The 72,089-nt window shown below is 44.5% G+C and overlaps 1 protein-coding gene across 1 annotated transcript; it reads right to left on the minus strand.

The window, feature by feature from the left end:
• Nucleotides 1-11,248: 11,248 nt before the first annotated feature.
• On the minus strand, nt 11,249-31,342 carry LOC146172533 (chromosome-associated kinesin KIF4A-like). Its single transcript, XM_084585789.1, has 7 exons — nt 31,154-31,342; nt 26,850-26,939; nt 26,175-26,436; nt 23,152-23,262; nt 16,623-16,798; nt 13,353-13,562; nt 11,249-11,317 (listed from the first exon to the last, which is right to left on the minus strand). Exons 1-7 carry the CDS (start codon nt 31,340-31,342, stop codon nt 11,249-11,251), a joined length of 1,107 nt encoding a protein of 368 aa, XP_084441915.1.
• Nucleotides 31,343-72,089: the final 40,747 nt, after the last annotated feature.

The raw sequence follows: 72,089 nt of genomic DNA on the forward strand, positions 1-72,089 counted from the left end.
CCCCTAAACAGATTACATTACTAATCTCTGTGATATCCAAGTAAACATTATAAAAAAAGACATAAAGTACCATCCCCAACACTTTCCTTGGCCCCGCCGACTGTTGGCTTTTTTCCTTCATGTATTATAACGAGCACCCTCATTTCCCCTTAATTAATCGTCTTGTAGCTTACGGGGGTCTCGGTTCTGGCAGTCTTGAAGCCATAGGTAGCGTAAGAGGGTTCTAGCACAGCTTTCGCCCTCGCTCTTGATGACGCTCTACGTGACGCAGGCGGTAACAAAGGACGTTCCACGTCCGCCGCGTTGGCTGAGGTTGGCGCTGGTGAACACTCTCAAGGTTCGTATACAGACAACATAAATACCCAAGAAAGTAGCAGGGGGACAGCGGCCGATGTAGCTGAGTTGGAAGAGCACTGGCCGCGTTATTCGGAGGTCTTTGGTTCGGTTCCCACCATCGGCACGTTGTTTTTTCTTCTACTTTGTGTTTAATTATCTTTCCCCTAAACAGATTACATTACTAATCTCTGTGATATCCAAGTAAACATTAAAAAAAGACATAAAGTACCATCCCCAACGCTTTCCTTGGCCTCGCCGACTGCTGGCTTCTTTCCTTCACGTATTATAACGAGTACCCTCATTTCCCCTTAATTAATCTGCTTGTAGCTTACGGGGGTCTCGGTTCTGGCAGTCTTGAAGCTATAGGTAGCATAAGAGGGTTCTAGCACAGCTTTCGCCCTCGCTCTTGATCACGTTCTATGTGACGCTGGCGGTAACAAACGACGTTCCACGTCCGCCGCCTTGGCTGAGGGTGGCGCTGGTGAACACTCTCAAGGTTCGTATACAGACAACATAAATAGCCAAGAAAGTAGCGGGGGGGACAGCGGCCGATGTAGCTCAGTTGGAAGAGCACCGGACGCGTTAATCCGAGGTCGTGGTTTCGGTTCCCACCATCGGCACGTTGTTTTTTTTTCTACTTTGTGTTTAATTATCTTTCCCCTAAACAGATTACATTACTAATCTCTGTGATATCCAAGTAAACATTATAAAAAAAGACATAAAGTACCATCCCCAACACTTTCCTTGGCCCCGCCGACTGTTGGCTTTTTTCCTTCATGTATTATAACGAGCACCCTCATTTCCCCATAATTAATCGTCTTGTAGCTTACGGGGGTCTCGGTTCTGGCAGTCTTGAAGCCATAGGTAGCCTAAGAGGGTTCTAGCACAGCTTTCGCCCTCGCTCTTGATAACGTTCTACGTGACGCAGGCGGTAACAAAGGACGTTCCACGTCTGCCGCGTTGGCTGAGGTTGGCGCTGGTGAACACTCTCAAGGTTCGTATACAGACAACATAAATACCCAAGAAAGTAGCAGGGGGACAGCGGCCGATGTAGCTGAGTTGGAAGAGCACTGGCCGCGTTATTCAGAGGTCTTTGGTTCGGTTCCCACCATCGGCACGTTGTTTTTTCTTCTACTTTGTGTTTAATTATCTTTCCCCTAAACAGATTACATTACTAATCTCTGTGATATCCAAGTAAACATTAAAAAAAGACATAAAGTACTATCCCCAACGCTTTCCTTGGCCTCGCCGACTGTTGGCTTCTTTCCTTCATGTATTTTAATGAGCGTCCCTCATTTCCCCCTAATTAATCTGCTTGTAGCTTGCGGGGGTCTCGGTTCTGGCAGTCATGAAGCCATAGTTAGCATAAGAGGGTTCTAGCACAGCTTTCGCCCTCGCTCTTGATCACGTTCTATGTGACGCTGGCGGTAACAAAGGACGTTCCACGTCCGCCGCTTTGGCTGAGGGTGGCGCTGGTGAACACTCTCAAGGTTCGTATACAGACAACATAAATACCCAAGAAAGTAGCAGGGGGGGCAGCGGCCGATGTAGCTCAGTTGGAAGAGCACCGGACGCGTTATTCGGAGGTGTTTGGTTCGGTTCCCACCATCGGCATGTTGTTTTTTCTTCTACTTTGTGTTTATTTATCTTTCCCCTAAACAGATTACATTATTAATCTCTGTGATATCCAAGTAAACATTAAAAAAAAAGAGATAAAGTACCATCCCCAACGCTTTCCTTGGCCTCGCCGACTGTTGGCTTCTTTCCTTCATGTATTATAACGAGCACCCTCATTTCCCCTTAATTAATCTGCTTGTAGCTTACGGGGGTCTCGGTTCTGGCAGTCTTGAAGCCATAGGTAGCGTAAGAGGGTTCTAGCACAGCTTTCGCCCTCGCTCTTGATCACGTTCTACGTGACGCTGGCGGTAACAAAGGACGTTCCACGTCCGCCGCGTTGGCTTTGGGTGGCGCTGGTGAACACTCTCAAGGTTCGTATACAGACAACATAAATACCCAAGAAAGTAGCAGGGGGGATAGCGGCCGATGTAGCTCAGTTGGAAGTGCACCGGCCGCGTTATTCGGAGTTTGTGGGTTCGGATCCCACCATCGACACGTTGCTTTTTCTTCTACTTTGTGTTTAATTATCTTTCCCCTAAACAGATTACATTACTAATATCTGTGATATCCAAGTAAGTATTAAAAAAAGACATAAAGTACCATCCCCAATGCTTTCCTTGGCCTCGCCGACTGTTGGCTTCTTTCCTTCATGTATTATAACGAGCACCCTCATTTCCCCTTAATTAATCTGCTTGTAGCTTACGGGGGTCTCGGTTCTGGCAGTCTTGAAGCCATAGGTAGCGTAAGAGGGTTCTAGCACAGCTTTCGCCCTCGCTCTTGATCACGTTCTACGTGACGCTGGCGGTAACAAAGGAAGTTCCACGTCCGCCGCCTTGGCTGAGGGTGGCGCAGGTGAACACTCTCAAGGTTCGTATACAGACAACACAAATACCCAAGAAAGTAGCAGGGGGGACAGCGGCCTATGTAGCTCACTTGGAAGAGCACCGGACGCGTTATTCGGAGGCCGTGGGTTCGATTCCCACCATCGGCACATTGTTTTTTCTTCTACTTTGTGTTTAATTATCTTTTCCCTAAAGAGATTACATTACTAATCTCTGTGATATCCAAGTAAACATTAAAAAAAGACAAAGTACCATCCCCAACGCTTTCCTTGGCCTCGCCGACTGTTGGCTTCTTTCCTTCATGTATTATAACGAGCACCCTCATTTCCCCTTAATTAATCTGCTTGTAGCTTACAGGGGTCTCGGTTCTGGCAGTCTTGAAGCCATAGGTAGCGTAAGAGGGTTCTAGCACAGCTTTCGCCCTCGCTCTTGATCACGTTCTACGTGACGCTGGCGATAACAAAGGACGTTCGACGTCCGCCGCGTTGGCTGAGGGTGGCGCTGGTGAGCACTCTCAAGGTTCGTATACAGACAACATAAATACCCAAGAAAGTATCAGGGGGGATAGCGGCCGATGTAGCTCAGTTGGAAGTGCACCGGCCGCGTTATTCGGAGTTTGTGGGTTCGGTTCCCACCATCGACACGTTGCTTTTTCTTCTACTTTGTGTTTAACTGTCTTTCCCCTAAACAGATTACATTACTAATCTCTGTGATATCCAAGAAAACATTAAAAAAAGACATAAAGTACCATCCCCAATGTTTTCCTTGGCCTCGCCGACTGTTGGCTTCTTTCCTTCATGTATTATAACGAGCACCCTCATTTCCACTTACTTAATCTGCTTGTAGCTTACGGGGGTCTCGGTTCTGGCAGTCTTGAAGCCAAAGGTAGCATAAGAGGGTTCTAGCACAGCTTTCGCCCTCGCTCTTGATCACGTTCTATGTGACGCCGGCGGTAACAAAGGACGTTCCACGTCCGCTGCTTTGGCTGAGGGTGGCGCTGGTGAACACTCTCAGATTCGTATACAGACAACATAAATACCCAAGAAAGTAGCAGGGGGGACAGCGGCGCGATGTAGCTCAGTTGGAAGAGCACCGGACGCGTTATTCGGAGGTCTTTGGTTCGGTTCCCACCATCGGCACGTTGTTTTTTCTTCTACTTTGTGTTTAATTACCTTTTCCCTAAACAGATTACATTACTCATCTCTGTGATATCCAAGTAAACATTAAAAAAAGACAAAGTACCATCCCCAACGCTTTCCTTGGCCTCGCCGACTGTTGGCTTCTTTCCTTCATGTATTATAACGAGCACCCTCATTTCCCAATAATTAATCTGCTTGTAGCTTACGGGTGTCTCGGTTCTGGCAGTCTTGAAGCCATAGGTTGCGTAATAGGGTTCTAGCACAGCCTTCGCCCTCGCTCTTGATCACGTTCTACGTGACGCTGGCGGTAACAAAGGACGTTCCACGTCCGCCGCCTTGGCTGAGGGTGGCGCTGGTGAACACTCTCAAGGTTCGTATGCAGACAACATAAATACCCAAGAAAGTAGCAGGGGGCACAGCGGCCGATGTAGCTCAGTTGGAAGAACACCGGACGCGTTATTCGGAGGTCGTGGGGTCGGTTCCCACCATCGGCATGTTGTTTTTTCTTCTACTTTGTGTTTAATTATCTTTCCCCTAAACAGATTACATTACTAATCTCTGTGATATCCAAGTAAACATTTAAAAAAAGACAAAGTACTATCCCCAACGCTTTCCTTGGCCTCGCCGATTGTTGGCTTCTTTCCTTCATGTATTATAACGAGCACCCTCATTTCCCCTTAATTAATCGTCTTGTAGCTTACGGGGGTCTCGGTTCTGGCAGTCTTGAAGCCATAGGTAGCCTAAGAGGGTTCTAGCACAGCTTTCGCCCTCGCTCTTGATGACGTTCTACGTGACGCAGGCGGTAACAAAGGACGTTCCACGTCTGCCGCGTTGGCTGAGGTTGGCGCTGGTGAACACTCTCAAGGTTCGTATACAGACAACATAAATACCCAAGAAAGTAGCAGGGGGACAGCGGCCGATGTAGCTGAGTTGGAAGAGCACTGGCCGCGTTATTCGGAGGTCTTTGGTTCGGTTCCCACCATCGGCACGTTGTTTTTTCTTCTACTTTGTGTTTAATTATCTTTCCCCTAAACAGATTACATTACTAATCTCTGTGATATCCAAGTAAACATTAAAAAAAAGACATAAAGTACTATCCCCAACGCTTTCCTTGGCCTCGCCGACTGTTGGCTTCTTTCCTTCATGTATTTTAATGAGCGTCCCTCATTTCCCCCTAATTAATCTGCTTGTAGCTTGCGGGGGTCTCGGTTCTGGCAGTCATGAAGCCATAGTTAGCATAAGAGGGTTCTAGCACAGCTTTCGCCCTCGCTCTTGATCACGTTCTATGTGACGCTGGCGGTAACAAAGGACGTTCCACGTCCGCCGCTTTGGCTGAGGGTGGCGCTGGTGAACACTCTCAAGGTTCGTATACAGACAACATAAATACCCAAGAAAGTAGCAGGGGGGGCAGCGGCCGATGTAGCTCAGTTGGAAGAGCACCGGACGCGTTATTCGGAGGTGTTTGGTTCGGTTCCCACCATCGGCATGTTGTTTTTTCTTCTACTTTGTGTTTATTTATCTTTCCCCTAAACAGATTACATTATTAATCTCTGTGATATCCAAGTAAACATTAAAAAAAAGAGATAAAGTACCATCCCCAACGCTTTCCTTGGCCTCGCCGACTGTTGGCTTCTTTCCTTCATGTATTATAACGAGCACCCTCATTTCCCCTTAATTAATCTGCTTGTAGCTTACGGGGGTCTCGGTTCTGGCAGTCTTGAAGCCATAGGTAGCGTAAGAGGGTTCTAGCACAGCTTTCGCCCTCGCTCTTGATCACGTTCTACGTGACGCTGGCGGTAACAAAGGACGTTCCACGTCCGCCGCGTTGGCTTTGGGTGGCGCTGGTGAACACTCTCAAGGTTCGTATACAGACAACATAAATACCCAAGAAAGTAGCAGGGGGGATAGCGGCCGATGTAGCTCAGTTGGAAGTGCACCGGCCGCGTTATTCGGAGTTTGTGGGTTCGGATCCCACCATCGACACGTTGCTTTTTCTTCTACTTTGTGTTTAATTATCTTTCCCCTAAACAGATTACATTACTAATATCTGTGATATCCAAGTAAGTATTAAAAAAAGACATAAAGTACCATCCCCAATGCTTTCCTTGGCCTCGCCGACTGTTGGCTTCTTTCCTTCATGTATTATAACGAGCACCCTCATTTCCCCTTAATTAATCTGCTTGTAGCTTACGGGGGTCTCGGTTCTGGCAGTCTTGAAGCCATAGGTAGCGTAAGAGGGTTCTAGCACAGCTTTCGCCCTCGCTCTTGATCACGTTCTACGTGACGCTGGCGGTAACAAAGGAAGTTCCACGTCCGCCGCCTTGGCTGAGGGTGGCGCAGGTGAACACTCTCAAGGTTCGTATACAGACAACACAAATACCCAAGAAAGTAGCAGGGGGGACAGCGGCCTATGTAGCTCACTTGGAAGAGCACCGGACGCGTTATTCGGAGGCCGTGGGTTCGATTCCCACCATCGGCACACTGTTTTTTCTTCTACTTTGTGTTTAATTATCTTTTCCCTAAAGAGATTACATTACTAATCTCTGTGATATCCAAGTAAACATTAAAAAAAGACAAAGTACCATCCCCAACGCTTTCCTTGGCCTCGCCGACTGTTGGCTTCTTTCCTTCATGTATTATAACGAGCACCCTCATTTCCCCTTAATTAATCTGCTTGTAGCTTACAGGGGTCTCGGTTCTGGCAGTCTTGAAGCCATAGGTAGCGTAAGAGGGTTCTAGCACAGCTTTCGCCCTCGCTCTTGATCACGTTCTACGTGACGCTCGCGATAACAAAGGACGTTCGACGTCCGCCGCGTTGGCTGAGGGTGGCGCTGGTGAGCACTCTCAAGGTTCGTATACAGACAACATAAATACCCAAGAAAGTATCAGGGGGGATAGCGGCCGATGTAGCTCAGTTGGAAGTGCACCGGCCGCGTTATTCGGAGTTTGTGGGTTCGGTTCCCACCATCGACACGTTGCTTTTTCTTCTACTTTGTGTTTAACTGTCTTTCCCCTAAACAGATTACATTACTAATCTCTGTGATATCCAAGAAAACATTAAAAAAAGACATAAAGTACCATCCCCAATGTTTTCCTTGGCCTCGCCGACTGTTGGCTTCTTTCCTTCATGTATTATAACGAGCACCCTCATTTCCCCTTACTTAATCTGCTTGTAGCTTACGGGGGTCTCGGTTCTGGCAGTCTTGAAGCCAAAGGTAGCATAAGAGGGTTCTAGCACAGCTTTCGCCCTCGCTCTTGATCACGTTCTATGTGACGCCGGCGGTAACAAAGGACGTTCCACGTCCGCTGCTTTGGCTGAGGGTGGCGCTGGTGAACACTCTCAGATTCGTATACAGACAACATAAATACCCAAGAAAGTAGCAGGGGGGACAGCGGCGCGATGTAGCTCAGTTGGAAGAGCACCGGACGCGTTATTCGGAGGTCTTTGGTTCGGTTCCCACCATCGGCACGTTGTTTTTTCTTCTACTTTGTGTTTAATTACCTTTTCCCTAAACAGATTACATTACTCATCTCTGTGATATCCAAGTAAACATTAAAAAAAGACAAAGTACCATCCCCAACGCTTTCCTTGGCCTCGCCGACTGTTGGCTTCTTTCCTTCATGTATTATAACGAGCACCCTCATTTCCCAATAATTAATCTGCTTGTAGCTTACGGGTGTCTCGGTTCTGGCAGTCTTGAAGCCATAGGTAGCGTAATAGGGTTCTAGCACAGCCTTCGCCCTCGCTCTTGATCACGTTCTACGTGACGCTGGCGGTAACAAAGGACGTTCCACGTCCGCCGCCTTGGCTGAGGGTGGCGCTGGTGAACACTCTCAAGGTTCGTATGCAGACAACATAAATACCCAAGAAAGTAGCAGGGGGCACAGCGGCCGATGTAGCTCAGTTGGAAGAACACCGGACGCGTTATTCGGAGGTCGTGGGGTCGGTTCCCACCATCGGCATGTTGTTTTTTCTTCTACTTCGTGTTTATTTATCTTTCCCCTAAACAGATTACATTACTAATCTCTGTGATATCCAAGTAAACATTTAAAAAAAGACAAAGTACTATCCCCAACGCTTTCCTTGGCCTCGCCGATTGTTGGCTTCTTTCCTTCATGTATTATAACGAGCACCCTCATTTCCCCTTAATTAATCGTCTTGTAGCTTACGGGGGTCTCGGTTCTGGCAGTCTTGAAGCCATAGTTAGCGTAAGAGGGTTCTAGCACAGCTTTCGCCCTCGCTCTTGATGACGTTCTACGTGACGCAGGCGGTAACAAAGGACGTTCTACGTCCGCCGCGTTGGCTGAGGGTGGCGCTGGTGAACACTCTCAAGGCTCGTATACAGACAACATAAATACCCAAGAAAGTAGCAGGGGACACAGCGGCCGATGTAGCTGAGTTGGAAGAGCACCGGCCGCGTTATTCGGAGGTCTCTGGTTCGGTTCCCACCATCGGCACGTTGTTTTTATTCTATTTTGAGTTTAATTTTCTTTCCCCTAAACAGATTACACTAATAATCTCTGTGATATCCAAGTAAACATTAAAAAAAAGACATAAAGTACTACTCCCAACGCTTTCCTTGGCCTCGCCGACTGTTGGCTTCTTTCCTTCATGTATTATAACGAGCACCCTCATTTCCCCTTAATTAATCTGCTTGTAGCTTACGGGGGTCTCGGTTCTGGCAGTCTTGAAGCCATAGGTAGCATAAGGGGGTTCTAGCACAGCTTTCGCCCTCGCTCTTGATCACGTTCTATGTGACGCTGGCGGTAACAAAGGACGTTCCACGTCCGCCGCCTTGGCTGAGGGTGGCGCTGGTGAACACTCTCAAGGTTCGTATACAGACAACATAAATAGCCAAGAAAGTAGCGGGGGGGACAGCGGCCGATGTAGCTCAGTTGGAAGTGCACCGGCCGCGTTATTCGGAGTTTGTGGGTTCGGTTCCCACCATCGACACGTTGCTTTTTCTTCTACTTTGTGTTTAATTATCTTTCCCCTAAACAGATTACATTACTAATATCTGTGATATCCAAGTAAGTATTAAAAAAAGACATGAAGTACCATCCCCAATGCTTTCCTTGGCCTCGCCGACTGTTGGCTTCTTTCCTTCATGTATTATAACGAGCACCCTCATTTCCCCTTAATTAATCTGCTTGTAGCTTACGGGGGTCTCGGTTCTGGCAGTCTTGAAGCCATAGGTAGCGTATGAGGGTTCTAGCACAGCTTTCGCCCTCGCTCTTGATCACGTTCTACGTGACGCTGGCGGTAACAAAGGAAGTTCCACGTCCAAGGAAGTTCCACGAGGGTGGCGCAGGTGAACACTCTCAAGGTTCGTATACAGACAACACAAATACCCAAGAAAGTAGCAGGGGGGACAGCGGCCTATGTAGCTCACTTGGAAGAGCACCGGACGCGTTATTCGGAGGCCGTGGGTTCGATTCCCACCATATATTTCACCTTATATTTCACAGCACACGAAGTACCATTTTAGTCGCCAAATTTTGTCATCATGAAGCTAGTTAAATAATTACTGTTCCTCAAATATCCAGTAGGTAGGTACTGCAAGCTTCAATGCGTTTAACGCGCGCAGTATTTTGAAATCGTACTGATTGATAATATAGCAGGGAGGTCGTTTTATTTTGCTGTGATATAATTACCCTTCACTAGCGATGTTTCATCGCAGGAGAATCTTATTTTCTTGAAAGTGTGCCCGTAATTCACCATGCAGAGATGCTCTACTTTCCAAGCGCCGCATAGCAAGAAAAATACCGTTTGAAACCTAGGCGTAGTGACGTTATAGCTTCTATAATGCAGCAGCAGTGCGGCTCGTAGCCAAGTTGACATGGAGCTGAGAAGGTCAGGTCGTGACTTTAAGGAATAAAAAAGGAAACTAAGTTCTTAAAAACACTAAACCTGCGTTAAATGCATTATATACAAAATAGAAAGCTCACAATCCGCCAATGGGCGCAGCCACGGCTCGACAAGCGGCTTCCTGCCTCCTACTATACACTTGTTCATTTTTAAACCAGGCGGCACTGGGTGTCTGATTTATTGCGCACCCCCTGGGCACCGTAGGTTCTCTATAGGACCACCTTTTGTGAGTGCATTACCAATATTGGACCACTGTCTTGAGCTGCCTGGGTAGTTGCCAAAGTAAAAAAATTGTCAGCAGTAATAGCATAATATGCTTACAACCATTATGTGAAACCTCCATAAGAGGCATTTACTGGCGTGTTTAATATGAATTAGATAAATAAAATGGCGCACTAAAACATATTGGAGAATTTTGGTGTGAGGACTGGATACGATCAATTTAGAGCTCACTGCTGCCTTCCATAGAGCCCTAATCGGGAACATCTTTTTTGCTGCAATGAGTCCAAATGTTTGTTGTGTTTGCCCGCAATACCCCAAAAAAGATTCTTGTGGGCAGTGTTGAGGCTAGCCGCTTGCAGTTTGGTCGAGACCCATGCGGGACCTATTTGGCATTTGAGTGGACGTCCCCATGTGGGAAAGCCCATCTTTCATATGCTTTAGGCCCACATATCCATCGCATACCATAAAATGCCCAGCCAGAGACCCTTGTAAGCAGGTCCGAGTATGACCAAATTCTAACCCCGCAACAGCCTATGCGGAAACTATGCAAATTTTTGATAGGCAGCCGTTTTCGGTGTCGACCAGGAGTTTTCTGCGTGAAGCCCAGAGTTCCGTCAGACCTTACCTCGAGTTCCCCTCAAGGACCACGTAGGCAATGTGCAAGCATGCCATGCAGGCATGCCGCGGTACCTATTGGGCTTTGCAATGGGCAGGAAAGAATTGATTAGCCCAAGTTTGTTCTACCTAGAGCCAATATTTGCTTTTCATTGGCCCTAAAATTCTTCACAAAGGACCTTTGAGGCCTTTATGTCAGAATATGTGCTCATTTAGCCCTAATCATGCCTATATGATGCCAGAATGGAAAAAAGGGGCAGGCCTAATTTGGCTTTGCCCGCGTGATCCCTAATTTGGGCCCTCATGGTTATGGTTGTCCCAGCCCAGGCCCAGATTGTGGTTGCCCAGCCCAGCTTGCCCATATACATCCCAAGTGCCGTGATTTGTGCTAATTAGGTTAATTATGAATATTATATTCGTGCCTATATTATCTCATGCTATTCATTAGCATTATGTCACACGCTAAATGATGTAAAAACCAGCCAGCATGAATATTGAAGGTTTATTTTTCCACCCACATTACAGTGGGAAGAGGGGATACTCAGCAAAAAGCTGCCAGTGCCAAACCATATAAGTATAACCAAACCACGTTAGCGTGCCTGTGTGGCCTAGTAGAAAAGTGTCTGATCTGATATCAAAATGTCCATGGAGCTGTGATGCCACCCTAGTGCTCCAATCTGAAAGGACAAACACGAGTTGGCAATGCCTGCCCATATAGTCATGTGATGTAGTCCCGTGAAATGACACGCCCTGAAACACATTCACTGCATGCCCACGTCACCTGCCAACTGGCACCTGTCAAGGCTATGCACATGGATTTTCACTCATGATGCCAAACTTGAATATTCTGGAGAATGGCGCATTTAACGCTATCATGTTATTACTAATGACTTCCCAAGTAGCACACATTAAGTGCCCAACTGGGGCCCATATGGGCAAGTTAGGCTTGGGCAACCACGATAACACCCACGAAGGCCCCCTTTAGGGATCAAGCGGGAAGCCCAAATTGGGCTTGCCCCTGCGTTTTTCAGCTGGGCATCATGTAGGCGTGGAAAGGGCTAAGTACATATTCCCTCATCTGGCCCTCAAGGGTCCCGCTCGGGGAAATTTAGGGCCGATGCAAAGAAAATTTGGGCTTTGTGTAGAGAACGCCTGGGCTAATCTAATTGGAGCTGCCCACTCAAACGCGCAACAGGTCCGCATGGGCCGCGGCGGGGCTAAATACGGGTATGCCCGCGTATTGCCTACATGGGACCCTTGAGGGGTTGTCAAGGGAAGGTCAGAGAATTGTAGAATTCACGCAGAAAATTCCTGGGCTGCCCCAAATTGGGCTGCCCACCAAAAACCTAGGTAAATTCCGCATGGCCTGTAGCAGTACAGGAAAGTGCTTCGTCCCGCTTCTGTCCGCATCTGTCTCTTGCGGGGCACTTTAGGGCACATGCGATGCAAATGTGGGCCTAAAGCGAATAGTAGACGGGCTAGCCTAAATAGGGCTGCCAACTCAAAAACTGAATAGGTCCCGCATGGTTTGCATTCGGGCTGAAAAGCGGGCATGCCTCCGTGCTGCCCACATGGGTATTTCGTGGGTTAATTGCGGGCAAAGGCAACATATATTCGTACTTCATGCAGTAAAAATAAGATAAGCCCACTTGGGGCTGTCCATGAAAGGCCGCAGTGGGCCACGAATCGGCCGTAGGCGGGCTTACCGCTCTGAAATGTCTTGACCCTACAATTCAATCACCATTTTATTTATGTAATTGATATTATACCGGCCACTAATTGCCTTATGTGGATTTTTCACGTAACTGTTCTATGCATCTACATGCCATGATAAAGGCTATCCAACTTTACTCTAAAAACTGCGTTAATTATGCAGTATTGGCACAAAATTTGCAGCAGTAACTGTTTTGCTTTACGAGTAAGTACTGAACTACCTAAAAAATTTTCGTGCGCCTATATTATTCTACACACACCACCGAAATAAATATTCAGACCAACACTTGGGGGTGGTGTGGGCCAGGAGAGTAATTGTAGTGATGGGAATAAATTCTCTTATGTTACTGAGTGTCGAATAGAAGATAAAGGAATAGTGCTCATGTTTGACACTTGATGATTAATGAAACTTCGGCAGCCCCGAAAATACCAGATTCAACCCATGAGGGCAGCACGGGGGCGAGCCCGAAATGGAATGACTTCCACAAAGCCCGCGCCAGAACAATTCAGGTATTGGAGAGATTTGTCGACATAAAAATTAAAACCTTAATCAATGGGGCGGCACTACCTTCATAAACATAGGACCCATTATTGATTCTGGTATGCTGCCCACATTCGGCTATCTGGGCTGAATGCGGGCAGTCCCATTTAGGCTGCCCACACGGATACAGATTGCGACCAATCGCGGCAAAATTGGGCAGCACACAGGGTCCCCCTCTGGGTACGTATTGCAAATCCCGCATTGGACCCGTATGGGCTGCCCCCACGGGCCCAATGCGGGCCCCCACGTCATTGCCCATTTTGTTCTACCTGCGTTATATTACATTCCACACAAAACAGTGCTGAAGAGCTACTTATGGCACCCCAAACAAAGAGTTCAAAGGTATGTGCCAAGGCATGCATGGATCTAGGTGGTTAGAAAAGCCAAGCAGAACGTCCACGAAACATAGGGGTTGTGTTGAACCTGGTTTAAAAAACTCTGTGCAACAGGGCACTCACAAGAATCTGGCACTCGGAAGGTTCCCTCAACTGGTCCAAAGCATGGTGTAGTTCCGTGCGTAAGCGTGTGTTCTCGTCCTCCAGCTGCTTGTTCCGTGACAGCGCTATCGCCAGCTTCTTCCTTGTGTCATCATCCTGTTCAACCGATTCTGCACCTACCTCACCCTCTACTGCTCTGTATCTGATGAGCTCAGCCTTGGCCTCCTGAAGCTGCAAGGCATTGCATGGAAGAAAAGGGGCATTCAACTAATTAATGTATGCCAGCTGCAGAGGTGTAGGGATACTCATTTATTTCCGGTCACAGTAAATCAATTACTAGCCAAACTTCCAAAGGCACTGAAGTGACAATTCCAGAAGCTATACGTTCCTATAGGTGACAGATCAGTCTCTACATCAGCCTGTTTTTTGCGGCAGCTAGTTAGCAATACTGCATCACTTTAGCCTAGCACTGATGACCTAGTCTAGTTCCTTGCTAAGCCCATGTGTCCGTATCAATATGAAGAAAACACAGCAGCCTAATTGCTTCCGCTTTTTGCATCAGCTGGCAAATGCGGTGTGGTACTTTTCTTTCATTCGTATTGTGGGCGCATAGCATTCACTTCAAAAAATCGAACGGAATACATGCTGTTACCACTTGCTGTTGAAGCATTTGAAGCCATGCATATACCAAATGATTATCACACATGCACTAAAGAAACATTTAAGGCCGCCAACCATTCATCAACATATTTATGACAGATTACGTCCCTGAGAGCATAGAAAAAAGGGAAAAATGAAGCTGATTCACCACTGCCTTAAACAATTTTCCCTAATTGGGTTGATAATTCAATCTCCAAGGGAAAGTGGAAGGTTAAACACAAATTATGCCCTTGTATGCAATGGCCAGCCATGTACTAAAAATGCTGGTTCAATGTTATCACAGGCTAGCTAAATAAATGTAAAGTAAAAATAATAGCATTCACCTTGTATAGCAGCCTTATGGGTTGTATTGTGATATGGAAGTCTATTTTGTCCCAGATCCTCTCCACTGCTACATATCCCATGTAAGTAGTAGTTTTTGAAGTGTCTATGTAAGTCTCTAAGTAGTTATATTTCTCTTGCAGTGAGGTGTTCTTGCATACATTCCAGTGGAGTTTGTTAAACATTCTAAATTTGTAAATTTGTTTATAAGAAAGGAAAGGCCCCGTATTTCTCACACTTTTCAGTGCACAGCTGAACTGCATCTCAAGGGAAGAAAAGGTGAAAAAAAAGTCGAGGACAGGAGAAGCCATTGTAGGGTGCTCCAGAATAAATTCGACCATCTGGGGATACCTAACATGAACTGACATCACAGAGCAAAAGGGTTGCTTTGTGTTTTGCTCTCATAGATGCGTGATTTGTCTTGTGCTGAACTGTGTACGGTAGAATTCACTAACTGTCTGAAAGTAAGCATAGAAAAAGGGGCTTGTTATTTGAGTGATTACAGGCAGTACATCCACAATGCAATGTTTGCCACATATTCCTTCCAATTGATTTCTAATGTTCTCATTGCTTGTAGTTTATATGGGAATATTACTTCAGCAGAAGTTGTGACAATTGGAGGACACATGTTTTTCAGCAATATTGTTGTACCAACAATACACATATGTGTGCAGTTCATATAATATATTAGTTTATTTGCTCCTATGTGGACTATCAAAAGAGGGATACTTTATGTGCACTACAAAATGTGCAGGCAAACCTTTAGCACTGGATCGAATTTGTATAAAAGTGTACATAAACCTTACACTATACACTCCTAGTCAAACCAGGAACATGCTATTCATTGCTATCCAGGCAATCCGCGCCCCATTGAATCGGAATATAGCAAATATTGCTGATATAGAAATGTGGGAATATCCTCTTAAATATCATTTGTGGAAGGTTAAGGTTGGCACTGTTCGTGTCATTCGAGATCCCATTCAACAGAATATTTACTATATCAAACTGCACACTGCGCCCCTGAAAGATGCGCTTCTATTTATCACACTCCCACTATAATTTGTATGCAAGAACCAAGGTTGGCAGAACATCCTTGGGCACCTGTTCACAATGCTATATCTATAAAACTGTCTGATTGAGTGAATGTTGAAGTGTGAGGGCTGAGTACATGATGTTGCAGAGTATACCAAACACTTGCTTTAAAAGATGCCTTTTTGAGGGGAATAGGGTTAAAGGAGTGTCACGACTGCCTGCTCGGAGCTCTTCTCTTGTAACCAACATATGCTCTTCTGGTTTCAGGTCACTGAAATGCAACCTGTAGTTCAAAGATCTATGGCATAATCTGTGTTATGCAAGGAATGCTCTTGGTGAGCATTACCACAGAGTAGTAGCCACTTCGCAATTATTCTGAGCAGGTTATTACTACAGTTGTACACACCGCATATACAGCCACTAGTAAGAACAAGCCATCGTGCACGTGCCCTCTATGACTTTGATAAACAATCAAAGCAACGAAATCAGCTTTTTAATGTTTGGCTATCAAACAAGCAATATGCATAAAAATTGTTGGCATATTAATAGAATAATTTATTTTAATCGAATTTTTTTAACTGAGAGCAACAGAAAAGAAACCATGCACAGTCAGAAACATCTGATCACTTGACCTACGCATGTTGCATAAGGCGCTTGACCCACTGAGCTATTGTGGTAAATAGCCACAATATGCCCAGAAAAAATATCTGTGCATTACAGGCCTGTTTTAAGGACGTTTATATTTCATGGTCTTACAAAAACAATCTACACATGGTACCCATTCTTTTATCAACAACTTATTGAAGGATTCTTTTGGAAATTAGGTCTTCTGGAAGTGCCACTGAGTGCAGGTTCAAGTTTATATGCAGTGACCGACAATATCATTCTTGGTAAAATTATTGGCTTTTCGCAGAGACAGGCTTGGTGCAGATCACCTATACTGCAGAAGTATGCAGTAATTGCCTTTCAGCATATTTTGGCTCAGCAAGCGCATCAGTGAGTGGTTAGCTTTTAGTTTTGACACAAAAACGTTTTAAGGACAGATGGTAGGCTTCCTTTTGTTGCCCAGCAATTGAGCCTGATAATCACTGATCCTGAATTTGTATGCAACTGTGCTCTCTTCCCATTCTGAGAAAATGTACTTTGAATGAATGTGGCCTGGTCAAAAGCCCTGCCAGATTGCTGCTGAGTGAAAGCTAGCAGTGCGAGATCATCCAAGTGCTACAGAAATATTAACTATGCAAAGATAGATTACAGTGCAGAGTAAAAGGACCCCACCTGCTGGCGAAGCAAGACGATTTCAGCTTGGGTTGGATCAATATTTATAACAGGCCTATTCTTGATCTTCCTAGCCCTATTAGTATAGCGCAGGGTGTTGAGCGTTTCCTCCTTGTTGCTATTTGATGTTGTAATACAGGCAATCATAACGGTGTGGCTGTTGCCCCCCAGCGAATCTGTAAACATAAAGATAACGGGTGAAGATGAAAGGTTCAAGGAAGATATGGCTTTTTATAGACACTTATTGTACACAAAACATATTACCGCCTGTAAACAATAATCTCACATTCCATGAGCATACTAAAGGACACCAGGGACAGCTTCTATTTTGTCAGTAAAAATCAAATTTCCAATAATGTTACAATAACTCAGTGCCGAAAGGCTCATTTATCATTCAGTGAACTGAAAACGTTTCCGCAGCAGTCAATTTGTTACTTACAAAAAGGTAGAGGCTGCCGCTCTTTCGAAGTGAATGACAGTACTGCCAAGCCTCGCATATGCATGTCTGAAAATGAATGTTGCATGTTTCCTAGCAACATATGCTAGTGGGGTAGCACCTGCATTGTAATTTTGTCTTCTAGGTCATGAAAGCTCCAATTTCCTAGAGGGTGGTCTCACTATGAATGAAACTCAAAACACATTACCCCATTGACGAAGGCCATCTTCTATCTGTATTCAATGCCTGTTTAGTCTGTTTAGATATTGTAAAAGCTCCCTGAACTCAAAACCCCTACTTCAATTGACCCGTGAATGGCCAATACATCTGACCAGAATAGATAAAATAATCTTAAATGTTGTAGGAGGGGACTGTTACAATTAAAGTATGCCTCTCGCACCACAACGCAACAGTGCATAACTACAATAAAACAAGTCTTATCAATAACATATTAAGCAACAAAACAGATTGTAAGAGCATCATAAAATAATTCGCACACAGCTGAACAGTCTGCAGCAGGAGGGTACTTTGAAATCAAGTTATTTTTTATTCTGTTGTCTAGATTCTACTTTAATGAACTGCACAATCATTTCTAAATGATTCTGTCTAAATCTGTACCAGAGATACAACCAACTTTGTAACTCCCTGTGCAGCTTGCAGAACTGAAATTAATGTTTTCACTTTCGATATACCGGAATATTTTTCGATGTTATCTTAGTCTTGCATCTCTTCTAATATTATTCAATTTCCACTTACAATATGTGTTTATAAGCATGCATGCCTATTTTTGCTAGAATTCTACAAAAAATGCTCCCAAGAGGTATGTCTGACATTAATCAGATAGGTTTCAAGCTAATGAACCTGGACTGCATGTTTTAGGTTTTATACTTTCAATATATATTATAATTCTTAAATGACTGGCAAACGATTCCATCTAAAGATAGCCAAGATTGCAAACCTCGGTAGTTTGGTAAACCAACCTAAATGTAAACTTTGTTTACATTTAGGGATAAAATCATTTAAAACAGAGATGCATGACATTTAGACCATATATGTGGTGTGCATTGGAGTGTGCTTGTGCAAACTGAACCTGTTGATTGCCTGTTTTGAGCCTCATGTACTTCTAGGCCTTCACATCATTGTGTACGTGCTTTAACTGCATGGAAGAGGTGAAAGCTTGTTTTGAAGCTTGCTTCACAGGCGACCAACATCACATCAAGAAATCCTCCCTTCACTTAATTACCGCAAAGAATATGAGACAAAATTGAGCAGGTGTACACACAATAAGAAGAAACAGAAGACTAAGGAGGAGAGAGGCTATAAATGTAGCTTATTTCAACCCTCTTAGCTAATGCTATATGACATATGTCGCCATATGTGTTTGTTATTCTTGAATTTGAAACTCAGTGTTTCTGCCATTTTGGCTTACAAAAACACTGAGGAGATTTATCGGATGGATATCTTCGTGATACTGCGCATTTATACTTCATATATTAGATTTTGCAATAAAAAACGGAAAAAAGAAATGTATGCTAGCTTTCCTTATTGCTTAATTTGCTTTCAAAACATTCCTTATTCAATTATATTATTTAAGTTTTTATGTCAATAAAAATAATTTATGATATAACATTTTGGTCCCCACTGCCACCTTTATGCATATAACTGCAAAAGGAATTTTTATTTTCATTAAGTATTTAAAGTTTGTGCTTGTTGGTGTCGGATGCATATTTAGTACAGTTTTTGCAATAAAAGCAAAAACATTTGTTTATGCATTTCAACTTTCTTATAAAACATATAAAACCATATTTAATATGCTCAATTGACTTCTATTGGTTTGATATTTCTTTTTTGAAAAGTGATCTCGTATCTTTATATATTCAGAAAAAATGATAAATATCAACTTTCCACAAATCACCTCAACTTTTCAGCAGTCAGTCCAAAAACCCTGCTAAATTCTCCAAATAAAATGACAAGGAACCTTCTTAAGAAGCCAAAACAGCATTTCTTACTCGGCATCAACTGAGCTCCTTCTAAGAGACTGAAAGGCTTAAGCATGTCTTCGAACTATGAAATGAAGTTAAAAAGAATGAATGCAAAAAACTACATTTCTTGCACCCCTTAGCAGTAGCTGTTGTCACGCTGAGGAGAGTTGTCACTGATATTTGACAATCACCCGTCCCATGGTGTGAGCTTCTTTGAACTCATTTGATTGTCATATCCCTGATAGTCGCCTGAAATTTTACAATACCAGTTTCAAATTTGCAGAACATGTTAACTAATCTCTCTCCATCTTAGATCCTAAGAAAGCACATTATCATTACGTGGCCCATTTTGTATTGTATTCCCTCAGCAAAAGGTTAGCAGTGGCCAAGGAGTTAGCCCAGGTTAGCATCATGGATCAAGTTTTAGACATGCAAAAAGAGGCAGCTCTCTGCTGAAGTGGAGCAATGAAAGGAGTGCATATGGCCCAGCCTGCCCAACATGAAGCAGTGTAGAGGATCTTTCAGAGGAGAGTTTTACATTACTAGCACCAATAAAGTGATGACTGGCACCAGTCAACTTGAAGGGAGTATCCATGAATGCCGCAGAAACCGCAATGAATCGCAGTTTGAACTGGTCAATTGGAGTTGTGGGCCTGAAAAGAACAAAGTGACCTAATGCCCTACAGAGTAAATTAGCCTTGGTAGACCAGCAGAGCAAGCAGAGCCACGGCCGCTCGATCTGAGCTTATTGCTCAAGTAAAGGGGAAATGGTTATGGAAGATGAGGTCGGATTCTGTGGCAAAATGTGCTTGTATTGATAAATAAGGGGGGGTGGGACCCTCTTCAACTTGCATTCACAGATGTTGGTTGATAAATGCTGCTGGATATATGCGCACAAAAACTGTGGGCTCGCATCCTGTGTCATCATTTCTGAAACAACTAAAACAGCCGAAACACTATGCATCCTCAAGACGTGAAGACATCACAACTCGACATCCTGACGAGACCTGATAGCTGAAAAAGTAGTTGCTTGAAATTACAATATAAATTCGAAACTTTATTGAGGAGCAAAAACGCGGCTCCAGTGTGAACAGTGAAACCACCATAATCCTGAGCGCTACCATTTTATGCGCAACTATGTTCATCCGCGGCCGGTCTCGGGGCATTCGCGCTTGCTTTGTTACTGCCTTCACATTAACCCGGAGTGCAGGGGAAATTTTTCGCAGTGCTTCACACCACCGCTCGTCGTATGAGGGGGCTGCGAACTTGCCAAGGCCTGCCCTCCGCGTCGCCGTCGTTGTGCCCGTAACCCGTTTAATTGCAGCCTGACGCGAGTCTGCAGCACACGTTTCTTTATATTTTTCGAGGTGCAGGAGAGCAAAGCCAATCGCTGTCTTGGGCGCCTGCGCTCTGCTTGCCAAGACTAGTAATTGCCGCGATTCAGTTTTCAAAGTTCTTGAAAGTCATGGCAGAAGTGAACTTTGTTATCCTAAGCCGGAGGTCTTGGCACTTTTGGACAAACTTGTGAATTTCCTTGAAGAGGCTGTGGAGAAGTTGCCCAGGACAAGTATTCCTAAGATGTCTCAGACAACATTAGAACCGAAGCTTGAATGGACTGCACTGCTAAGTTGCCCAGAAGGCGGGCAACTACATGTGCTTAATGGCTAAGAAATTCGTACGAATACTCAATTACATAAAAGCGGTCACCGACAAAAATAATAAGCCATCTAATTACGTTCACAAGCCTTCAAGGAACCATTTCCCGGTATAATGTTCCGTGAGCTTGAGTTACTCCTGCTAGTGTGATAGGTTTCGCAGCAACGTATTTGTTTTGTTTAAAAAAAAGCGGGTTTCATCGTTCGCATTTTTCTTCACGTATAAGTCGAATGGATAACATAGTACGTGTGTTTAGTATTTAAGGCTTTTATGTGCCAGTGGTGTTTCATAATTTTCATCAATTTATACAAGCCGACATACAGCGCCAGTAGTCACTGATGCGCATTCTTGTGCTTTTTGTCAGTGTAAATAAACCAATGGCAAATATTTTGATCTTATTTATTCAGTTCGGAATTGTTACCATGCAGAGATACGTACCTACAGCCTGCCGTAGTGGTCACAATCGGGGAATTCGGTCCCTATGTACAATCGCGCCCGCCCGCCCCACACATTCCATCTACTGCGCAACATGCAAAAAAGCATTTTTAATCGGCGGCGGTCCGCGTTTGATGTTGCTTTTAAGTTCTTCAGTTAATGAGGCTGAAAAATTATTAACACTCGCCTGAAATGCTTCGTGGTGTGGTTGAGCTCTCATGTCACAGCTTGCCAGGCAGCAGCTCGTAATAGGTTGGTTTCCTATGCCAAGATTGAAAAAGCTCTGCACGACTGCTCTCATGCCGGCAGATTATAACGGGCCCTAAATCCTCTCAAACGCAATGTTACAGCGCCCGTGCGAATGCATTCCGAAGCGTAGGCGGCGGCGGCGCAGGGACTAGGGTCAGGGCTGCAGCACCCTCCTCCGATATGCGGCCACAGCTGGCAACTACCTCCATTGCGCAAAACGTAATGCCCTGCGCGGGTGCATTCAGTGTGGCCATAATTTATCAAAAGAGTTTTAGCACAGCATTACACTGATAGTAGATCTACCAAAAATTATGTTAGTATGTCACAAGTATCGTAGCACTTATGCTTTAGTACTAGAGTAGAACGCTACTGTAGTATGCGCAAATATAGTGAAGAGAAACCATAGTGCCATTTTTTCGTTCGCAAGCGAGTGTACATTTTTCACTTCATGAAGCGTGAATACGCATGACAATGCAAGGGGCCAGGGCAGCGTAACTCACCAAAAACAAGATGCCATGTCCCCAGGGTACCCCCAATTGGTGTAAGGGTCCTTTATTACTATGATATACTTTCCTGGTGAACTTGTGTCAACATAGTTTAACTTAGTTCTAATGTAGCCCTATCTGCACTGCGCAAACGGTGCTTTTACCATTCTCTATTGGGATCAGCAAAGTGAAATACAGAAATCAGACTGTACCAAGTCAGGGTAGCAAGAAGTATGGAGCAGGGAAGCCCAGCCAAATGTGGCAATTGCAACTTTTGTTTTCAGGCTAACGTAAGCATGAGTGTCTTTGGCCATGATGGCTCCTTATGCCAAAAAGCTGGTAAAAAAAGTTTAGGCATTTATGCCCTGGTTCACTGGGGACTCAAACCTGTATATTTTGACACTATAATAATAAAAAGTGATAGTGGTCAAGCAATTGTGCAGACACAGTATTTTTTATCTTGTATGGAATAAAATATTGGTGAAAAAAAAATGACAGGCATTTTTTGTTGAATACGCTTGATACAAACTGCCTGACAAAAGAATATTTTTCATGGGAGAAAATGTAGTACTCAAATAGCAACTTTGTTAACAAAAATCAAATTATGTTCTGAGCAGTTGTACAATGCTGCAGCAAAGCAAAAGGCCTCATTACAGCTGGACATACCAGTCTCTACAGTATCTCAAAAACTGGGTTTACCTATAGCTAACACTCAGATCAAGGATATTGTAAAAGGCAGTAACTGACACCAATAAAGTCAGAACTGCAATGCCTATATTTTCGAACATTGTGGGTGGCTCCCATTTAGAAAAATGCCACCATGCTTTCATGCTAATGGAACAAAAGCTGCAATGCTAACTTGCATGAATATGTTGTGTGGAGGGCATGCTGACACTATTTTTTCTTCAGCCTTCTGTGCATGCATTCAAGCGAAGCTTGCTATGCAAATAATTCAAGATCAAATAAGGCATCATGCTGCTATTAGCTCGCACATCTGCTATCATCATGTAACTAAAATAGGATGTCAAATATTCTCGATGTTTTTGCAAAGAACATGGTCATGACTCAGCAATAATTATACAAGCCCGCATAGGATTCAGAAACAAAGCCAGATTTCACAGTTCAGTGAGGTATTCAAGATATTAGGTCGCAGTACTGTTAATACATAAAAATAGATATTCGTGCTGTACACTGTGTCATGCATTACAAAGAGTATGTGATCAATTTTCAATGCACAACTTTGTAAGCCAGATACCCTTAGATAACCAAACATCAAATTTACTCACCTTGCAACAGTCTGGTCAATTTGGAGTCCCGATATGGTATGTGGATGCTGCCCTCACATAAAGCACTGATCACACCTCCAAGTGACAGAAGGCCTCGGTTGATGTCGATGCCTGTAAAATAATTTATATTAGATGCCAAGACATGTTTTGCATTCATTAAAATAAACAGTTGGTAGTCAGCGCCCGTCCTGTCGTTTTCGGTTTTTCTGTTCCTTTGTCCTTGTGTTTTGCGCTGGTCTTATTATATGCTATATGATAAGCTCCGTGCCTGCCAAATGGAAAAAAGTAAATGCAATGAAGAACAGAACGGAAATGTTTATCACAATCACCAAATCTTTCAAAACAGAACACCACACACTCCCGTGTGTAATAGGCATAAGGGATGATTTACAATGAGACACAAGCCTCTGAATAGCGCTATGTACAGATCATTAGGTAGTGTGCCCTCCTGACTATTTGCATGAGCCATGCAGTAAGGCATGTTGTAATGAGATTTTCCTCCCTACATAATGTCGTGTGTGAGTACTGGTTTCCATAAAAAGTATGAAAACTCCCGGAATCAAGCCTGCAGATATATGGTGGAGTACAAGCTGCACCAAAACTATAATCCTTACCTTTAAAAAGGTTATAGAAGAGAAACGGCAGAAAGATTGACAGAAACCACTACATCAGGCAGTGTGATAGCAAAACACTTCATTTTCTACTAGTAACTACAGCGCCTACCTTTTGCTACTTTGGCTACTGTGCCTATCGTAATTAGTGTAATTGCCACTATTTGAGTTGTCCACCAAAATCTACCAGCCTAAAACTTGAAATCTCTGTATAGTGTTCTAGAACTGGGAAGTGTGCCGTCTGCCGCCGTCGTGCTGGTCGCTTCAGCGATGACCACTCCGGGCAACATGAGAGGGCGCTGTGTGTAATACCCCTGTCACACGGACAGTTTCAATCCTTATTGAACTCGATCTGCATCAACTGAATGCAGATCGACGTTGTCATACGGCAATTTTCAAGTGCAATCGAGCTAGAGCCTGCTTGACTTCAAGTTGCTTCCTCAATCGATCTTGAGATTTTAAGCATACTCGAAAGCGGTCGTCGACACACTTGTAGCGCACAAAAGAAAAATTTCTCAATGCTCATCGAAAACGCCCGTGTAGCATGGGATGCTTCAATCTTTCTTGAAAACCTCAATGTAGATCGAGTTCAAAGAGGATCGAAAGTTACCGTGTGACAGAGGTACAAGAGAAGCGCAATGAGCACTGAGCCGACAGCTGGGTGAACCACCTCCGCCAGCGCTAGTTGTTCAGAACCCGAAGGCATGCAAAAATAAATTGTGTCGGTTTAGCTCCCACACAATTGGTTAAATGCATTTAGCCAATTCTGTGCATGAATAAAAGAACTAGGTCCGTATGAAATTGGCCGTCATCGGGGAAAATGTGTATAAGCGGCAAGACACATACAGCTAAAGCAGGGTATATACAGATTGCCGATTTTCTGAACATATTGAGTACTTTATTTCCCGATCGTTAACAGCAGGGCCAATGACAAATGTCACTGAGATCGTCATTAGACCACAATTATGTATTCTCGAATGCGCCCGTTTATGGGGGCTGGACAGTCCTTCATCGACGCTCACTCGGACTAATACTCAATTGAGAGAGTTTTAGGCTAGGCTAGCACACTTTGTTTCTTACACACGTAAATAAGGTATGCGAAGAATCATAGGAGAGAAATTATGTCAACAGCTATTCAGTACCTTGTTTGAATTTGAGCAGAAAAATATAAACAGGAAATTTTATATAGAACGAAACAGATCAGCCAGAGATCGTAGAAATGCATGGAACAACACAGCGGACGACCTCAAAAACCAGCAGGGTAAAACATTCGCGACTTATGGGAATAATAATAAATAGTTTAATCATATGATACTTCCATATAATGCACTACAGAATTATATGAAAATGACACTGAATGAATTGAGCTGCTCAATTTGAAAACACACAAGACACAGGTAAATTCATTACACATAGCCCTCAAACACAATTATTTGCATCTCCACAGCTTAAGGTACTTTATCTGCACTGCTCGTGGTTTAGTGACTTCCCATAAAAACGGAATCCCATAAGGACGTAATACTTATGCGAAGCGTCATTTCTTTCTCATGGGTTGAACATCCAAGCTGGAAAATCTCTCGGTATTCCAAAGACATCGCAAATTCACGTATATGCTGTTTACATATTTATCCTGAACTAACAAAAAGTTCTGGAAGGACCCTCGAGCGTACTGACGAGCTAAGCTCTGCAGACGGATAAAGAGAATCCCCGTGGTCAAAGTTTGAGATGAATTCACTGTCTTCTTTCACTGGAGAGTGATGCATTTTAATTTGTGTATGAACTTCCGAGCCGCATATACCGCAATATAAGCTCTACAACTGCTAGAGCTGTGCCTAGTGGCGTACTCATCTGGCGGAAGGGCATTCAGAATAGCTTCGACGATCCCTAGCCTTCCCTAGTCAACCAAGAGGCCAAGCTTAATCGGAATTAAACAAAAGCAGGGTGGGTTCCTCCACTGTATGGGTAACGTTATCCTCCTCTCCCTGGACAGAGAGAGTGTATCTAGAGAATGGAAGGGCTCGAATGGGGAAGACAGCGAAAATGAAAAGTGAGCGAATTGAGCAAAAAATGAAAGAACGAAAAAGAGAGCGTTCAGGAGGGAGGGGGTTTAAAGCCCAATGCGACGGACTGGAACTGTTGCGCTCTTGCGGACACTTGTTTTCGTCATTGACCAATCATCAACAGCGCACAACAGTACTACAGAAAAGCAACGCGATGCAAGAAATCAACGCAGGACCGCAGAAGCAGATGCCCCGAACGTTTCCTCTGTGGCGCGCGCGCTTCTGAGGCACTCCTGCGACTGACAGCGCCGCCTAAGCTTTTCCTTTCTCCGGCGACCACCTCGCTCCTATTGCTGCGCGCTGAAGACGGCACACTTCTCAATTCTAGAATACCATAATCTTTGCAACCAACCTTCCTTGAGCACCTTGCCAACTGCCTTGGTCTTTCCAGCCCTTTCGGAGCCAGCCAGATCGACAAGATGCAACTTGGCTACTGTCGTAGAGCCATCATCCTTAATATCTTGTTGCTCTATGATCAAACTAAAAATAGCGTGTGAGCGCGATGACCGAAGGTTCATCTCTGTCGAAGCTGTACTCCGAGATGCAGAGCCGATCTCGAGTAGCCGGATTGTCTCTTCTGGGCTGGTGACACTGAGTTCAGTCAGGTTGGGGACCTGCGCATAGAAGATTTAAACAAAATGACATATGTTCAACAAATGTTTGCGAACAGTATGAAGACTGCAAATTGAAATGAAATGAACACCAAGAACTTCAAGTAATACCGCCATCTAATTTAAAGACAAACACACAAGGAAGCCCAACCGAGGTGCAACTGCACAGGTTGGGCCATCAAACAAGCTCAACACCAAGTTGTGTTCACTTCATTGCACATAATTGTATTCACATTCCTTTGAGATCAAACCCGAAGAGACAAACCCCCTCCCGTCCTTGATGTGGGAGCCCCAAAAATGATCAGCGTATTCAGATGTATAACTGCCTTTCATTCTATATGGAAGTCAAACCGCATATGCTACTCATAATCGCGTAGTTTTTGCATGGCATGTGGAATATACTAGGGAAGACTTGCCTTTATGGTGCCACCCTGATTCTCCCGAATCACCAAGGGTTCTCGACCTTTCGTGTTGCATAGCAGATCATACACTCTTTCATTGTAGATCTGTGAAAAATCGGCAATACCATTATATTCACGAGAAGCCTCATTCACACTACAAACCTTTAAGCTCATTTTGGACCTAAGACCAATGAATGCGCAAATTGAGTTGCACTCGAATATCGACCTGCTTCTTGGCAGGAATTTTGCAGTAAATCAAAAGAAAAGTCCCTTAAGGTGCAAACACGATGTGATGTTACTTTGAAAGCAATAAGCCTATACACACATAAAATAGCGCAATAAATAAGTGATGGCTGAAAACATTTTGGTCCGTTAAACTCAACATTGCACTTGAATGATTCACAGAAGTTGACACAACTGCTTGATATGGCACTCTATCATGATGCACTCTGCTTTAAGCACAGTTTGGTCTTGATGCCATTCCCTCTTCTGTTTTAAGTCAGCAGCAGCAATGCCAGTTTTGCTTTACCCTACTTTAGCCTACCTGACGACTCTACAAATATTTAAAATGAACAGTTCCTCAAATGCAGTATTCAAGTCTTCCTTTAAATCCCAAGAGAAAATGTACTCACCTCTAAGTACGAGGCTCGCACATGAATATGTGTGCCAGTGGTAAGTCTGATTTTCTTGAAAATATCTTTTATTGCCCGGGGAATTATTCCTTCATTCTTGCAGTTATCTTGATTCAAATAGCAGCATGTGCCCATTGTGTATGTTTTTCCAGATCCAGTCTGACCATAAGTCATTATAGTGACATTTAAACCTTGAACATAGAGCAGGCATTCATGGTTTCAAATATTTCCGCAAGTATAAAGTGATAAATTATTAAGTCGGATGAAGCAAATAAGATGAGAGGCTGTGTAGAATATTAGACCAAAAGACACCAGCAGTCACATGAAATAAGGGCACAAAGGATGAACAACATTATGTGCTAAAGCTGGGAGTGACAACAGTGCAGACTCAAGATAAAATAACAGATAATTCCAATGCATTCAAAATCAAAAGTTAAGACAGCCACTGCCTTAAATTAAACCAGCATGAGACATGTGGAAGAAATGGGTTTGGATTCAACTGGCAACATGCAGTTTGTTCTCTTTTCTGTAAAGACTTGACAAATCACACGATTTATGCTCCAATACAGTCCTAAAAATGGAAATAAATTTTCTTAGCCTCTTTTGGGTTTTAATGGCATGGAGTGCTCTCTTGAGCCACAGCCTGCCCAGGGCACTTCAACCTACAGACATCAAACAGAAGCAAGCAATGAACACTCAGCTTTTCATTTTAGTTCATGCAAAATATGATGCTTTGGTGTTGATATACATGAAAGATATCACTCCGCCAATACAGTAAAAGCTTTTCACTCCAAACCTCATGGGACAGAAAAAAGTTCAAAATGTCCGATGTTCAATTATTCAAACGGCCTCGAAAAAATCATATGAATTACAGTATGTTTATTACATTTTCCTTTATATTTAACCCACCCCATCATTGGCAGCTGAGAATATTAATAAATTCGTTAGTCACAGAGGGGGTAAAGTGCGATGAGGAAGTTCTGCTACACTTGTGTTGCACAATCTTTGATCTCCATGGTTGCTTGCCCTCACTGGAGGTTTTTGTAATACATTTAGCACATTATTTTTACTTTACTCACAAAAAAGATGTAAAAGTAAACATATACGAAAATAAAGAGAATTATATCTTAAAATTGCATTCTCAGTCATAAAATATTAGTGGTCTTATTTCATTTCATTTTGTTTCATCTGTTGCATGTTACTATGTTTTGCCGCACACCTCATGTACTGTAAGAGTCATTTCCTGCCTGCACTATGGTTATTCAGTATTTCTATTGTTTAAGCCAGTCGATTATGCAGGGCAAATAATTCGATTCTCAGAGCCGTCCGTTGGCAGTTTAGCGGCCTGTTCCCTGCATCCAAATAAATGCATGGAACTGCCAGAGAAGCCAACGCTCATTCTAATATAGTCAGTGGTCCACGTGAAAATGAACTTAGCTTTAGCTCGAAAGCTCAAGAACCTAAGCAACACTACCATCCACTTTCACATGATTTTCACACAACTTAACATCAGCTAGTTTGCCTAGTAGTTGCAGAAAGCATGCAATGTGCTGCAGCTTGATGCACAGCATGAGACCTACCTCTCTATCATGCACGAAGTTTCAGCACAGGGTATAAGCATAAAACAAGATGCCAAAAGGGATCAGGCATTTCATTTCATGTGCGTGTTCTGTTTTTTTTTTCTTTCAAATAGGCGTATTGCCTCATCTGCATTTCTTTGGTTGTATTTCCGCAACGGTTTTCATGTCTAGCTCGTCAGGACTTGCCACCACCTTGACCAGCCTTCTAACTTACACAATCGCCTAGGCATATCAAACGAATTTAGAAATATTCAGCTAGCAATACTGAATTGTGCCGCATCACCTTTCCCGGCACTACACCGCTCTGAATATTCTGTGATCTGCGATGCATATTACCCTCATGGTCTCATCATTCCAATCTCGCCAGGTTGGTGCACTTTGTGTAGATAATGCTGGATATATTGTGTGAAGTAACATCATGGCTGCTGTCACAACTTGCAAATAATTGGAGAGGTTTTACAAAGGTTTATAGTGGCCTAGAAGCATATAGTCTAGTGTACCATATGATTTTTTCTAGTCTTTTATGTATTAAATGTGGTTAGTTTGTGCGCCCTTTTTTTACGTCATCCCAACTTTGCAGTGCTCCAAGGTGCTGTACGGATCACTTGACCTTAGCTTCAGGGGCAATGATTTGGCAGAGGGCCAGAGGCCTTAACGGGAGTGCTGGCAACGACTTGCTTTGCCGCAAAATCACTGGATTGCACATCAGCAAGAGCATTTCAAAGAGAAAGATGCTAGCTGGTGTCATGATCTATCGCGTCTGTCTGGGTATTTTCATTCATGATTGATGTGTAGAGGGAGGGAGGACTCATCCAAAAAACTCTCAAGTTCTTCCCGCGTGAAGAACAATCCCCTCAAAGTTACCTCAATTAGTGTTGAAAAATTGTGGCTTTATAGCACAAATGAATCCAGCATTAGGCGGACAATTGGCACTTGTCACCAGCTTTTAGAGGACAACATTGTGCCAGTGACTAATTTTCGCATTGCAGTTACTGTTTAAGTGCGTGCCCACTGCCGGGAACGTTAACATGTTCAAATATTTATCATAAGTGTCTTCATTGACATCCTTAACTATGTGATGTGATAGCGACAGTGCTAATTCACAAGCAGCCTGCGTCAGTTGTGAGGCTTCACTGCACTATCCGCTTAACGGCACTTTAGAGCATGTATATTATGGGAGCGGCGAAAAACCACTACAAAAGCGCCTTTGGAAACCGCCGTTGGAAACGTCGCATAACTGCGATCGGTTTACCTGGCTGATGCGTGCCCAATGACCGCCATTGCCTATGGCTGACTCGGAGGGCGGGAAGGTCATAAAAATGAAACCGAAGCTAAATAGTCGGCTGATATGAAGCCGTTTGTGAAGTTTATGCAGCCACTTGTGCTGTTGCACGCACATCGGAGATGCACAGGGAACTATGCAACAAGTAGTTTGGTTTGAGTGCTATTTTTACGATAGCTTACAGGGCATGAAAATGTACCCGGAGGCGGCTTAAGCGGTAGGAGACTCATAGCGGCCATCCGACGCCATACACATTCATGGCTGTCGGCAGGGACCGCCTCGACAGACGTACTTCTCTGTACATGTTTCCAAATTATTGGAGATCGAATCAACCAGCATTTACTTGCAAGTCTCGGAGGTCACGAGAAATAGACCGAAAAGAGCTTTCGCCCCGGGCCCCACCACACTACCCTCCGGAGCCACCGGCCATAGCATCGGCTAAACTGCCAGTAAGGCTATACCCACTAGAACAAGGTTTTATCTTCTGTCCCGGCTTTGGATGTACGCAGCACATCCTAAACATCCATGCTGCCGTACCGCGGGTGCTAGCGGAACCAATACCCGTTTGAATTAACAGTTTTTTTGTACAAAATATCTATTGTTCATGGTTGGACCAAATAGTATAGCTCGAATTATCCGGAAAATTAGAATTGTGCCTTGACTTAAACCCCAGCGGCGAAAAGCGAAAACACTTTCTCCTTGTTAAGAGAAGGACTGAGCAGGTGCAAGGTATGGCTTGAGGCGAACTAGGTGAACGTCAGTGGCAGGGCGAGGGGATGATGTCGGACAATCGAGGGAGGCAGCCTCATATGTCACGTCGGTCACCTGACTGAGCACACGATAAAGGGCCGTTGTACTGACGAAGGAGTTTCTTGAAAAGACCGACACGCCGAGAAGACCGAACGAGAACGGTTGACCCCGGGCATAGTGTACTGGGTGACGCCGGCGGTCGTAAACAGACTTCCGGTAGGTCTGGGAGGCGGTGAGACAGTCGCAAGCAATTTGTTGGGCCATAGTTAATTGGGCAATGGTATCAAGTGTGTACTCTGTGGTTGAGGCCAAAGAAGGCGAAAGCAGTGTACTTAATGACAACGCAGCATGCCGACAAAATAGGAGGTAGAAAGGCGGATAGCCTGTGGCGTCATGCCGTGACAAATTATAAGCAAATGTTACATAGGGCAACCCAATGTCCCAATCACGATGGTCGGATGCGATGTACATAGATAGCATGTCAGTCAGAGCTTTGTTCAGCCGCTCGGTAAGCCCGTTCATTTGAGGATGGTATGCTCTAGCAAGCTGATGCTGCGTGGAACAGTACCGGAGTATGTCGTCCACTACCCGGGACAAAAAGTAGTGGCCGCAGTCTGTAGCAATTGGCATGGAGCATCTTGGGGAAGGATACCATTTTGTAACAGGAAATAGGCGCAATTGGTGGCGCAAATGGTAGGTAATGCATGCCTGATAGCGTACGGAGTGGTGTAGTCAGTCGCCACAGCGATCCAGCGGTTTCCGGAACTGGACATCGGAAAAGATCTGAGGAGGTCTATTCCTACACGATAGAAGGGTTCCAGGGGTACGTTGATAGGCTGCACAGGCCAGCAGGCAAAGTGATGGGCGCTTCCTGAGTTGACAGAGGTCGCATCTGGCAACGTAGCGCCGAACACTACGGTATAGACCGGGCCAAAAGAAGCGATATCGAACACGATTGTACGTTCGTGAGACACCGACGTGGCCCGTGGTGGGCAGGTGACGGAGTTCCCTGAGGATAGACGAGCAGAAATGCTGGGCAACGAGCAGGAGCGATGGTCCATCAGGTCGAAGGTTGCGGCGGTATACGATGTCATCGCGAAGAACAGAGTTGGAGTGAAGGGTCTGAGGTGGAACAACTGAGGCGATCGATTAGTGGACGCAAGTAATCTTGCCGCTGCTCCTACGAGATGATATGTAGATCAGAGATAGCGGATAAGTGTGGGCGGAGGTTATTGTTTCCAGGGTCCGGCGGCTGCACAGGATGATGAGACAAGCAGTCAGTGTCTTGATGTAGATGTCATGACTTGTAGACAACGGTGTAAGAATACCCTTGGAGGCGCAATTTCGAACGACCAAGCCGGCCTGTGGGATCTTTCTGTGAAGAAAGCCAACAAAGAGCTTGGCGGTCAGTCACAACCGAGAAAGGATAGCCAAATAGATAGGGTCGAAATTTAGACATGGCCCAAACAAGTGCTAGGCACTCGCGCTCTGTATTGGAGTAATTGCGCACAGCTCTGGAAAGAAGGCGGGTGGCATCTGCGGTGGCACGGCCTAGACCTTGGCGATGCTGGGCGAGTCCGACGCCGATACCATATCCGCTGACATCTGTGCGAACTTCAGTTGGAACGACGGGTCAAAATGGGTCAATACAGGCAGTGAGGTAAGCAAGTGGATCAGTGATGAAAATGAGTTTTCTTGGGCAGGGCCCCAGATAAAAGAGGTGTCTTTCTTAAGAAAGTCGGCGAGGAGACGGGCGATGCAGCAAAATGTTTGCTGAAACAACAAAAATAGCACAAGCCGACAAAGCTTCGCACATCCGTAAAGATCGAGGCAGAGTGAAGTTCTTGACAGCTTGAAGTTTAGCAGGATCTGAGCGGACACCAGAAGCATCGACAAGATGCCCAACCATTGTGAGCTGGCGGTGTTCGAATTGGCATTTCGACGAGTTGAGCTGCAACCCGGCTCTACGGAAGATGGAAAGAATGCTCGTCAGTCTTTCGAAGTGCGCGGAAAATGTGGACGAAAAAAATGAAGTCTTCGAGGTAACACAGACATGTAATCCATATAAAGTCTGGAAGCAAGGAGTCCATCATTCGCTCGAAAGTAGCTGACGCATTGCAGAGACCGAACGGCTTTACTTTAAATTCATCTAGAGGGATGAATGAGGTCTTTTCACAATGTTTGTCATCGACAGCAATTTGCCAATGCCCGGATTTGAGGTGAATGAAGTAGAAAAATTTCGCTCCGTGAAGGCATCCCAAAGCGTCACCGAGCCTTGGGAGAGAACGCACGTCCTTTTTCGCGATTCGATTTAGCGGCCGGCATACATCGCAGAAGCGCCAACTCCCATTCATTTTAACAGGTATAACTGGTGAGGCCCAGGAAATCGACATGGGCTCTATGATATGTTTAGTAAGCATCTTGTCTACCTCCTACTGCATGATGTGGCGTTCTGTACTGTGCACTATGCGGATCTCCGAATAGGAGCGGTGTCACCTGTGTTTATGCGATGCGTAACCACAGAAGTCCGAGCCAAAGGCAGGTTATCGAAGTCAAACATGTCACGTAAATAGGAAAGAAGACATCTGAAGTCATGAGTTTGCGTTGGTGAAAGGTCAGGAGCAATCATTTTTGCGTATTCGTCATATGGTGGGACACCGTCCACGCCGAAGCTGTCGTGCGGTTGTCGAACGTGTCTACCGTTGCCTCGCCGCCTCCGCACTCCGTATCCAACCTGCGGCGGGTCACGCTACCTATTCGAGCCAACGAATCTACCACTGAGGCGTCCTTTAGGGAACAGTATTTTACAGTGCAGGCTTAGAACCAGGAGTACTGGGCCAAGCACAATGCTGAGTTCCAACAGAAGAAAGCAGAATTCGTGCAAAGCAAGCTAGCAGAGTACAAGACTGATGGCAACCCTAAGGAGACAATCCCTATTGAAGACATGGCTTCATTTTACAAGACCTTCTTGAATGACAACCACAAAAAAGGGCCACATAATGGGCTTTTGTCGAAGGAGGCGGACTTACTGTAGTCCGATGGCGGAACGGATCACTGCCACATCGAGCTTATACAGCGCATTCACTTATACAGCGATTATATAGCGCATTCGGTAACGGCGCAACGTGGCGAGCGACATGTCTTGGGAAAGCGGCTGAACGTGTGATGCAAAGTTGAGGACCAGAAGACACACTTGATTGGCATAGTGACCACTGTATGTGCGAGGGCAACATTTCGAGCGAGAGACACATCAAGGGCGGGAGTAATGATGTACTGGCCATTGGGAACTGGTGAGATGTACAAGAACAATACATAGGTGACGGCTTCGGCATCCAGGTAGAGAAAATCGACAGTACACAGGAGGTGCACAACTGAATCAAGAGGCTTCTTCGTAGAAGATAGGGTGAGCTGAACAACACTTGTGGCACAATTAATGAGGGCAGAATATTCTGAGAAAGTCAAGGGCAAGGAATAGGTCGTGAGGGCAGGGTTCAAGGACCGTGAAGGGAACCGAAGTATGGCGCCAGCGATTGACATAGAAGCTGTATACATTCTAACGACAGCAGAAGAGCCACCATCAGCGACAGGAACAGCAGCTAAGAAGCAGGCGTACGTACTTTCCCTAGGCGACGACAGAAACGGGCATTCATAACGGACAGTGTTGCCAACTCAAAAATAACCCGCAACAGGAACTCGCACAACCCGCTAAAAAGCGCTAAATGTATTTTTTGTGCCAAAACGTTCATTTTTGTACATTATATTCAGTTTGCAAACAAATATAACTAATAATATTAAAAGAAAGCACGCATGTTTTCTTTTCCGTTCAAAACCCCTGAATATATTATTTATCGTCTAGAGATTGCATACTTATGTATTATACGTTCAAGTTCTAAAAACTATTCTTTTTTAAGTTTCTGAAATGGAAAGTGCTGACTAGACACTGCTGAGTCCTGCCTGACTGCAGGCACAATCACAGAAAGATGTCTGCTTCATCTGCAAGCAACTGACCACTCGTACCGCTGGTACCAGGTACAGGTGGGCTTCCGGCGCTGTTGGCAGCGTACGCATCCATCGTACCGATCTTCTGAACTACCTTTGGTGGCAGTTCGTAGTCTGAAGAGCATTTACCCTGCAGGTTCGAGGATCAGGTTCAAAAGTGCCGCAGAAATCGAGTCATGGTGTGTTCCAATGTTCCCCACTGTAGCATAGCGGCATCTCAGCGACGTCATGCGCTCACATGGTGACGTTTTCTCACAGAAGCGACTAGAATTTTAAGACACGTTTACGGTTCAGAAAGAAAATCTATAGAACTACCAAAAACCACCAAACAAGTGCCAGAAAGGCTTAAAAACCGCGACAAATTCCGCTCTCCCGCAGCACAAGGTTTTCGCCCGCTAAATAACGTACAAACCCGCTAAATTTAGCCAGAAAACCGCTAAATTGGCAACACTGATAACGGATGCATGCGCTCTAGGGCCAATCAGAGCTGTAACAGGGATCCCGTCCGCGTCGATGCTAAGCGTGTTCCGGGAGAGTTGGAGGGTTTTCGGGCCAGGTCGTCCGAGCAGTGTCATCTCCAGATGCTGCGAGCATCAGTTTTCTGAAGGCCATCGAGCGTATGGGTCAGGAGATGACGGGCGGCGAGATCGGGGCGACGACGAACGGTTGGTGGGCCCCTCTGAGGGTCAGAGATTGATTATTACTTTCAGAGGGTGACGAAGAGCGGCGGGAATAGACAGAATCCGGATAGTGGCGGTAGGTTGATGACGGACGAGTTCAGCAGTGTCGAGAGATATGACTGATTCGGGAGCAGTTAAGGCAGATCGGCCTGTTTTCAGGTGTTCAGTTATCTGAGTTGCAGCTGCGGCAAGGGTAGTCGGACGTCAAGAACCAAGTACCGCGGAGGAACGGCGAGTATCTGGGGAGCTAATGGAGCACAGGTTGGATACCGAGATTGGAGGATTTTTGTCGGACAACAGCCTGTATAAGGGACACTGCAAAGGCACTGTGCGGTACCGATAGTTGGGAAACTTGGAAACACTGCTTCTAGCTCCCGGCGCATAAGTCGTGCAGGCTGTCGGGTGTTAGCAGAAGGCAAGGTGGGTTGAGTCCACACAGGATGACGTCGCTGTCGTGTTCGAGGGCCGCATGAACTAAGAAGAAATATGGCGGCTTTCGCTTGTTAAAACCAACGGTATTCTTTTAGAATCGCTTCAACCGTTCCACAATCCTTGTACACGAGCAAGTTGAAGGCGTCATCTACGACTCCATTTAATGCGTGACCAACTTTATCTCTCTTTTACATAGCGGTGTCAACTTTAATGAAGAGAGCCAAACTGTCCTGAATGTATGACACATACAGCTCTGTGCACGATTGTACTCGGCATGTAAGCCCATTCTTCGCAGCCAGTGAACGTCCGATTGGCTTACTAAAAAAATCAGAAAGCTTCCGCTTGCACAGGTCCCAACAGGTTAGCTCATTCTCAAGGGTCTCGAACCTGACCCTCGAAGTGCCCGTCAGGTAGAAAATGACGTTAGCCAACTTCATGGTCGGGTCTCACCTACTGTGTGCGCTCACGCGCTCGTACATAGCGAGTTAGTCCTCCAGATCAGCCCCGTTCACTGCGTTGAAGGTTCCGGGATCACAACGAGGTGGAGGATGCCGATCGTGCGGTTTCGTCGCTGGGCGTAGCTAAAGAGCAGGGAAGTTGAAGACCGCTGCGAAATTCCGTGCTGCTGTATCTCAGCACCTCCACCAATAATGTAACTTGCATGCACGCACTAAGAGTGGATGCATTTACAAATATTTGCAGAGGGGCAGCGCAGACGAACTTCAGGCTAGAGGCGCCCAGCACAAACCACGCACACTTCGTTGCCCTCTCTTTCGACGCGTTCTACACACAAGCACAGCAATTTCTCCTTGTTGTTGTCTCTTGACAATAATACGATTATTGCGAATTATTGTAACAGAATTAAAACATTACGCAGGCTTGGGCACGGCTCAGACCAGTACAGTAGATAGGGGACCAGGATTTGGTTTGAATTCTCACTGCATATTGCACTTAAGATATTTAGCCAGCTACACAGTTGAAACAACGGATTGATGTGGGGAATAAAAAGTTACGCAATGCTTTAATAATTGGTTTTCGGTGTCTGCTGTAGTATCTTTTCCCTCATACGAGAACAATTAAAGAAATAATTTTAATGCAGATGCATTACTACCCACATCCTTATATTTCATATAGCTGGCTGTGAAGAATATTTAGAGCAATCACTAAGTAAAAACGAATCCCTATCAATGGGTTTCAACCCTACACCAAGCCAAGAGACCACCTGTGCTAGCCGCAGCATTATACCATCATGCCATCTCTGTGGCCACTTTGTCCACGTTCTAAGTGACTTGTCTTTCATCTCTACTTTGTATGTCATCATCTTATTTGTCTTCAATTTCTCTTACCAAGTAAATTTATTCAAGACTGAAGTATTAGAACACATTGGACTTGTTGGTAAATTGCATGAAAAAAGAGATTACCAGCCAAAGATGCTCACAGTACACAGAAAAACAGAAGCCAATAAGAAAGAGGCTGGAGTACAAACAATTGCAAGTTCAGGGCTCAAATATGCACAGAGACCAGAATCGCATGGCTCTCATCCCAGCTGCCATCATACCAATGCTCTGTCATGAAACACACTTATCAATGACCGCTACACACTTATCTTACGATTGTTCTCCCAGTTCCTGTCGCCTCCTTCTAGTGCAGCACTATCTTCGCAAAAGTAGTGTCAAAAACTTAAAAACGCAGTCATGAGCAATAAACCAGCAAACGAAGCTATGCACGTGTGTCCCAGAATAATGCATAGCTTCCAAAATGAGCTTTTTCAGAATAAACATCTTAACTATCCAGGCCAGGTGACTATGAAAATGATTTTCTTATACTGAAGGAAAACGGAACTATCAGTACACCATGTCATTTCTTTTTAATCAGAAGGCCTCAAGCACCACAGAATTATCTTATCGCGGCTCTTGCAAAGAATATTTATACCATAAATCACCGACTGGCATTTGCAGTCTTTGAAGTGAAGAGGCTAATGAGACCCATTTTCCTTTTTTAGCAATTTTGAGTGCAGAAATACTCTATTAATAGTACTAGAACTAATTTGGTCTATATAGACCCTGCCATATATAGAGGAGCTGCAAACACCACACCTACATACAAAGGGACTGCTATGCCTCCCTTCGCGCTGAGGCTCCTTTCTTCAACCTACACGTGCCTGAAGACAACTCAGCTTTCTCGGGGTTCAGAAATGGCAGGCACGTCTTATTTGGCAGCCACCTTTTTCAGTCTGTGGGTGATGTGTTGCATAAAAGGAAGCGTTGGTGATTTCCCTTGTCATGGCTAGATCTGGCACCTTTCCCGTCTTCAAATTTTGTAACAGGGCCTCTGATATTCCAGGCAAAAGAGCCCGGAAAGTCTGCCTTTTAAAGTCTCTTGATCTGATTGTTGAAACTGTCCTCAACCATGTGAGCACAGCACTTTATCTGTGTGAATTCCAAGCAAAGAGCAGTGATGTCAATAGCAACAGCACTAGAGTGCCAAAAATGGCTAGAAAAGAAAAATGTCTGTTTGTCCCTTTACTAAAAAAAAGACTGCAAATGTGAGCCAGTGCTTGATAGTATAAAGATTCATGACAGGTGTTCAATGAGACAGTGTGTGAGGCTCTTGAGGCCTTTCTGATTACAAAAAAAGGAGATGCATGCTGCCATGATTATTCTGTCGTCCTTCAAAGTAAGAAAGTTGCGCTATTAGAATCCTTTTCTTAGTCACAAGAACGTGATAGCTAAAAAGTGTGTTCTACAACATCCATTCTGCAAGTTTTGCAATTATTCTTGGATGCTCATGTGCAAAGGCTTTTTTTTCTTTTAGTGCGTATGACTTTCTTTTTTAATATTTCTGATAGTGATTTGAAAAGACAGGGTTGTCCTAGAAGTAGGCAATGGGAACTGGAATAACTATTGTAAGATAAATGTGTGGCTGTCATTTATATTGTCTTGCCATGACAGAATGTTGATGCGATCGCATTTGTGAAATGGTCATGTAGCTTAGTGCTCTCATATATTTGAGCTTCAAACAAGTGAATAAACAGTTTGTAGTCCAGCTCCTTTCCTTTCTGCTTCTCTCTTTTCCTATGAGCGGGTTATTGTCTCGGTAATTCTTTCTCCATACCTGTATTTGGTTTCATTTGTTTTAGTGCAGTAGCTTGCCGAAGCCGCTCAGGTTATGAGAGATGATGTAGTTGAAGGCTCCAGAACTTTGATTCACTGGGATTCATTATTATGCACTGATAGCGCATACCATATGGACATCATGCCTTTTGCCCTTATTGAAAATGGTTGCCACAGTGGTAATTTCACCTTCAATTCTTGGGAACAGTAGTGAATCATCATAACTACTGAGTGACCACAGCGAGGCAGACCTTAATTATGCCGCCTGCCTCTTAACAAAAACCTCTTAAATACTTGGCTAGACTTGGCAAGACAGCAAAGCTGAACACAATAAATATTAGCTCAACATGAGACAAATAATGATTCTCAACTAATGAACTGTTGTTTAATGTTTTTAGCTGTTGCCCGGAAGGTACCTGATATGACATAATCCTGGTACTAAGATTTTTCCAAAGGTTCTTTGTAGGCTTGGTTTGACAAAACTGTGATGTCCTTTTAGGCAAAGTTTAATCAGCCGCAATGACAGAGCAATCCTAAGCCTAACTGTGTATGCCAAGCCATAAGATGACACCAGAAGAGCTGGTAAGTGGTGCTAGTCAGCAATTAGGAGCAGCAGTGAAGGACAGCTTTTAAATTTCTCAAGCAAAATTACAGCATCATTCTTTGTCGCTCATTGTAACACTTGACATGCAGGCCATTTACACACAAGTTTACCTGCAACAGTACAGAACTTATTTAACTTTGGTTGTTTCAGCTGTTAGCTAGTACATTGTCTCTTACCAAAAGGTGCAGTGGATCTCGTCAGCTCTTTGTTATTGATCATTTTGTTAAATTCGGATTTTATTTAAAGCTCGGGAGGAGGACCCTCTATATTCCAAGGCTGTTTTTGACTTTCTTCTCTGGAAAATATGTTTAAATGAACTAGGGTTCTCCTTTATCTTCATTGAAAGGCACCAGTTAAGCAGTTATGAACAAGCCAAAAATTTGTGTTCATTAAACTTTTAAAGTGTCTGCTATGGCTGCATGAATATTTAAATATTGTCACCAACACACGTAGCAAGCAGCACAACAACCGAGCTGGCCCTTTTTAATTAAGCGAAAAACTCGAGAGAGACGAGGATGACGCTTAGCCACGTGCCAAGACATTCGGCCACTTGGTGGCGCCAGAAAATGGTCAGCAGTGTGGCATTGCCCCCCTTCCAAGGGGCATCGACCCGATGCCGCAAGCGTAGGGGAATAGTTGAAAAGCGGGGCAAGTTATACGTGAAAGTCTCTGGCTCTGGTTTGGACCCTGAATTGGTTTACCGATTGTAATAGGGCTTCATTCTTGCAACGTGAACTATTTCAGATTTCGGCTGCCGAGAGGAGCGTAGAGTGCCTTGTGGTAGCACCTCGTAGTTCACCGCGCTGAGGCGGCGGAGCACCTCGTAAGGTCCAAAGTATCGCCGCAGAAGCTTTTCAGAGCGCCCTCGCAACCGTATTGGGCTCCATACCCAGACTTGGTCGCCGGACGTGTAAGTCACCTCTCGGTGTCGCAGGTTGTAGCGCTGGGCGTCGTGTACTTGTTGGTGTCGAATTCGCTGTCGGGCAAGCTGGCGTGCATCTTCTGCATCACGAATAAATTGGTCAGCCCCACGACAGTGGAGGGAGCAGAATCTGGAAGAAGCGTGGCATCCAGCATAGTCAAGGGTTCGCGTCCATGAACCAAATGAAATGGAGTAAAGCGTGTTGGTTCCTGGAGTGCAGTGTTGTATGCGAACGTGATGTACGGCAGAATTCGGTCCCAGTTCCCATGATCATCGTCTACATACATAGAAATCAATCGGCAATTGTCTTGTTAAGCCGCTCAGTCAGTCCATTAGTTTGAGGATGATAGGCTGTTGTCTTGCGGTGGGTGGTGCCATTGAGTCGAAGTACCTCACTCGTGAGTGCCGACGTAAACGAGGTTCCTCTGTCAGTTAAGACGACTGTTGGCGCACCATGACGGAGTACAATGCTGTGAATGAAGAAATGCGCAACTTCATCTGCGGTACCACGGGGAATGGCCTTGGTCTCACAGTAGCGGCTAAGGTAGTCAGTGGCAACCGCTATATACCTGTTACCCATGGAGGACTTCGGAAATGGGCCCAGTAAGTCCATGCCGACCTGTTGAAATGGGAATTTCGGGGGATCGATAGGCTGTAAGAGCCCAGCTGGTTTAATGGGTGGTGTTTTCCGCCGCTGGAACTCACGGCAGGCACGGACGTAGCGGTGCACAATGGTAGCTAGCCTGGGCCAGTAGTACTTTCGGCGTATCCGTGCCAATGTGCGAGAAAACCCGAGATGGCCGCAAGAAAGGTCATCGTGGCACGCACGAAGAACTTCGTCATGTAGCGTTGTGGGTACTACAAGCAGATAAGCAGTTTCTGATGGACCATAGTTCTTGTAGAGCACACCATCACGCAGGCAAAATGACGACAGTCCGCGCCTGAAGAGCTGAGGAGGAGATGACACGGTTCCTTCGATGTATTCAATGAGGGGAAAAAGTTCAGAGTCAGCCCGCTGCTTTCGGGATAAGGTGGACGTCGCGATAACACCAAGGAAAACGGAATCGTCGTAGGAGCCGTCCGCGTGGCAGGGAGTAGGGGCGCGGGACAGACAGTCAGCATCACTGTGTTTCTTGCCGGACTTGTGCACGATTTTAACGTCAAATTCTTGCAACCGAAGGCTTCATCGAGCAAGCCGACCCGATGGATCTTTCAGGTTTGCCAGCCAACACAGAGAGTGATGGTCGCTCACGACACGAAACTGACGACCGTACAAATACGGACGAAATTTCATGACTGCCCAAACAACAGCGAGGCACTCCTTTTCGGTAGTTGAATAATTAACTTCGGAACAGGACAAAGTGCGACTGGCGTAAGCAATGACACGTTCTGCACCGTCCTGCCACTGAACAAGGACCGCACCGAGGCCAACGTTACTGGCATCCGTGTGCAGTTCCGTGTCGGCCTCTTCGTCGAAGTGGCCAAGTATTGGCGTACATTGGAGACGGGACTTGAGTTCCGTGAAAGCGTTTTCCTGGTCGGGGTCCCAAAAGAACGGCTCGGCGTCTTTTCTCAGGCGGGTCAGAGGCTCAGCGATCTTGGAGAAATTGTTAACAAAGCGACGATAGTACGCGCAGAGGCCAAGAAATCGACGCAAGCTTCGTTTATCCGCTGGTTTGGGGAATGAAGAGACAGCGGCCGTCTTCTCTGGGTCTGGGCTAACACCTCGAGCGCTGACAATGTGGCCGAGAAATTTCAGCTCGTTAAAAGCAAAGAGGCATTTTTCGGGGTTTAGAGAGAGACCGGCAGATCGGATGGCCTCGAAGACTGCGCGCAAACGTTTCAGGTGCTCGTCGAACGTGTCCGAGAAAATCACAACGTCGTCGAGATATACGAGGCATGACTGCCACTTCAGACCAGAGAGTACAGTGTCCATCATTCGCTGAAATGTGGCAGGGGCCGAACACAGGCCAAACCGGAGCACTTTAAATTCATACAAACCGTCTGGCGTAATAAAAGCGGTCTTCTCACGGTCTCGCTCGTCAACCTCTATTTGCCAATATCCACTGCGGAGGTCAAGGGACGAAAAGTAAGTGGCATGGCGAAGGCGATCGAGGGAATCGTCTATGCGTGGCAGGAGGTACACATCCTTTTTCGTGACGTTGTTGAGGCGTCTGTAATCCACGCAAAACCTCAAGGTTCCATCCTTCTTTGCGACGAGGACAACAGGCGAAGACCAGGGGACGTCGACGGTTGGATAACGTCGTCCTGGAGCATTTCTGTTACTTGGCGGCAGATGGCATCACGTTCTTTTGAAGACACCCGGTAAGGACGCTTACATAGTGGACGTTGGTCATCGGCAACTATAATTCGGTGCTTCGTTAATGGCGTCTGTCGGACCTTGGAGGTTGATGCAAAACAATCTCGGAACGAATTGACAAGATTCTCTATGCAGCGTTTCTCACTGGGCGAGAGGTGCGGGTTCACATCAGTCTGAATGGCTGTAGGCGTCGCATTGTCGGGGTCTGACGTGTTGGTTAAAGCGTACTGGCCTGTACATTCTCCAAGTTCTTCAAAATAAGCGACCGCCGTGTTCGCCGTCAAATGTTGGGGTTCACATGTGAAGTTTGTCACTAGCACGTTGGCTTGGCCACGGACAAGTTCGACAAGGCCCCGAGCTACACAAACTTGTCGAGTTAGAAGCAGTGACATGTTAGCTTCAGCAATGCCACTCGTGCCGGTGCTATGATCACATTCGACTGTGACGAACTTGCTCGCACGCGGAGGGATCGTTATGTGGTCGTCACAGACGCGCAACATCGTTTTCCGGAAGTCCGTGTTGCTATCAACGGCTCGCTTGGTTGAAAACGATACCATGAGCTGCACTCGAAGGTCTATAACAGCACTCTTGTAATACGGCAAATGTGCCAGTGAAAGTAAAACCGCAGATCTCTATGCGGCAAGTGCACATGCCAATCGGTGTCATTACATGACCACCGGCGGTACGCATCATTGGCCCAGACCAAGGCGTCAGAACCTTATGGAGTGCCGTGGCTAGCTGGCTGCTCATGACGGAGAAATCGTAATGGTATCCACAAGTGCGGTCACATCACAACTGTCGGCGGTTACAAAAATTTCCCCGGAAACAATGCGTTCGCAGCACGTCGGTAAGTTCATCGGATCGGGTCGTTGCCGCTCGGGCCGTCACGTCAAATCGTCAGGTGGAGGCTGTTTAATCTGAAACGTAGCGGCAGCCCCACCCCCGGAGGTCGCCGTGTTTAGTTTTCCCGATGAGGGGACGTGCCTCTGAATTGCCCAGAGGAAGAGTACCGACTGGGCGAAGCAAAACGCTTCGGAGATGTCGATCGCGACCGCCGTTGTGGTGACGTTGGCTGCATCTCGTTAGCACCTAGGTACTCCTCAATCTCCTGTGGTCTTTCGCCATAGCGGGGTCGAGGCGCGTTTGGTGGCAATCCTCTCAAGCCTATCCTCCGGTATGGGCGATTGCGAAGAATGTGACCAGGTTCGCCGCAGTGATAACAGAGCGGCCGTCTGTTGGGCGTGCGCCACAAGTGCGCCTTGCTGATAGCGGGACGCTGGTATTGCTGTGGCTCGACGGGGCGCAGATCTTGTTGCTGCTCGACGGGGCGCATGTAGCGAGGCGGTGGTCCGACAACGGGACGGAATTGAATTTGCTCGGGAGCAGGTCGACGTAAGACGTCACTATAAGTCACGATGCATGGCTCCGGTTGTGGTGCTGGTGGTGGTGGTTGCTGCACCGCTCGCCGAATTTCATCACGGATGACGTCCACGAAAGAATAATTATTTGCAGAGGGAGCATTAAAGTGGAGGTTTTGCAGCTCTTCGCGGACAATGCTCCTCACAAGCTCCCGCAATGCCTCGTCGCTGGCTGCTGGCACGGACGCGCAGCAGGGTGTGGCCGCTACGCTTGCCTGGCGGCCGTATTGGGTACTCCGTTCCTGCAGGGAACGCTCCATGCTGGTAGCTTCTCTCGCGAAATCTGCGACAGTTCTTGGGGGGTCGCGAATGTGGCCAGCGAACAACTGCTCCTTCACCCCGCGCATGAGGTGCCGTAGCTTCGTTGCCTCAGGCATGGTAGGGTCGGCCCGATTGAAAAGCCGCGTCATGTCCTCGACAAACATGGCCACACTCTCATTTGATTGTTGAGACCTTCAACGAATTGCAGTCTCTGCATTTTCTTTGCGTGCACTCGAGCTGAATGTTGTAAGTAACTCACGGCGAAAGGCTGCCCAGTTGACAAAGGACGCCTTGTGGTTCTCGAACCACGTCTTGGCCGAGTCTTGCAGCGCGAAGTACACATTCATTAGCTTCCGCTCGTCGTTCCATTGGTTAAATGCAGCCACACGGTCAAAACTGGCCAACCAGTCTTCCACATCCTCTAACCGGTCACCATGAAATGATGGCGGTGATCGCGGTGCGAGAAGGACGAACGGTGGGGCATTGCTGGAAGGCTGGCTTGTCTGGCTGCTCGTCGTGGATGTCATGGTTCGTAGCGGGGTGGACAGCGGTTCAAACTCAGGTTGTAGGCCTCGCAGGCGACTGCTGGCTTTATGGACAGGAGTCGCGTCCACGCGTTGATGAGCATCGTCACTGACGTGTTGGGGGGCAACGTACATGGGATCTTACCCCGCACCTCCACCAAATGTCGCCAACACACGTAGCAAGCAGCACAACAACCGTGCTGGCCCTTTTTAATCAAGCGAAAAACTCGAGAGAGACGAGGATGACGCTTAGCCACGTGCCAAGACATTCGGCCACTTGGTGGCGCCAGAAGATGGTCAGCAGTGTGGCAATATTTATATTGTAGAAGAAGTCCAGGACGAGATGGAAAGGCAAGGAATGTCGTGTCTGGCTTTTTTTTCCGAGGGACATTCGAGGCGCGCGCCCTCGGTGGCGCCGCGAGAGGATGAAGATGATGATGGTATGCACACGTGAAAGAAGACGATCCTTGGCAGGCTCACACAATTTCCCCAAGGGGTCGGAAGCGGCCAGCCTGGCCGCTCCTAAGCAACTGCTGTATCGCGGCGCATAAATGGCTTTAAACGAGACACATGAACTGTCTCAGTGCCACGGTGACGTCGATCAGCTTGGAGATGAATAGGTGTCACTCTGTAGTTCACTGGGGAAGTTCAGGCGATGACCGTGTATGGATCAAGATAGCGGTGATTAAATTTGTCACTAAGGCCAGGGGTGCGGAGAGGTGCGTAAAGTAGTACTTCATCACCAGGACGGAAGGAGACCTCACGATGAGTTGAATCGTAGCGATTCTTGTGATCGTCCTGGCAGGCCTCTGTATTAAGGCGAGCAAGGTGACGGCATCTGGCCACACGGGATACGAACTGAGCAGGTACTGATGTGTAGGAACAGCCGGACGTAGAGAAGAATGAACTGTCGAGAGGTGTGATGGGAGGGCGACCATAAACGAGGAAAAATGGAGAGTAACCGGTAGTCCGCTGTACTGCTGTATTATAGGCGAATGTGACGAATGGTAAAATAGTGTCCCAATTTCGAAGATCCGGTGTGATGTACATTGAGATCATATCCGATAAAGTGCGATGAAATCGTTCCACCAGACCATTAGTCTGAGGATGGTAGCTTGAAGTGGTCTTGTGAAGGGTGGATGATGCGTGGAGAACTTCGGCAACGACTGTCGATAAGAAGGTCGTTCCGCGGTCACTTAGGGGCAACCGTGAAGCGCCATGCCGCAATACAATATATCGCAAAAAGAAATTTGCAACTTCTTGAGCCGAGCCAGTGGGCACAGGTGCTGTCTCCGCGTAGTGCGTCAGGTGATCCACAGCCGAAATGACCCAGTGATTTCCCCGATCAGAGCGAGGCAGTGGACCGTATAAGTCGATGCCGACTACTTCGAATGATGTGGCTGGACAGGGAAGGGGTTGTAGGAGGCCAGCAAGTGGACAAGTCGGCCGTTTGCGACGTTGGCACAGGGGGCAGGAAGCGACGTATTTAGCCACACTGGAGGACAGGCCAGGCCAGAAGAACCTTCTCTTCACTCGGCCGCAGGTTTTGTGAAAACCTAGGTGACCTGCCGTAGCGTCATCGTGAAGAGCCGCTAGGATACTTGGGCGAAGCACACGCGGGAGGACTTTGATCCAGCGGGTTCCCTCAGGGCAATACACGTAGCGGAATAGTATGTCATCTTCGAGCTTGAATTTGCCTAACTGCGTAACTGAAGTTGCGGCAAGGTCGAGCTGGCAAGGCAAGGGATGCCGTGTCTAGCGTTTTTTTCGACGGACAACCGAGGCGCGCGCCCTCAGTGGCGCCGCGAGAGGATGAAGATGATGATGGTATGTGCATGTGAAAGAAGAAGATCCTTGGAAGGCTCACAATATATTGTACAAAAAATATTGATTCATCATTCACAGCTAATGCAAGGTAGGTTAGTATGTGGGCTTGAGACCATTTCTATAGGGATCTTGGTAATTTAAATCTATACACAGGTCAGGACTAATAAAAAATCTGCTGTTCATCACCTTTGCCAGCCATTTCATTACGCATGGAGTAGAAGTCTCCATGCACAGATTGAACAGTTTGCAAACTTTTCATCAGTGCACTATACAGCTCCACAGAAACAGAAAATAGCTGAAGGAAGTCTCAGATATGACTGCTTTTTGGCGCAAGACAATAACCAGCGCTTTATTTAGTACTACAACTAAAATGATTGAAGTGCGAAAGTTAATTTCTAATTAAATTGTGCAATGAACAGAATGACTCTATAATACTTCCTTGATAGCATCTCTTCAGGAAAGCAACCACATATACTATAGAACCGCGTTCATACGTTGCCAGTTCATAGATTTCCCGTTTCATAAAAAATACTTCCTTTGATAACATAATCTTACGGGTACTATACTTGACATGTCGACAAATTGTGGTTGTATAATACGTTTTACGATCAACTAGACACGTGTTGACCAGCACTCGCAGCATGAAAAACTGGTCAGCGGGGCTTACCCGCCACACTTGCTTTGCGTTCCTACAGTGCGTAGAACGAAGGGGCGAAGCATCAAAGAACGCCGACGAGCCAACATACGAGGTGCCCATTCCCGCGGAAACATGACTTTAAGAGGAATATAGTGGTTGCTTCTTTGTCGTGCCATAGCGGCATAGAAGAGAGCCATTTCATTACTAAAACTATTCGCTTGAATGCGAGCAGGCCGGGTCTGGGGACTCAGCATGAACAAAAACCCGGTGACTGTAAGCCATCGCGATTGCTTTTCCACGTGCCAATGCTGTAAGGGGGCAAAGCATCTGGAAACAAGGAAGCGATCCTGGCTTATCATCTCTTTCTACAAACCGGATCTATTACTAAATCGTTTCTGCGATTGCGACAAGGGAAATATGGACTAAAATGTGCGAGCGCTCAAAAGAAGCTGTGCACAATGGTTGTCTATTGGTGGTAATCTACACATATATACCGCGAAAGTCTCACTACTAAATACCTTTGTACCTCATTCACCAGTTAATTTTTTTTAAATCTCGCAGCTCCGATCTAACGTTTTCCTACAGTTTTATAAATGTATCAATGAGGCTTTACTGCATCGCACCAAGACGCCTCTCTAGCAAAGCAATTGCAGCAATGAACAGTGAAAAAACCAGAAAGATGAGACAACAAAAAATGTTAAACCTGCTTCCAAAATTGCGCTGATGCCTCATTTCAGTCAGATACAGTTCATAAAAAACATGATAGTATGACTGATGTCAAAAAGTTGGCGCTGCAAGAATGAGTCAGCAGGGCTGTTCAACTTTACTAGCTTGCACGAAAGGTGCCAAAAAGTGTGACTGGTCTTTTTTGCGATTCATGAACCCAGGGGACTAGTGTGCATCAAAAGAAAAAATGGAAAGGGGGATTTTTTTTTTTGCTAGAGGTGAGGGGACGTTTTTCTGATGTATACTAACCTTGAAATAATTTTGGCAGCAGGCTCGAAACACAAGCCTCGTAAACTTCTCCTTGTCGTGCTTCTTCGCCAAAAACATCATCATAAATGTATTTCCTCTCATCATGAATGATAACTGCCTTCTCACTTGGCACTGGTCTTACGGTAACGTCTTGTCCTTCAAATATTTCTGTTGAGGTTAGAGGGCGGCAGCGTACGACCACCCTAACCGGGATTGTTTGTTCTTCGTTCATTTCAATAGTGGTCTGAAAAAAAAGAAGCAAAAAATAAAACACTTTGTCCAAGACAGTTAAAAATCCAATAATAGGAAACTCGGTATTTGAGGACTTAAAGCAGTTAACTAAGCACTACAGGCAAGTGGTGGGCTGTGTATCTTACACTTAAACCTACTTAGGGTAACACTGAAGTGATTAGAAAATCTCATTGTTGTAACAAATATAGTCACATCTGGGTTATGCAAAAATGAAAATGACAAACTTCCAAGCATTTAATTAGAGGAAGACAGCTTAAAATTTTGATTTCTTTGTAAGAAAGGGTCTGTATCACTCAACTTCAATTGATTTCATGGCTTACTTCATTAAGATCTTTCTACGGAGTCTACTGCAAATAACCAAGTGGGAACATTTAGCAGAAACAAAGCAGACTGTTCCATTTGTAAAGTCTTTTGCATACTTTCCGGCCAATTGTAACTGTCACCACAGGTGAAAACTGGGATGGTTGAATAGTTGGTGAAATTTCATTTATTATGACTGAGTCATCAACATGCAAGAATTCAAGCCTCAACATGTCACCATCATCCTTAAATTTGCGGGAAGTTGACAGACCTTCGTGTCACTTTCATCAGAAAAAGCTCTCGTTTCAGAAATAATCATCGATAAGAAATATGACCATCTCGCACTTCCAAGGCAACAGTAATGACACAGAGCAAAAAGGAAGCGACGCTCACCAGAAACGTGCACCTTAGTAGCTGACAGAGTTACGCATGTTACATGTTATTGCTTATGCATACGCATCAGTTGAGAACCTCGCATGAGTTTTCTGTGAGAGGCACACCTTGAGAAATAAACTGCTAAAGCAGCAGAGACTGTAGAAGGTCTTAGTTCTTCTGTACAGCACAGTAGATGCAAGCATCTCCACGTGCACAACATATGTGTGCTTCACCTCACAGGACTAATTTTCACAGCACCGTGTTAATTTATTGACCAGCCCTGCATATCCCTTACGTGCATGTTTTCACTATGAGAGCATAGTTTGGCTTTAGTTGACCTAAATAATTTCTCTCAAGTTGCGAGTGTCACTGGCCCTATAACAATGGTCCCATGCCCCACGTAACACAGAACATTTATTCAGTGCTGCCTGAAAGTAGCATCAACACAACATTGAACAAAACGCACAATGTCGATGTAATGACGACTGAAAAACCTTGCCATGATTTTTTATAATTATGTCAAGGCGACAGTATGGAGTACTTTGAACAAACATATCAATTGCTGCAACACGAAAAAGACTAAGAGTTATCAATGCCGCCTTAATGTATTTAAGTATTCGTTTTTCCCTAACACAATTCTGGACTGGAATAAGCTTCCGTATGATGTAGTTTGTGCAACTGACTTCCAAAGTGGTGTTGAAATGCTGTTGCGATATTTTTCTTCCAGATCTCGTGCGTTTGCCAGCGCTGTGTTAATGTATTTTATGTTATCACTTATACTACTTGTGAATTCATTTAGTGTTCTATCAGTGTGTTGTGTTACCTTGCTAACCAGTTTCCCTATATCTTCTTTGCATGTGTAATTGTATGTAGTTGTATCCCCCCTACACTAATGCCTCATGGGCGCTGTAGGTACTTACAATAAATAAATAAATACAATAAATGAGTATACGAGCAGCGCAGTTAAACAAAACACACGAGAAAGGAGACACACAGACGCCAGCGCCCGCATGTGTGTGTCTCCTTTGACAGAAGTAACAGTGCCTTCTGTCCAAGCCCAAAAATCAAGCCGTACGACCACATAAGTCCTAAAAACAGGGCGCACTAGCCGCCAGCATTTTGTCCTCAAGCCTTATCAGTGGATATGTGTTCTCCGTCAAGACTCACAAGCCTGAAATACAGTGTCATAGTATCCGAATAAGAGTCATGGCTGTTGCCATTTGCTACTTTTCTGAGGACAAATTAAAAGTGTTACACGTTGATGGTCCCTTTGCTTTCAACCGTTCTAAAAGGTTATTGACTTCCTAAACTCCCACCATGACCATGTTCTAAAGGCTTTTGCTATGGATATTAAGGATTTATACTATTCGCTTCCACACAAAGAATTGATGAATTGCATTGGAAGCTGTTATCCAAACTTTAGATTTCATTACTTTTCAGAATGAAATCGGGGCTATCTGTTAACGAGTTTTTCCGCCTTTTATATTTTTATCTTAAGTCATCATTTGTCACTTGCAATCAACATACCTAAATCCAAAAGCAAGGTGTTTGCTTTGGTTCCTATGCCGCGCCTATTCTAAGTGAACTTTTCCTCGCCATGCATGACGGAATTTTGTATGACAGGATTGTTGAGATGAGCGTGGTGGTAAAATATTCCGGTATGTGGACGATTATCTTGTTTTTCTGTGATGTAACAAGAGCGCTTACAACTCAGCGGTACCCCACGTTCTTTCCGCATTTCAACAATGTGTGCCTCTCAGATTGACGCATGAAACTCTGAATGACCGGTCAATCCGATTTCTCGACTTGTGCCTGCTATTTTCAGATAGGCACACCTGCTGGACTTATCAACCTCGAGGCAAATAACCGATACTTCCTTTCGCGTCTGCCCATATGGAACTTCTTAAGCAGGACATAGTAAAAATGGGCTTTGAAAACGCACTTCAAAAGTCATGTGACCACCTGTTTCTGGGTAGGTTTAGCCAACAGACCGAGCGCCTTTGAAAAGTAGGCCACTCTTTACATTTTGAAGTTTCTGTGGCAGTCTCCATTATCAAGAAGCTCTTTGAAACGGAAGGTGTCGATTCTGTGCCAGTATCATGCTGGAGGAGGTACATCGGGCAAACCGGAAGGTGTATTAATATAAGGCTTAAAGAACATGAAAACAGTATGGGGCAATTACCGGTAACCTCGCTTAGCGCTGCAAGAAATGTGATAAGTATAAGGATAACCGTGACAATAGTTGAAATCCTGACATCAACCAGTGTGTAGTCATAGGCAGGGGACACCGCAGGCTGTCCGGAGAAATTACAGAAGCACTCCTGATCTAACACGCAAAAGCTGAATGCGTAACCACACCTTCTATCTCCTTGCAAACAAAGAACTTGATTTCCTGGACGGCGCGGCAGTTTCATCACTTCCATGTGTCCATTCAATGCTTTCCTTTCACTGGTCCATGAATTTTGATCAGGTTTTAACGTTTTTTGTGTTTTTTTCTGGTTTTGATTTTTCTCTAACGTTATTACGCTATTACATACCTTTTACGGCCATGTTTTGTTCGCTTTTAATGCTTTATCGTGCTTACCTGTCATTCCATAACCTCGGCCCTTTACACCGCTGGCTTTTATTGCTTTTAGCTTCATATCGTGTCCTGTTTCAGCGCCCCTGTGTGTGTCTCCTTTCTCGTGTGTTTCGTAAAACTGCGCTGCTCGTATACTGTTGTGCAATATCACTTAGCCCATCACATCGCTCTTGTAACATATTAAGGTTTAAGAGTTACATCTAGACAAGATTCACGAAAGAAACCTGTTACAATGAGCAAGTGTCGCACCAAAATAACAAGGCACACTCTTTAATATTACATTATTTGCCACATGAATATATACCCTTGTATTTTTTTTTTTCATTCGAAGCTAACAAGTGATTAAAATATCTCCGCTAAACTTGTTAGTATCACTGCCTGTAAACAAGAATAACATCATGTAGGCGAAATAAGCTTGCTGAAAGATGCTGTTCTGTTATTACGGACAGCGCAATGGTATTACATCTCGTTTGTAGTGCTTCATTGGCGCGGCTCTCCTCTTTGGACATTTATTTGGTCTGATCGCCGTATGAATGCGTGTGTTAATTACATGTTCTGTCCAAACATCTCCTCCTTACTATTTCTTCCGTCTTAGAAAGTCATTATATGCTTTACCTTCAGTGTCCCAAATTTTTTAATGTGGGGCGTCAGTTAGTTGTTTTGCCCAATCACTGACACAAATATGCAGTATCTTTATTTTGTTCCATCGCTTCAGTAAATCAGGATAATATCAAGCAAAGTTGCCCAGTATCACAACAACCTTGCCCCAATGTCACACTAACATGTGTAATGTCTGGTGGTCATAAAAAGTGACAATACAAACATCTAGGCAATGTTAGGGAGGGAGGTCCGGTCGAAACACAGCGACCACGCGCGCAGTTGTTTTGAAATAAAAGAGGGAAAGAGGGTGGGAAGTGCGGGGCCACGGTGTAACCCCCACAGCTCAAAGGTAGGTGGCAAGCGTCCTTCGCTGTCGTGACAGAGACGAGAAAAGAGCACACGCTGATTTTGCCGACTTTGAAGAGAGCAAGCCGTTTTTGGCATTTTTATATTATTTCTGGAGAGAGCTCGTTTTCGAAAAAAGCTTGCTTGCGAGGAAAGGAAGTTGTCTTGCGTAGAGTTGTCTTGCGTCCGCCCTCACGCACATGCACAAAGTAAATTGTTTCATGCCCTTATATAGTGATAAATTGATGGAATAGTTAATGAAGAAAATCCCAAGAATTTTTGGAATGTGGTCAGTGGGAATAAGTCGAATATAGTAGATCTTTTTGATGACAACAACGCACCAATACCCGAGAGTGAATGCTGCAAAGTGTTGAGCGAATATTTTGCTTCATGTCTCTCGTCTACATCTCTGAACTGCTTCCCCGATCTTCGTACATCTGCCTTTTTACCCATGGATCCGATAACCATTGATTCTGTTGGTGTATCATGTTTAATTGAAAGACACAAGGTTTCAGATTCCTCGGTTGCGGATGCAATAACATCAAAGTTTTTGAAAAGTACTGCTACGTGCTCATCTTTGATTCTTTGTAAAATATTTATGCAGTCACTGCAGAGTAGTTTCATGCCCAATCATTGGAAGGAGGGGAAGGTGGTTCCTTTACATAAATCAAGTAACACTGTTTCAGCACCTAACTATAGGCCCATTTCGCTAGCCAGTATACCCTGAAAACTTCTTGAGCACATAACTTCCTCTCACCTGGTTTCTTTCCTCGAAGCTAACAACTTTTTTAGTTCATACCAATATGGCTTCCGAAGACTTTTCTCGTGTGAAGCGCAACTCCTCTCTTTCACTAATGATCTTTTCCGAGCTCTGGATGCTAGCTTTGTTGTGGAATGTGGACTGTATTTTTTGGATTTTACTAAGGCTTTTCACTGTTTCGCATGACTTGCTACTAATTAAGCTCAGTGCTCTGAATACTGACAATCAGGTATTGGGATGGATTAAATGTTTTCTTTCTATCTGAAGCCAATATGTCACAGTCAATGGCTATGACTCGCCTCTAATTTCTGTAACTTCTGGAGTACCTCAAAGTTCTGTGTTAGGTCCGCTTTTGTTTCTAATTTATAAAAATGATCTTCCTAACAATGTTTCTTCCCACATTAAACTTTTTTCAAATGACTGTGTTCTTTATCGTATCATTGCTAATCTCCTTGATGAAGCATGTTTGCAATCAGACTTGGATACAATTTATTCATGATGCAGCGACTGGCTTATGAAGCCTTACACTACTAAATGCAAATATATGCGTGTTTCTAACCGAACTCAGGATAACACCACTCGCTGTCCTCTTGATACCACTCCGCTATCGCCTGTTTCATCATACAAATATCTCGGCGTTCACATAACATATTCTCTCATGAAAAATGCACTTGAACTATTTTTCTAACTAGGCTAACTGCACACTAGGCTTCTTACGCCGCCATTTCACAGTTGCAGACAGTTCCGTTAAGCTTCTTTTGTATAGGATGTTAGTAAGACCCAAACTAGAATATGCATGCTCTATTTGAGATCCCAATCAGCTAACTTTATATAGTAGTTTAGGGTCCGTTCAGAACCGCGCCTTCCGCTTTATTGTTTCCAAATTTTCACGAACTGCAAGCGTATCAGCAATAAAATCAACCCTTGGTCTTCCTGTGCTTTCTCTGCGTCGTAAATAGTTTCGCTTCTGTCTTTTTCATCTAATTTATCATGCTAATCCTATTCTCAAAGATCAATTATTTCTGATCCTCCTTCATATATATCCTCACGCATTGATCACAGCCTCAAGGTAGGGATCCCGCACTGCCGAACCACACTTTGGTTGAATTCATTTATTCCTCGAACTGCGAATGACTGGAACCACCTCCCTGCCTTCATCACTGCCATGACCGATGTCGTACATTTTAAGAAGACTACGGCTGATTTTGTATGCCCCTGTTCTCTCAATGCTTCCGGGCCTTGAGTGTATTGAAATGAAATAAATTAATAAATAATAAAAAGCAGTAAATAAAATTAGAAGATGCTCAAGTTATGCTTTAACAGTCACGGGATATGCCCCCTTCTCAATCTGGGAATTTTTTTTTTATCAAGTAGGTTTGGGGAAAATGCAGACGCCATATCTCCCTCATATCTCGGTGGACATCGCCAATTAATTTGTGCATTGCTTTATTAAAAGGTTAGGGCGCAGTTTCTGTCACAGATCCTAGTGGAAATCTGTACCGTACATCCATTATTATTACCACGTTCTGAACATTTCAGATAATACAGGACAAAACAAAGCAGGAGTGAAGTGGAAAATTCGTAGAACTGAAACAGCTAATTTCATGTAGCATTGCAAAATACCTCGTGCATGTTTACGAATGCAGTCATACTATCATTTTAGCCGGCTGACACAGTAGTATAGTACAAAATCGATGAAATTTATTGTTGTTTATAAATTATTTCAAACAAAGCTTTAACTTGGCAGCGGCGGCGATGGCGTGAAGGCAGCGTGTAAAGCAGCTCACATGCTTTTTACAGTCTGCGGAAGAAGCTTTGCCGGTGATTTTGAAAGGACCCTGGATACATAATTTGTGCCCTCGCAAAGACAAGGGAGGACAGTCGCTGGATTCCACAAGGATTGTTGCCTGAACTGCTATCTGTTTTACCTGCTGGGAACTTTGCTGTGCTTATCGGCTCATCATGTGGGCGGCTCCCCGGGTGTCTGTAGTCACTTTGGCAGCGGCGGCAACGGCGTGAAGGCAGCGTGTAACACAGCTCACCTGCTTTTTACAGGTTGGCGGTACTTTCGTTTTAAATTTTTTAGAAGTACACGCCCTGCGTCGCCGCCGTTGCTGCCACGATAGTGTCATTTGTTGCTTCTGTTTTGCCTGAACGAAGTGTAATGACTAACTTTTGTATTCGAACACGCAAACTGCTTCCAAAATGAAGGATCAAAATCCTGGAAATCTAAAAGACGTGCTGCTTTCCATCGGTGAAAAACAGCCTAATAGCATGAAGGAAGTCGTCAAGGTGCTAACAAAGGTGCTAGCTAAGCTCCAATCTTTCGAAATTGAAGTTAAGAGTGACATCGCAGCAGTGCAAAAATCGAACACTCAGATACATGCCGATCTTGAATGGATAAAGGAGTCTATGGGCTTCATAAACGAGAACTTTGAGCCATTCAGGAAGGATGTGGATGAGTTCCGCCGAGAGTTGGATGAGGTTTAAACGCGGAGTTGTCAATGTTGGCAAGAAGCTCAGCATTTGCGGAAGGAGCTCTTTGAGGCAAAGAATGAGATAACTGAACTAAAACAATACAGCAGAAACCAAAACGTTGAGGCCAAAGGTATTCTATTGGTCAAAAAAGAGGACCTACGCGAATCTGTGGAGAAGATTGCTACTTTCCTTGGAGTCACTGTCTCTGATGATGACATTGAAGTTGTGCATCGCGTGCAATCAAAGGACAAAGAGAATCGAATGTTCCGATACGATTTTTTACATGTGCCGCGCGAGATAAGTTTCTCTCAGCAGCTAAGAAGAACAGGGTCAATACTACTGTCCTGGGATTTGAAGACAGTGACCCGATTTACAGCAATGAACATCTATGTCCGTAGAAGAAGGTGTTGTTGGGAAAGGCACGCCAGGCAAAGCTTGAAAAAAACTGAAAATACGTCTCGGTATCACAGGGAAAACTCTTCATGCGAAAGTCAGATAACTCAACCGTTTTCCGAATCAGCTGCAATGATGACCTGGCAGTTGTCGTATGGAACTTGTCTCTGTTCCTAACTTCGTCTCGGGTTGACTTCCTTTTTGTCATGGCTTTTAATGTCGATAAGATTGATCAGCTTATGAACGATGAAGACGTGCTATCAGTGTTTCATTGCAATAGGCGCAGTCTCCGCAAAAATCACAATTCATTGACTGCGTTAATTTCTCGCCATGAATTTCTGTATGATGTGATCGGGTGTTAGTGAGATGTGGCTCAGGGAAAATGAAACTGTTCCCATAACAGGCTAAAAAACCGTATTCCTCACACCCGATGTTCACGCACACCAGGAGGTGGTGTTGCTGTTTATGTTAAAGATAGTATAGTATTTGATGTTCTTTCAACTGCTTCTGTTAGCGACCAGGTAATTTAAACAATTTTTATAAAGCTTCACTGTGGTATAATAATTGATGTGGTTTCCCGCCCCCCCCCCCCTTCTCAGTTCTGCGGTCTCACTTTTTCTCGAAAAATTTGAATCAATTTTAGCAAATGTGGCGGATAAGAAAAACAACCGCTTTATAATTATCGGTGATTTCAATATAGATCTCTGTGATGAAGCTAACAATTATACCCTACTTTTAGAGTCGTATAACATGTGCAATCTCATAACGAAACCCACTCGCGTAACTTGCAGTCCTAGCACGCTAACTGATCATGCGCTGAGCAACATTACAAACGGTGTATGGACTGGAACTTGTTCAACCGCGATAGCAGATCACATATCTATATTTGTTATAGTTAAAATACAGATGAATACAAGGGTTCGAACTACTTACCGTCAACCACACAAAAAGATTAATTATGAATTCCTTCGTGGAATACTACAACAGACTTTTTTGATTTATACAATAGCGATATAAACAAAGAGTACGGTAATTTTATAAAAGCTATTCAGAATGCAGTATCGCAAAGTTTTGTACAGACGAGCTCCAATAGGTATGATGTCCCAGTTTGCCCATGGATGACGACAGAAATTTTAAGTATTCTCAAAGAAAAAGAAAAATGGTACCGCAAATGGAAGCAAACTAAAACAAATAATTATTATTTGACCCAGTTTAGGCGTTTGAGAAACCTTGCAATTTCTTTAATGCGGAATAGGAAACGAGAGTATTATTCATCACTCATTCAAAGAGCTCAAGGACACACACAAAAGATGTGGAACATCGTAACTGATGCCCTAGGGCTTCGTTCTGAACAGCGTATATTACCTCAATTAATCGATCAGGGTACCACAGATGAGTTCAACAAATATTCAACAAATACTTTACTAATATTGGACCGCAGCTTGCTGTGCAACTGCTTCCAGTCCCCGATTGTTTACAAACAGCCATCCCAGTAGTAAATAGTTTTGTTGTCTAGGACATTACGATGGAAGAAATAATAACAGTCAAAGCATTAAGAACAAGTAAGGCAGCGGGGCTTGCTAAAATTCCTGTCAAACTTGTAAAAGACAATGTCGATACAATTGGAGCTCACCTCCTTCATCTTTATAATCATTCTCTAGAGAGCGAAATATATCCTGATGAACTTAAAGCAGCCAAAGTAGTACCGATATATAGAGACAGGGACCGCTCAAAACCAATACATTATGGGCCCATATCAATAATTAGTGTTACTGATACTATTTTTGAGAAGATACTCTGCCTTCACATCAACAAATTCATAACCAAATATAGTATCTTGAGCCATCACCAACATGGTTTCCGGTCCGATAAATCTACTTCCTCCGCGACACTCACGTTGACACAAATGCTTAATACCGCTCTACACAAGAGTAAAATCGCCGTCGTATTGTACTTAGATATCAAAAAGGCTTTTGACACCGTTAACCAGGGGATATTATTGAATAAGCTTAACAACTATGGCTTCAGAGGAAAAATATTCACTTTACTTAAAAGTTATCCTAATAACCGTAAACAACAGGTAATACTTAATACATACATGTCCACTTATAAAACTGTGGTAACCGGTGTGCCGCAAGGTTCAGTTTTCGGGCCTATATTGCTTTCACTTTACATCAATGATTTCCCCGCAATTCTTAAGCACTCACAACCACTAATGTATGCTGACGTCACCGCTTTGGTCATTGTTGGAGAGAAGTTGCACGAAATTCAAGATAAGATAAATAACGAACTAAACAATGTCTTCAGGTGGTTCACAGCTAACCAACTAAACCTCAACTTTAATAAAACCAAGTATATTGTTTCATTCACGGAAAAAACAAGTAAATAGTGAGGAATTACTTATAACATTACATGGCTCTCATTTGCAACAAGTTGTGTCTCATAAATACTTATGAGTCTCGTTTGATTCAAATATGGACGGGAAAACCCATATTCAACAACTGTGCTCAAAGCTCGCATACGGTTGTCACGTTTTACTTCAGGCACGTGAATGTTTCAATTATAACATTTTACGCCTTCTTTATTTCGTTATCTTTCACAGCCACCTTTGTTACTGTATAGAGTCATGGGGTTCAACGTACGTCAGCTACTTAGAACCAGTTATCCGTCTACAAAAGCTTACGTTCTCGGGGTATACTCAGTCTAGCTTACACCTACTTTAAACAGTTCGCGTGCTACCAGTGACCACAGTGTACCAACTAAAAACTGCCGAAATTATTCACGCAATAGTAGAAACTAATCACCCGTTTTCTACGTGCATATTTAAAATCCCAAACCGAAATACAAGAGCTGCAACCAACCCGAATTTCAATCTGCCAGCAACATGCCAGTAAACGGCTTGTAGAATTTAACGGTGCACAAATCTGGAATTCTCTTCCAGTACATATAAAACAAGTCATTAACTTTAAGGTAGCAGCCAAGACGCATCTTTTAACAAACATTAAATATACATAGCTTATCTTAATATGCTGCAAGATGAATGCAATCTTTGTCATCATCAATTGGATTTTCATTCAAAACGTAATAACTGTCTGTTTTCGGGGGCCGGTAAAGCTCCGGGACTGTTGTATGATGTAAATTTTTTTGAAATCGCTTGCTCACCGGAAAAGAACATTCTGCACTGACGTTTTTTGTTCTGTTGATGCGTTCGACCTGGCATGGAATATTTCTTGTGTATAATTTCTGTTGCGCTGTTCGCTACTGTTAAAAAAATTGAATCACTTTTCATTTGGACCCACAATTAGCCATTGGCTATGGGTCCAAAATGTTTCTTTGTATTTCCATGATACGCTTTAAATAAATAAATAAAAAAAAAATAAAACAAGAACCGTGCGGTAAATGGCCCATCGCATCGAGGACGATAACACTCTAGAGTTGATTGAGGTGTCATGAACGCAAGCTTGAATTTGTCGACTGGAAGGCATTGATTGTGTATCTAAAGCATGAACTGGCATTAAGTGCTTAGAACTTGCGGGAAACTGCCATGAACCTACGAATATAATTGTTAATTTTTACTTGTAAATGGTAACCTCTGTCTTTAAAACAAGCTCATAATAAAGTTAATCAATAACCGGACCCTGAGCAGACATACGGCGAACCTAAATCTCGCGTAAATTCTCGAACCCTATCCCTCCTAAACTCTCACGAACTTGTTTCGTAGCTTTCTTACGCGTCAAGAAAAGAGGCGGTGAGCTTTCATGAGCTTTCATCCGAATCTAGTGAACATTGCTCCGCGACAAACGGCCGCTTTTGTTTTGCATTTCTGAAATAAATGGTCAAAATATTTTTGTGAGAAACTTTCAGCCGTTACTGCACAGCTCAGTTGGCATTCGCCCATTGCGCTTGAGGTAACGGGCTCTACAGTCTAGCTGCAAAGCCGCCTTATGATGGAAAGAAAACGTAAAGACGGCCATGTGCTTTGCGTTGATGTGCCTACACGGGGTGTTCGAAATAAATTTAAATTTAGAGCCATCCACTTTGGCATCATAGCCTACGTGCTGTTTTGGGAAGTATAACTCCACATGGTCTACATAATCTGCATAAAAGCACTCGTGTCATATATACGTACCGTCTTTGCCAAAAGTAACCAGGCTGCGTGTTCCGCTTCTCAGTCAGGTAATAGAAAATTTGTACCGCTTCTGAAGCTGTACATCTGTGCAAAGTAAAGGCAAGCTGCTTTCCTCACTTCTTAACAAGTTGTGATCCTCTGGTATTTACTTTTGACTTTAGAATACAAGCGAGAAGTGAAACATGCAGCCTGGTTACTTTTGGCAAAGACTCTATTAGGTTCTATTTTGGCTACATGACGCTGCCGGTGATGTGCAGCCCCACACTCGCTTTGTATGTAAGATACTCGGCTAGAACAAACGTCCCATTCACTCCAAAGCAAGCCGTGTTTTATTTTATGCAAAGGATCACGCCTCAGAACCGGAAACGCATGAGCACAGGAGAGGAACAACGCGAACACCTGCGAAGAGGTGTTCAAACTGGTCGTTTCTATTACGCATTTCTGTTACGTAATATACGTGATGCTGAAAGCAATGCTTTTTATTATATAGCAAACGTTCTAGGAGTTTATGCATGCACGAGCAGTGCCCAGACCAGGGCTCCTCAGAAGCCGTACAAGAATGAAAAGAAACGACCTCAACGCCTATCGAGAGGCGGGGGGGCACAGAGAGATCCTGCGCCTGAACAAAAAAGCGCGAAGGAAAAATAAAAATCCTAAACAGCTACTCGTTGTGCGGAGCTCGCCGCCCATGATTCCCTCTTCTTTTTCTCTCCCTGAGCTGCGGCAAAGCCGAAAAGATAACGGAGATGGCGGGAAAGCCAGAGCGGGGTGAAGTAGTGAAAAACATTGCAGTCAGAAAAACCAGAAGAGAGCATTCATTACGCTTTGTACCCTTTTTTCTCGTTCAGTTCGCGTGTTTAAATGGCGGGAAAGCACGCGGGAGCTTTTAGACGCGCCGCACCACTCGTTGTTAGCGACCAGCCTCTATGTGGGCGCAGTGCTCACAGCCTAGTTTGGCTTTGTCGTACGGTTTCTTTCGCGGAAACCTAATCGGTCTTCTGCACTGTAGCGACCAGCGACCTCCTGCAGCAGTCAGCGTTTAAAGAGATCAGCGCACAGTTGATGATCGCAGCGTCTGACCGCATTCATACCGCCGATCATCAGCAAAACATGCGTAAGTACATGATCTGTCAGCCTTCATTAGAGCAGCTTCTCTCTCGATATTGTATTATACTGCAGCCAATAATGTGTTGTTTTGGAGCGTATTTGCATCTTGTACCACTTGCATTATATTATATTTAGTGTGTGCGCTGATCGTGCAGCAATTCATGCTGAGCCGAACTGTAAAAGGGCTGCGGTGGCGGAATCCGCTCGTTTCGCTGCAATCTGAAGTCGTTGGTCTCGTCTGCCCCAAGACGCTTGACTTTCATTTCTTCATTACGGAAGGGAGCACTATGCCAATCAGGTAAATCCAATTACCGCAAATGTTGTTAAAGACCACAATATACTACACATAAAAATGTATTGTTTTTAAGTGAATGCCAATCAAGCTTGTCATTTGCGATTTTTTATATTCGGTGTATGGACATTTTGCTTTGAGCGCGCAGTAAGACGTGCCAAGCTAATTTGGAAACGGGCTGCGGCGGCTACAGTCCGAAGTCATTCCTCTGCTCTAAAACACTCGTCTTTCAGTTGTTCACATGAAGGTGCACTGAGACATCAATCTAGAGAAAACCTAACTAAGCAACTCAGGAAGGCTTACTGTATCCAATCAGGAAAAAGGACATGTGTAAGCGACCCTTCAGTCACGCTATCGAAAGGAGAAAAGGAATTCTTGGGAAAATAAAAAAGAGAAAAACAAAGAGATGAATGATATTTTGGGACAGATGTATAACGTTTACCCGTTTACCCAATCACACGATAGCAACATTGCTGACCTGTCGGTTTTTGTGATGTTTTTATGCGTAAAGTGTTAATATGTGTGTTCTCTGCAATAAAATTTCAGTTGATAGTTTGTGCTCTAGTGTCTCGTACCGTTACAACGTCTGTTTTTCAAAACCGCAACGATGTTTGAACATGACAGTCACCAACTAGCCCAATTTGAAACCCTTTTGATGTAGGCTCTATTTTTCCGTAATTAACCTCAGCCTGCGTCTGCCCTAGCCCACAGCCGATTGCAGCAGATCCTCTTCCACTTGGCTGCCCGCCGTGTAATGTTTCAGTTGCCATCCTTGAAGTCGGCATTTAGAAAAAAAAAAGAACGGCTTTTGTACTAAATATTGGTGCACCATTTGCCACTCGCAGCTTGTCCTGAAATTAAATCCCATCCATAAGAACATAAAGCATCCTCGTTAGACTTTCATTTTTTGTGATAGCATAGTTGGTGGCAATTACGAGACGGAAGCAAAGCATGCACTCGAGTGCACTGACCAAAGAATCAGCCTGTGCGCCCCTTTAAAAAAACAAAAACAAAGAGAGTAACTCTAGCTATATTCATGTATGTTTTATTCCCTGCAATTTGCTCTAAAGCTGTCTGGGCTCACTGCAGGTCACGTCAGATCACCAGACTGCAGTTGGAACGTCTGAATTCACAGAGTGAAATAGCAGAGTGCTGAATAGGAATATTTCATATAGGCCAGCTACTGTGCTGCACAGCCTTTTATTCTTAAACCTGACCTTCAAATTCATACGGGTGTTCATAGCTATGTTCAGGCGTCAGAGCTATCGACACTAAATGTGAAAAATCACAAACGCCATTTAGTTTTGTCGTCGCCAATAAACTAGCGACCTAATTCTACACGTCAATTCAGGGGTCTTATTTTCCAGAGGCTTGTGTACGGTGTTCGAATCTGATCTGAATAAGGAAAGTAAGCGTCCATAAAGTTTCGAGACTGATTTATTTTCTTCACATAAAATTATTCCCTAAAACAACTGTTGGTGCGTATTTGTAGCGTCATCTTTTCTGGATTATCTGAACTATTTAGGTTAATTGCTGTGGAAGCCGCTAGATGACACTACATGTAAAAAAATACGCACTTTATCGCGTGTCTGCTAGTCGCTTTTTGCGTCTTCCTTTTTCAGTTTGTATATTCTGAGAATTCGTAGTAGAAATGGTTCAGTTGATACATGCTTAAGATGTGCAATCAAAAGAAGGTAAAGTGTACTCAGTGTGAGGCGCAGGTTAATCACAAAGAAAAGCGTTTTGACTCGGTAGATGAAGGGGAAGGTAGTGACTTTTTGTGTCGGTGTTGCGTGCTGATTGCGCGTCTAGATAGATTTGAACGAGAAAATGGCGATTTAATGTCTCGTGTGGATGATTTAGAAAATGAAGTAGGTTTATTAAGGGGAGAAAATCAGAAACTGCTAGGACAGCTTCCTCAAATGAAAAAAAAAAAAAAATGGCCGACTTTGCCCTTGGAAACAACGATGACGGGCATCAGTGCGGGCCACCTGACTGGGACTAGCCCTGGCATGGAAGGCATAAGCAAAGTTGGTCACGCGGATCCGAAGCAGCTACTAAGAAGTCGGAAAAAAAGGAAGTAAGGAAGAATGAAAATCCCAGAGTTCAGGACACAGATAACCTAAAGCAGGAGCCAGCAGTTGAAGGATGACAAAATAGGTGTGTATGGTCTATGCGACACTCATCTCAGGGATCTAGAAGATCAGCCGTTTATATAAGGCTACGTCTGGGAATGGTGCAAAAAAAACGAGAACGGAAAAAAAGGGTGGAGGGGTAGGTATGTTGATACAAAAGGGAACAAATTGTCAAAGAATAAAATCATCTTATAAAGAACGAATCTGGGTATCAGGAACAATTGCCCGCATAAGGACGTGGCTAGGGGTAGTTTTTTTAGGAACAGGACACCACTACAGGCAAGAAAAGAAGGATCTCGTTGAATGTCTCAGTGACGATGTAAGCCAGTTTGAAGATGGGGCCGATATTATTCTGCTGAGAGACATGAACGGCCATATCGACGATCTGGATGGATACACGGATTGTAACGGGAAGCTAATGCTAGATTTCTAGTTATAGTAAATATAGAAACAAAATAAGAAGGTCAAATCACGTGGGAATTTCGCAACAGGCAGACGACCATTGACAAATTAACTAATGTCGCAGGGCATTTATAGCAAGGTCGCAAAAATGGAAATAGACGAAGGGGAGTGTAGTCTGGGAAGTGATCATAAACGTATTAGTCTGCAGATGGGGCCCTTCATGAAAAGAGAAATGAAACTTAGACAAAAAGTAAACACAAAATTAAACGACGATCAAATTGCGCAGATAGCAGCAGACAAAGGAATCAATAGAGAAAAGCCCCACGGAAGACTGGGATTATGAATATGTAGAACTAGTCATAAGGAGGACAATTAAGGAGGTTAAAGTAGCAAACCGCTACAATGGAGAGAGGCAGCCACGGAGCTGGTGGAATAAGGAAATCAGGGAAACCATTGAACAACGACGGGCCGCTTGAAGGGAACACCGAGAGGCAAATGAAAGCACAGGTGTATCAGGAGGAAATCGACCAAAAATGGGAATCATATCGAAAAAAGAAACTTGATGTACAGGCCCTCCTCCAAAGTAAAATAAAGCAGTCCACCAATCGCTGGATGGCTGACATACACGATGCCTCTAGAGGCGGACCAAGAAAATTCTGGAACCATATAAGCTGGCTAGGTAAAAAGAATCAAAGCAAGCAGGACCGGATTCATAATAACGGGGGAAATTGTTTAAAGGGAGACAATGCAGTGAAACATTAGATCAGTTATAGCCGAGTCATTTAAGAGCGACGATAGAGTAATCGCTCCACATCAGGAAGCAACACAAGATAGCAGAATACAAAGCAGCTAGGAACTGACCAATCTAAACTGGAAAAAGGCAGAAAAAATATTCCTAAAAGACATCTGCAAGAATAGGTGGAATTCGATCACGCTGATTAATTAACTTGGTCCAAGAAGTAAGGAAACGTTGTAAAAGCTTTGGAAACAGTCATAACGAATAAGCAAATTCCGGACAGCTGGAGGCAGAGTAAATTGATTTTGATTTATAAAAGGAAAGGAGAAACGATGCACATGAAATCCTACAGGCCGTATACAATACCTTCTGTTACGTACAGGTTGGCCATGTAGGCGGTGAAATAAAAGTTGCAAGCAAGGGTAGAAGGTATCAAGATACTCGGAGAAGTTCAGAACGGCTTTAGAAATGGTATGCGTTTAGATGATAGCCTATTCGTGCTAAATATCTAGAGTGGAAAATAGACCTTTGTATTTGGGCTTCCTGGACATAAAAGGGGCGTATGACAGCGTAAACAGGGAACTCCTGCGGAACATATTAAAAGAAGAGTGTATCGGTTATGAAATACCAGAGTTCCTACAGGAAATATACCGGGATAAAAAGTAGAAATTACATAGGAAGGCTGTCAGTACGGGGCTGTCATGGTGTGCAAAGGATTAAGACAAGGTTGTTCTTATACCGCTGCTGTTCATGCTTTATATGATAAATATAGAATGGAGGATACAAGAAAGTAACGTAGGTTTTATCCTGTCATATAGATTAAGTGGAAAGGCGGTAGAGCAACCCCTCCTCGGTTTGATGAATGCAGACGATATTGTGCTCCTAGCTGAGAGTCAGGAAGAACTGAAAACTATTTAAGTACTGCGGAGACAAAGGGGACACTCTAGGCTTCAGTTTTAGCGCAGTTAAGTCGGGTCTGATGATTTTCAACGGCTCGACTGATCAGGGTCTTAAAATACAAGGCCATGAAATACCCAGACTAGCAGAATATAAATATCTGAGGCTATGGGTAAACGAAGGATTGGCATACATTGGAAAGCATGAGCAATCACTTCAGGCCAAAGGTCGAAGAAATGCCGGGACAATGAAGCGTAGGGCATTGTGGGGATACAACAGGTATGAGGTTTTGAGGGGTATTTGGAAAGGAATTATGGTGCCCGGGCTTACTTTCAGAAATGCGGTTTTGAGCCTAAATTCAGAGGTACAGTCATCATTAGAAATAAATCAGAGAGCCGTCGGACAATTAGCGCTAGGTGCCCACGGCAAAACCAAAAATGAGTCGGTACAGGGAGATATGGGCCAGGCATCTTTCGAAGTACGGGAAGCTCAGAGTAAAATATTATATGAGGAACGCCTGAGGAAATTGAACAGTAACAGATGGGCAGCTGAAGTAATTAAATACCTATCCCGAAAAGGCTTTGACTCACAATGGAGGAAAAGAACTAGGAAACTAACCAGTAAGTATGCTGGTCACAAGGACGAAGAAATAAAGATCGTTAAGCAACAGGTGAAAAACAGAGAAGGTTAAAATTGGATAAATTCGATGGAAAATAGAGTGTTGATATATACCGAAAGTGGAAAAGGCAGATCAGGAAGGAAGCTTTCTTTGATAACTCAAGAGGCAGTGCCCTACGTTATGAAGCTTGATCAGGGTGCCTTAGAACACGCTGCTACAAAAAGAAACTTAACAATGAAGATGACGTATGTGCTGTATGTGGTAACTCCAGTGAAACAATTGACCACATTATACTCAAATATAATGGTATCTATCCGGAAGTCGATGCAGGCGCAGTAACTCTTCCTGAAACTCTGGGGTTTAGAGATATCAGTGGAAGGGTGAATAAACCGGCTGTGAACGCTAGCAAAAAACGACTGGAAGATCGGTGGCTTAAAAGCAGAAAAGTGTCATAATATTAGTATTGTAGAAACTAAAATTCAGTAAATAGAATGATAGTATATTTCCCAATCAAAAACAATAATTAAGATATCGGGAGAAAAATGAGCATGATAGCAACTGCTACCACAACGTTTCAAAGGGGACGCTCCTGTATTCTATTCCATCCATCCATCCATGCTGTCACTAGTCCGCGCATTCTATTGAGTGGATGTGTAGAGATGGAGGTCCACTTCGAACCAGCGTTACTATAGAATAAACTCAGTTTCACAGCTCTGCCCGGAGAGGTGTCCCAAGTGGCGGTCGCGTGAACTAACGGCGCTGCAGTTGACTCTTGGCCGCGGCGAAACATGTAGGCTCCCTACTCTTGATCCTTGCCGGGCGCGTCGTCTGCTACACGCGGCGTGGAAGCATGGAGCGGCCGGCATACACGTAGCTGTTACGCGCTGCTGTTGCGCTCTACACGGCTGCAGTGCTGTTATGACTACATTATGACAGTTTTGGCTTCAAAGGCATGCATTACCTTAGAGAACGCGTTTGTGTGATGAGAAATTTAAAGTCGTGAAACAAGTGCGACAGCGTTGTCGACTTGCTCGCCAGAACCAGCGTTCTAGTAATGTTCTGCTCTTCGGTTTCATTTCTATTTATTACTCGATATCGTGACGCGCAAGTCATTTCGTATTAAATTGTGACGTAGCCATTCATTTCGCAGCGCTCAGCGGGCTGCCATGCAATTTTTAGATCTTATTTAGCATCCACCTTCTTTTCTAGTTTCAGTCCAATCTGTGACAAGGATTCAAGCCGCCGACATGTGTGCCTCCAATTTTATGCCGTTCACTGTAAACGTAGAGTGTGCGCCGAGATGCTGCGCCTTTACTCTAAAATCAAAAACAAATAGACGTATGTTTTGCCAACTACGTGCCAGCCTCTAGATGCCTAAAATTGGCGGAATCAAGAGACGGCGTTAAAGGCGCTATCGCGTCCTCTCTTAAGACGAAGCTCTCTACTATTTTTTTTTTTAACATGAGACCTCTTCATGCTGACCTGCATGCTTTGCACCGAGGGCAACGCCTATTGAAACGAATTGGAAGTCCGCCATTTGTTCGTGTCACAGATAGACTTCCTCGAGATTAAAATGTGGGCAGAGGCTCGGCACATCAGAGATAACTTACTTCGAAGTGAACAATTTCTGATCTGCAATTAGAAAAGAAACTATATTCAAGCAGTCTCGTGATATTTCGTGTGCAAGGCTCTTTATTTTCTGGCTTGCACATATTCGAACGCACAAGGCATTATATACCGAAGAGAAAGCACCCTAATCCCGCTGCCGCGTGTGTTTCAACAGCAATGCCAGTAGAGAACTTGCAAAATTCTAGGAGCCTATCAGTGTACATAGCGCAAAATCGGACAGCTGAGCTGCACAAACGGGTTTTGATTTGGATTATTTTGAGTTAGTCGCAGTATCAGCAATTCGAAGGAAATTTGATTATTTTCGCGACGAGGAAGTAGACAAGCCATGGGGGCGAGGAATTTTGCTTGTTTAGAACACTTTTGTCATTGAACGGTGAATTATCACGGCAATGTATGTTGAGCATAAAGTTCTCATATCATGTGAATTGAGCGCTAATTACTTAGAAGCTCTTCTGAAGCATGTCAACGAAGCGAAATTGTGCACCGGGCTTCAAACTCACAGCTAATGCGAAGAGAGGAAACATCATAAGAACTGCAGAGAAATCCGACATGCAAGATGATCACGAAAATTAAAATATCTTTAAAATAACTGAGCATGTGGCGTAGAAAACGCAGCGAGCTGTGGCAGCTGACAAGAAGAAGAAAAAAGATAATGAATGAAAAAACCCTTCATTTGACTGAAGGGATGACTCTCGGAGGCTGGTTGGGTAATCAGGGAGTTAGGAGGGATGGAAGTGTAGCTTATCGCTTCTTCACGATTCTTCAAGCTGTTTCTGGTTGTTAAAAGATAAGCATCCAAACAGCTCAGAAGAGGATCTAGATCGGCACCTACAAGCTAGGACTTCCAGACTTGCAATGGCCGATACGTCAAGCTCCTGCCTGGACTGAGGTATAAGATGTCCAACGGCTTCGTAAGTGCATTTTTGTGAGGCGGGCCAGCACAAAAGCGTATAAGCTTCTGAATGAGCTCCACATATGCTACCAACCAAGCATATGAGCTCCTTAATGCATGCATTGAAATTCTTCGACGTCGTGAAAGGACCAAAACAAAGACAATGCTGATAGTTTTTTTCCATGCCAGATTCGTCATACACAACGAGTTCGTCCCACAAGGACAGACGGTAAATCAGGAGTTTTATATCCGCGTGCTCCAGCGCCTGCGTAATACACTGCGACGCCGTCGCTCTGATTTATGGTCACTTGGACAATGGAGCCTTCTCCACGATAACGCAAGGCAGCAAATTGCTCTCAGCGAGGCAGAATTTCTCGCCAAGCACAGTATTACTGTACTTCCCCATCCGCCATATTAGCCTGACCTCTCCCCGGGCGATTTGTTCCTGTTTTCTCGTGTAAAGATAGCCCTAAAAGGTCGCTGGATGGAGAGCGCGGAGGCCATTAAAAACGCAGCGACAAAGGAGCTTACAAACCTGACAAACAATAAAACATTTTCCAACTTTTTCCGAGCCCTCAAGAAGCATTGAAAGCTGTGTATAGACTTCAAGGGAGACTATTTCGAAAGGGTGCTGCACAAATTCTTTCAATGTTAAACGCATTTTTTAAATAGACTCAGAACCTTACGAAAAAAGGTTGTTGTACAATGCGATAAATCTCCGGTGTCAAATTGAAACCAAGATGCATGGCCACACAGATGCCATAGCTTTACTGACCCTCACCCTGTTTTGAGCCCCACAGAGATTTTGCCCTAATTAGGCAATGCATTGTGCTCAAATCGACACGTACGGAAGCACACGAAGGGGAAGAAGCAGCAGCACTGCGGCGGAAAACCATCTAGCGCAAGGGCGCCGTGTAGTCGGCAAGAGCTGGGCTGTCTTGCTGGGGCCGGTCGCTTCAGTTGAGCCAGGTGACTGCAATGGCTCCTTCGCACGCATAGACATGCGTGCAGTAATAGAGCAATGCTTTGCACTTTTGGCGAGAAGGGACCCTGGTGTTGTATAATCTGCCCGAGACATTTAAGGAATACAAGTAAATGACAAAGAACATGGCCGGAAATGGCAGGGACCCATTAAAGGCGCATTCGAAGGTGCACAAGGCTGCTAAGAGAGTTTCATGGGCAGTGTGGTGGAATTAAAAAGCGATGCCCTCGGATCTCATATGTTTGGTTTAGTTTGTAGGCTTTAATGTTCCAAACCAAATCAGGCTATGAGAGACGCCGTAGTGGAGGACTCCGGAAATTTCCACCACCTCAGGGGTTCTTTAACGTGCACTGACATCGCACAGCACACCGGTGCCTTTCTTTTCGCCCCTATCGAAAAACAGCCGCCGAGGCTGGGATTCGATCCCACATTCTTGGGAACAGTAGTCAAGCGGTGAAACTACTGCGCCACCCCGGCGGGGCGGGTCTCATATGTGATCATGTGAAAGCGAAAGGAAGAATGCTCGTTCACGACGTCAGAAACGAAGGAAATTTGATTGCCATGTCAGCGTGCCATAAAGAACAAATTGGTTGGCAGCAGCAGTCGCAGCCAAAGGACCAACCTCTAAGCCATTCTGTCGTTCTCGCAGATTTCGCCGCCGGATTTCTACCTGTGACCATCTATCTACACGTGCCTGAATACTGAAACGTGGAGGCTAACCAAAAGAGTTCTACTTAAGTTGAGGACAACCCAGAGGGCTATGGAACGAAAAAGAGTAGGGGTAACATTAAGAGATAGAAAGCGTGCAGAGTGGGCCAGAGAAATAACTCAAGTTACCGACATTCTAGTAGAAATTAAGAAGAAGAAATGGACATGGGCAGGACATGTAGTGCGAAGAGAGGATAACCGATGGTCGCTGAGGGTAACAAACTGGATTCCAAGGGAAGGAAAGCGTAGCAGGGGGCAGCAGAAAGTGAGGTGGGCGGATGAGATTAAGAAGTTCGCAGGGGTCAAGTGGATGCAGCTAGCACAGAACCGGGTTAAGTGGAGAGATATGGGAGAGGCCTTCGCCCTGCAGTGGGTATAATCAGGCTGATGATGATGATTCCGACACTGAAAACTGAAATTGCAAATTTGATTGAAAAAGTAAATAAGCTCACCACTGTTGTTGATGAAGTCCGTACCGAAAATACCAACCTGGTCTCAGCTAACACGGTCTTGAAGACTCGAACGATACCCTGTTAAGGAAAGTAGCTGACCTTGAGCAGTACTCACGCCAAAAAAACGTCGAGATTACAGGTGTTCCCTGTACTCAGGGTGAAGACTGCGCCGCCATTATAAAGGCAATTGGAGAGAAAATCGAGTGCCGCGTGTACGATTCGGACATTGACGTCA

The sequence above is a fragment of the Amblyomma maculatum genome, unplaced genomic scaffold (genome assembly GCF_055883805.1).
Source record: "Amblyomma maculatum isolate TAMU_Amacu unplaced genomic scaffold, ASM5588380v1 scaffold_13, whole genome shotgun sequence".
NCBI lineage: Eukaryota > Metazoa > Arthropoda > Arachnida > Ixodida > Ixodidae > Amblyomma > Amblyomma maculatum.

What these genes read in the sequence shown, in the direction of transcription:
- LOC146172533 (XM_084585789.1), bottom strand. Translation starts at nt 31,342, where the DNA reads ATGGCCCAACAAATTGCTTGCGACTGTCTCACCGCCTCCCAGACCTAC. An exon ending in ATTGACCAGACTGTTGCAAG is followed by an intron (nt 16,799 to 23,151) that starts GTGAGTAAATTT and finishes TTATGTTTACAG; the next exon opens with ATTCGCTGGGGGGCAACAGC. An exon ending in CTTCCGAGTGCCAGATTCTT is followed by an intron (nt 11,318 to 13,352) that starts GTGAGTGCCCTG and finishes TTGTCCTTTCAG; the next exon opens with ATTGGAGCACTAGGGTGGCA.